This window comes from Gorilla gorilla, chromosome 1, assembly GCF_029281585.2.
Source record: "Gorilla gorilla gorilla isolate KB3781 chromosome 1, NHGRI_mGorGor1-v2.1_pri, whole genome shotgun sequence".
Taxonomy (NCBI): domain Eukaryota; kingdom Metazoa; phylum Chordata; class Mammalia; order Primates; family Hominidae; genus Gorilla; species Gorilla gorilla.
The window spans coordinates 32,083,340-32,155,428 of NC_073224.2; the positions used below are offsets into that span (position 1 = coordinate 32,083,340).

The following is a 72,089-nucleotide window of genomic DNA, read 5'->3' on the forward strand; positions in this document are numbered from 1 at the left end:
CGAACAAAGGGGGAAAAGCACTTGATAAAACCATCAGATCTTGTGAGAACTCACTTGCTATCATTAGAAGAGCATGAGAGAACCATCCCATAATCTAATCACCTCCCATGAGTTCCCTCCCCAACAGGTGGGGATTACAATTTGGATTACAATTCAAGATGGGATTTCAGTGGGGACACAGATCCAGACCATATCATTCTGCCCCTGGTCCCTCCCAAATCTCACCTTTCTCACATTTCAAAACACAATTATGCCAACAGTTCCCCAGCATAATAAAGTGCACAATAAATGTAATGTGCTTGAATCATGCTGAAACCATCACCTGCTGGCACTCCTCCTGCCCACCCCCTACGGTTTGTGGAAAAATTGTCTTCCACAAAACCAGTCCCTAGTGCCAGAAAGGTTGGGGGACTGCTGATCTATAGGACTATTGGGTTGGTTTCAGTGTGAGGTGCTGGTGACTGGCACCAGAGTGGTAGCAGTCAACACACCAGGGTATTATCATTGGTTATCTCTGAGTGTTAAGATTATGGACTATTTTTCTGCTTCTTTATATATTTTTAGTCTTTGCACATGTTCTACAAAGAATAAATTACTTGTGTAATCATAGGAAATAAATACTACCTCTTACCCTCTCCCCTGCCCCAGTCTGGCATAATTGAAAAATGAACGCTTAGAGAAAGGAGGTCACCCAAGATCAGACTTCAGAATTCAAATTTAATAAGATCTACTTGTTATTCATGATAGAGTTTGTCAAACATTTTCACCAAATTTTAGCAACAAGTTTGAGTGCTGCAGGAGATAACGAGAAGTGAAAAGATGGTGAGGGAGACAAAACAAAACAAAATTGGCAAAGAAAAAGATGGCATTTTAAATAGCAACACCAACAGTCTGCCTAAGGACTAATCTACTGTGTGAGAAAATGATTTTTAATTCAAAAGTTCTTTTTGAGAAAGTTTTTTTAAAGTCTTATATAAAAATATGGAATATATAAGAATTTAACTAATACCTTGTGTTTAGGGTTCATTATAACTGTATAAGGAATTTTTACATGAAAATTTGGGAGAACAAGAGAGAACATCATGTAATAATGTGATTAAACTTGTTACTCAGCCATTTTACAAATTCTGGAATATAAAGGACAAGGTAGAGTATGTTCCAAGGCAGGCAGTGGCCACACACTGCTTGGCTTGTAGGCCCTATTAGGGATTTTGGTGTTTCTCCTAAAAACCAGTGGAAAACCACTGAAGTATTTTAAGCGAGAAGTAGCTTGATCAGGCTTGAGTTTCAAAAGGTTGACTTTTTTTTTTTTTAAACAGGGGTCATATCAGAAAGATATGTTTGATGAAATTAACTACAGAATCAAGAAGTATATACTCAAAAATGCAAATACTACAATATATAAGACAGTGTAAGTACATTTTCACTAAAAAATGAATTGTGTGAGTCCCAGAATTTACAAGATTACACTGGGAAGAATGAGTGATCATAAAGTAAAAATATTCACGATTGAACTGACCACTTATGGAACTAACCCATGCTGCACTTTCTCTCTCCCACAACGTGGCCCTGGTTTCTGTTTCTATCGTCTCTGTTCCACCTCTGTCCATCTTACGTTATCTGTCTCTCATTGACTGTTGGTGGTTGACAATACCATTGAAACACAAAGTGAAATTATATCTCTTACAAAATATGAAGGATTTCATACAGACAATAAAGGTGATATGGGAGAACTGCTTCACCAATCATGGTCATTAACTGTGAGGATCTGTGAGACTTTAACCAGCACAGCATCACTGTGGCTGACTCAGCAATTTTTTTCCACTACCAATGATTAACCTAAGCAGATGATGGTAGTCCTGTTCCTTTTACCACTTATTTATTTCAGAATGAGTTAAGTTAAGCAGACATTAAAAGTGGACTATAACAGAGGGTCTCTTTTTAAGATTTTCAAGTTTGGAAAATTCTGCTTTGATGCTAAGAGGCAGAATAAAACCCAGAAAGATTCATTCAATCTGACTTATTAATATTTGGAAGAGGTCAGTTTATTCTGCTCAGTTCAATTAAAATCAAATAACTTTAGTGGATAGGAATTATTCAAAAGTTTTTAATACTAGGATCTATTACTCTAGGCAAGCCATACCTAAGTAATCTATACAGTTAGGAGCAGGCTAATTTCGGGCAGCAGGAAACTGTCAGCTAAAATAGAGCAGAGACGGAGGAAAATACCACTGGGAGTGCCACTCACATGTTTAAGGGCAGACATGAAAAGGTAGGCAAGTGTTTCTCTTTCTTTTGGCAAGCATTTTATAGGAAAAATTCTGCAAAGCTAGGAGACTACCTGGTAAAGCTAAGCCCATTTAGAAGGGGAGGGAAGGAAGAAAATAATGCAAAAAGTCAGAGTTCAGTATTGACAAGGGATCTTTTCATTGCATGTGATTGATGACTGACGGTTTGCCCCTGCTTTTTGATTCCTGTTTGCTGATTTCCCATTTTATTTACCCATAATCCACTCATTACTCTGATAAACCATGGAAGCAGTGGTCCACAAATCTGTGTTAGTTTCTCTGTTCTCTCTGCAGTCTTTTAGAGGTACCTGCTAACACAGCTTTAAAGATCCCCTGTAAGTCAAAATTAGCTATGCTTGGTGGCACATGCCCATATCCCAGCTACTTGGGAGGCTGAGGCAGGAGAATTGCTTGAACCCAAGAGGTGGAGGTTGCAGTAAGCCGAGATCGCACCTAGGTGACAGAGCAAGACTCCATCTCAAAAAAAAAAAAAAAAAAAAAAATCCCCTGTAAGTTAATGACTTCCACTTTCTATCTCTTGCCTTGAACGCCCATACTTCCTTCTCCCTACAGATAATCTACCTTGAAAGAATTTGCCACCAACTCACTAAACAGGTCAGTTTAATAAAATCATTGACTCCTAATAATCTTTGCCACTGCAGTGTTCCTGGGCGCTAGGCTGGTGCCTCTTAACTCCGGCTGCATGGTAGAAATGTGTGAGGAGTTTTTTTTTTAAAAAGACTAATATCATCTCAGCTTGGAGAGACTAGAATTTAATTGGTCTGGGTCGGTTATTTGGTGATTTTTTTTTTTTTTTTTTTTTTTTTTTTTGACAGAGTCTCGCTCTGTCGCCCAGGCTGGAGTGCAGTGGTGCGATCTTGGCTCACTGCAAGCTCCACCTTCCCGGTTCACGCCATTCTCCTGCCTCAGCCTCCCAAGTAACTGGGACTACAGGCGTCTGCCACCATGCCCGGCCAGTTTTTTTTTGTTTTGTTTTTCGTTTTTTTTTGTATTTTTAGTAGAGACGGGGTTTCACCGTGTTAGCCAGGATGGTCTCGATCTGATTTCTTGATCAGCCCACCTCGGCCTCCCAAAGTGCTGGGGTTACTGGCGTGAGTCACCCCACCTGGTCTATTTGGTGATTTTATTGTGCAGCTAGGGTTAAGACAACCTAACTAAGCCCTGGGTTTTGGCTGCTCTTCTGCATGGTTTGTTCACTGTTCTCTGTGCATTTCTTCAGTCCTCTCTCCTTTGCCTGCACTCCACAACCACAAAGCAAGATGGCGACCCTCTTGCTCTCAACATTTGTGTAGAACCTTTTACAGAGTTGGGCTGTTTTTCTCCTATAGCTCTATTTAGTTGATACACAACAGGAAGTTGTCTTCAAGCATACTTTCTATCAAGGCATTATGCTATCCAGAATTCTGTATTGAATTCTGAATGTCTACTTTAAATAATTAAGATAACAGAACTCAAGGTTACCAACTCATTGACCTTTCCAGGTCCTTTTCCATTTCTCTTTAGAAATTGATCCGTTTTCTGTAGATTTCAAGTAGATTGATACTCTCCATCTCCTTTTCTTTTCTTTTTTTTTTTCTTTTTTGAGACAGAGTCTCACTCTGTCTTTCAGGCTGGAGTGCAGTGGCACGATCTCAGCTCACTGCAACCTCTGCCTCCCAGGTTCAAGCAATTCTCCTGCCTCAGCCTCTCCAGTAGCTGGGATTTACAGGTGCCTGCCACCACACTGGTCTAATTTTTGTTGTTGTTGTTTTGTTTTTAGTAGAGATGGAGTTTCACCATGTTGGCCAGGCTGGCCTCGAACTCCTAACCTCAAGTGAACCACCCACCTTGGCCTCCCAAAGGGCTGGGATTACAGATGTGAGCCACTGTGCCTGGCTTCTCCATATTCTTTATATCATTTGTTCTTCCTGTCTTCAATCATCATCTTTTCTATTTTCCTTTCCTTATTGTTAACTTTTTATATTTTAGTTGCATTCTCCTTCACTAACATAATTTGTTTCTAGTCACTCCTTAGATAACGCTACTCAATTCAGACAGTTCATTCTGTACTCACATCTTCCTTTGTACTTTTTAATTGCTTATTTGTTGTTTTTGACATCTTAGTGGAATTTTTGAGCTACTCAAAAGTGAGTGCTGTTTTAACTACCTCTTATAACCAGTAAGTGTTCTGTATACATAAAGCACACAATAAATGGCTAATTAATATCCAGTTTTCTGTTGAACAAGTACAATACTTAAATCTTTTCTGCCTGAGCCAAGTCTGAGATATAACTCTCTTATCTACTATAGTGACTGGCCTGCATAGCCATCTGTCTAAACCCTGAGACTGAAATTCTTTAATGTGGAGATCTCTATCTGCAGACACGAGTATGGCTTGATGATGATCAAAAATACTCCCCTCACTGAACACACAAGCCTTTGGTTGGCAGCCAAAGGCAATTATGTGTAAAATCTGAAGCTATTTCTAATTCTGAGTTTCATGTCTTCAATGCTTTCTCCAAGAGCCACCCTATTTTCAAGGAATTAGCATCAGGACAGCCATTGGCTGCCATAGATGTTTAGTGATCCATAGATCTTTTGCATAGTTTGAAAATATGCATTTTCCGGCAGGGCATGGTGGCTCAAGCCTGTAATCCCAGCACTTTGGGAGGCTGAAGCGGGTCAGGAGTTTGAGACCAGCCTGGCCAACATGGTGAAACCCTATGTCTACTAAAAATACAAGACTTAGCTGGGCATAGTGGCACACGTCTGTCATCCCAGCTACTCGGGAGGCTGAGGCAGGAGAATTGCTTGAGCCCAGGAGACAGAGGTTGCAGTGAGCCAAGATAGTGCCACTACACTCCAGCCTGGCCCACAGAGTGAGACTCTGTCTCAAAAAAAAAAAAAAAAAAAAAGAAAAGAAAGAAAATATGCATTTTCCCTGCACACCTAAATTGGAATTGACTGATCTCTGCTAACCATATGTAATAGTCACATGGTTCTTTGTATGAGTCTGGCCTATACACAGTGCAGCATGGTGTTATGTACTTTTTTTTTAACTTGTTTTAAGTCTATATGTAACTTCTTGAGGATAGAGAAGATTGTATCTCTCTAGAGATAGAATGGGACAGCTACCAAGACTGGTACAGCTGGTAACGGCTCAATTTTTGTGGCTTAGCTGATTGACTGGACCAATGAGAGCTGAAATTATCAAGGTACAGGAGGTGATGCTGAGTGGTCCTCAAGCTTTGATATGCTTAGAATCACCTGGAAAACTTTTGATTCAGAATTTTTGATGCAGTAGACCTGGGATTGGTGGGAGGATTTGCATTTCTTTTTGTTGTTGTTGTTTTTGAGACAGAGTCTTGCTCTGTTGCCAGGCTGAGGTACAGTGGTGCAATCCTCGGCTCACTGCAACCTCTGCCTCCCGGGTTGAAGCGATTCCCCTGACTCAGCCTCCCAAGTAGCTGGGACTACAGGTGTGTGCCACCACACCCGGCTAATTTTTGTATTTTAGTACAGACGGGGTTTCACCATGTTGGCCAGGATGGTCTCGATCTCCTGACCTCGTGATCTGCCTGCTTCGCCTCCCAAAGTGCTGGGATTACAGACGTGAGCCACTGCGCCCGGCCAGATTTGCATTTCTAACAAGTCCTTAGGTGATGCTGCTGCTGCTGCTCCAGGGATCACACTTTAAGAATCACTGCCCACAACTGTACCAGGAATTTAGCTTGTCTTTTGGGAGATTGGCGGGCAGAGCAGGATCTTGTTGAGTTGCAAGTGTCTGACAGCCTGACCATAATTTATGACTAGAGAGTGGTGGTCCAACCTTCCTCTCATATGTCCATGGGAGTGAACAAGCTGCTCTGTCTGTTTCATGAACACTTTCATTAGTTCGTCTCTGAGTCATGTTTAACATACTTGATTACAATGTTAGGACAGAAACATTATGCTCAAAGCTCTAGGGATACTTCCAAAATGTCACCATTGAAAAGTACCAACCCAGACAGCAGGGTTAGGATTGCCCGTCTCTTTAGTACTTGGACTATTACCTGTGGGTCTTGAACATTTTTGCAGGATATACAGGCAGAGGAGAGGAGGATGTTATAGAAAGACTAAAGACTTCTGGGGTCAGCAGCCATGCAATCATGGTATTCAAGCACTCTAAGACTCATTTTTCTCTTCTTAAAAGCAGTATATTGGCCAGGCATGGTAGCTCATGCCTGTAATCCCAGCACTTTGGGAGGCCGAGGCGGGCGGATCATGAGGTCAGGAGTTCGAGAGCAGTCTGGCCAACCTGGTGAAATCCCGCCTCTACTAAAAATACAAAAATTAGTCAGGCGTGCATACCATACAGGTGGTATGCACCTGTAATCCCAGCTTACCCGGGAGGCTGAGGCAGAAGAATTTCTTGAACCCGGGAGGTGGAGGTTGCAGTGAGCCGGGATCACACCACTGCAGTTCAGCCTGGGCAACAGAGCAAGACTCCATCTCAAACAACAACAAAAAAATCAGTATATTAATACTTCATGAAGAAGGTATAAGAATTAAAAATGTATAAGATCCCTCCTTTTGTATGGAACACCCAACATTTCCTAATAAACAGTGACTAAGTTCCTATCTTTATAACTTTGTCATGGGGTCCCTATCTGCTCTGCAGAGATAGCTGGATGAGTTATGCATCTGAGAAGGCACGGGTGGCTGCAAACTGTGGATTTTGTCAGACCCACTTAAAAGCAGATATAGGGAGGCTAGTGATTTGAACAATCGGTATGTAAGTACTAGATGAGAGTCTCCATGATACAGAAACTATGGCTCATGTAAGTGTTCTTTTGCTTTTTACTGTTGACAGGGTAAGCCTTGGACAGGAATTGGGAGTCCTTCAAATTTGTCTTAATGCTCCTGACCTCTCCATTCTATGGCTCCTTTCTCCCAATGTCTATCTCCCTATCAAATCTTACTCTCTGAAAGCTCTTTGCTCTCCTAACCTCAACCTGGTGAGATTGACTGTTACCATAAGCTCCTATTACGTGTGTCATATCCTTCAGGTGTACTGAGGTGGAAATAGACCAGGTGGAGAACCACTGTTTTTGCATTTTCAGTGTTAATCCTTATTGCTACCTGGGAATTGAAGGGCTCTCTCTTCTACTGAGGGAACCTCAGACACCAGCAAGCAGGTAAGAAAGACTAAAGTGCCTTAGATAGCTGCTACATGTAGATAAGATTGACCCTGTGTTCAAACTGAAGCTAACTATGTTATGTCCTTCTAATATGGACACGTAGCATCAGAAAAATCAAAATACGTACATGGTACACACAACTGCCATTTGAAGCCAGTTTTTCTCATTGTAGGAAACTACTACAGGGGCAATCTCCAACCAGCCTCTTTTACTAAAACATAGCATTTTGTTAGAATAAAAATGCTATTAGAGCCTCTGTTAAAGGAAATAACTCTTTTGTTTTCATGATTTGAACCTCGGAAACTGAAAACACCTCGGGAAAGAAAAAGGACCCCTTCAGCTCTGCTGGGATTCTGAAGTGTGGCTCCAGCATGTCTAGGGGTTTCAAACCTGATGCTAAGACCATCAGTCCCGCGATAAGGAGGAAGCTTAAAATAGCAGGAACAAAGGACAGCTTATACAGTCCATAGAATATGAAGTGATGACAAGCACAGCAAAAAGAATTTGAGAGTGAAAAGGAAATTGCACAAGAGGGCAGGATAAAGAAATCCTAAATACCCCTAGTTTCAGTTTCTAGGAGGGGAAAAAATTCAAAGAATATTCCTACCTTTCAAAGGTATTTGTTCAAATGCAATGGCCTCCACTTAGTCTACCAGAGTTCTTTATCTCAGTTATCTAACTCTTTGGATTTGCTCACGTGAGCTGAAAATCTCAGAGGCTTTTCTCCTGAGGTTCTCAAAAGACCCTGTTGCAGGCTTGAAGGGAAGATCATAGCTTTTTGTTTCATTACCACTAGAATGGGTGACCAGGTGCTATGCCATTTCTTTTAGCTTTACAATAAAAAGGAGCTTCTTACCCACTCTTTTCTCAGCAGTACTATGGCAAGAGATCCCCAGAAGGAAAGACAGAGGGAGCTGAATAGTATTTAGTAAATCTGAACCACCTGGGATGTTTCTTTTCGATAATACACCCTCTCTTCAGAAAAAAAAAAATGTTCCACACTATATGCCGATAACATCTTCTATTCTCTGCTTAGTTTGATCATTATGGGTACTTTGGGAAAGCATCTTATACTTTGTAAGTGACAGAGCTACCAAGGCCTATTTGTATCGGGTACCAAGCTAGATAGAAACTGTATATAATTCACTCACTACATTCTTGTCGAAACAGAATGTGGTAGCTATTTTTGTTCCTGTTTTGAAGTGACAGAATTGAGGCATAAAGAAGTTAATTTGTTTAGCCCATGCTCACAAATCCTGTAAGCAGCAGGATTCAGACTATGGTATGTAAGATTATAAACGCCTGCATTTCTCTGGTGGCCGTGAGATGTAGGCAACGTAATCAGCCAAGGAACAGAAAATTAGACACGTGTTGAAATTTGGTAATGAATCATTCTCCTGTCTCCCTCTAAATTCTAAACCAGATAGATAGTGGGATAAGATAAATGAATATCAGTCTTTTTTTTGTACTGGAAATAGCAGATTCGAAAACACGGCTTGGAGGAGAGGCTATAATTAGGTTACCTAATTGCTTCCCCATGAGTTGAACCAATGTACTCACCAAGCTGCAGACAGCCCAGTAAGAATACTGCAGGCTTTCCCCCTGCCCTAGTTTTCTTGCCCAGGGAAGGAGTGAAGTTGGGACATGTTGGAATCTGTTGGAAGGGGCTGGTTACACTGCCCTTTCCTCCATTCTTGCCAGTGTTCAGTTCCTTCTTCCATTCTTGCCAATCTGATAATTTACTCTTTTGCTCTTAGGAAGTAAAGAACGGATAGAAAGGACAAAAACGCCTTTCCCATTTTTTTCTTCTTTGGAATGAAATGTATTTTTTTTCCCTTCCAAGGAAATATGAAGAGGTAGTGTTTAAATGTCTCCCTAAAAGTAATGAAACTATCTTTTTAGAAGTTTCTGTTTTGAATTCGCAGAAAAGATTTGAAATCGTTTCTAGTTGAGCTGAGTTGATTTTAATGCCTATAAACTTTGTGATCAGAGACAATACTTTAGCTTCCAAATTGCAAAATTAATGTTGGCTCTTCTGCTTAAAGTCAGATAACTCTACCCTTTGGGTAAGCAAGTGAAACACCCAGTCATTTTGGTGGAGAAAAGCAGTGGAGCCAATTGTTTAACCGGATTGGCCAAAAAAGAAATGAGAGGGATAGATTTCAGATGCAAGCCATATGCTTCTGTTCCAAGGTGGAAAAAAGAAAGCAGTCAGAACATTTGGTGGAGAAGGAGGGCCTGAATGCAAATGTACATGAACAAAGGAACAGCCAAGGAGAAAGACATAGAAAGATGATATAACAGCTGCAGACAAATACGCAAGTTAAAGATGACTTTGATACTGGTGAAGAATGCTGACTAATTTTGTCAAGTTTTTGATGCTGAGACAACATCAGAAGCAACTTTCACCTTGTTCAGGGATGACCTCGTGTGTTCAAATTGCAAAGAACTTTGTGTGAGTCAGCAGCACCATCTTTGCATTTAACACAAAGTTGCTTAATTGAGGGACAAGATGATGGTCAAGCTCCAGTTTGATGCTTTTTGAGGAACATTGTGGCCAACATTTAGATTACATACTGTGTTTTTCCTCTTGGAGCTATGATTTCCACTAGAAGAAGGTCAAGAGTGTGACTTTGGCATATTGTGAATAGTTTGGTGATATATCCCAGATTTGTCTAGTGAATTTTAACATTTTGTTGATTAACACTTACTGAGAGTTCTTGACCTGATCTAGTTATTCTGAACATTCTTTGACATGGTTATACTCTCTTTCATCTTGAAAACACATGTATCTGTCAACCACATAAACAACTGGCCCTTTACTGGAATCAGATCAGAATTTTCATCCCAGGTCTGACACTCACCTTTCTGTGAGCCTGGGGAAGTAACTTTATTCATTCTTTCAACAAATATTTTTTAGGTACCTACATCTTTTCAGCACTGGAGATGATTTCTGCCTTCATGGACTCTAAGCTGAGTGAGGAAGAGAGACCATTAAGCAGGTCATTAAAACCAAGTGCCATAAGAGCTATTTTAGGGGACCTACAGGAAGGAGCCTATGGCAGTGCAGAGGAGATACGTCTGTCTTAAAGGGTCAGAGAGAGCTTTCTCATGGTTTAAGCTGAGTCTGAAGAGGTTAAATAAATATCCGAGGAGCAAGTGCTTTGAAAGAAAGGAACTGCGTTTTAGACAGGGAGAAAAGAGAGCTGCAAGCAGGGAACTTGAATTCAGAGAATTTCAGTTTGCTGAGAACACGAAGTGTGAGGAAGGCCAGAGGGAGCCTGGAGAGGTTGGGGGAGAGAGATAAGAGGAATGTGGTGGGAAGTAAGCTGGAAGAAGTAGGTAAGATCTTTGGTTCCTTTAAACACAAAATAGTAATAATAATGTCCACTACACACACAAATTCTGAGAATCAAAGGAGAAAATGTTCACAGAACAGTTTTGTAATCTACAAAGCACTAGACAAAGGCAAGAAGACATTCTGACTGGGGTGTTGGCTGTAAACCGTGGTTCACTTTTCCAGGAGCAGGAACAGTTCTGCCCAGAGTTATGCTCTGAAGATCTTTTTAACCAACATTGCAATGTGACAGGAGTTTTTTGTGAAAACATAAATTGCAATAATATGGTGTATTTGTGTATTTGTTTTCTATTTCCTTATACATTTTTTATAGATGTCTTTATTAGTTACTATTGGCAATGCCTGGTATATATGGCCAACCAACATGAGAAACATTTCCCAGAACCCTGAAATCATATCATAGAGGCAATGATCACACACAGAGGTGGTTTTAAGTACTCCCTGGACAATTGCTGTTTGCTCTGTCACCATGAATTCTAGGGTCTCTCGGTTGATAGCTGAATCAAGCTTAAGTTTTTTTTCTATGTCCCAATCCATCCCTTCTTTCTGGTTTTGTTCTCAAGAATAAATTTTAGCAGTGCATTGTGAGTCATTTTCTTCAGAAGAGCCAGCCAGTATTTCTCCTCTGTTGGTTAAACCCAAAGCCTGGGTTTTTGCACCCAGCCTGTGGCTCAGGTCACTGTGTAAGCCTAGGATTCGTTATTTTTATATTTTCTTCCTCTGATAAGAGAGACTCGGGACACATAAGTGTTAAGCCTATCTAAATGTTTCGCCCTGATTTCAAATGGATTTGCCATTTTCTAAGGAAAGGTATGTGTAGCTGGCAGATAGCTATAGTATGTGTACACACATATACTATGTGTGAACACTTATAACACTATAGCTTCACGTAATTTCAGTACCTGGTTTCCAAGCTGCCAAGTTTCTTGAACACAGAACGTGAGTGAAGTTTGAAGCCAGAGGGAAGATGCGAAGAGATTATTAGCTTTTCAACTCTGTTATTTACAATTCCTGTATTTCTCTTAAGGATCCAGAAAAGGAAGTGTCTGAAAAAAAGAACATTTTGCTTAGAACTGATACTTTGGCATTTGGTAATACTTACTTCTCTTGTTTTTTATTTTTTTAGATGGAGTATTGCTCTGTTGCCTAGGATGGAGTGCAGTGGCATGATCTCGGCTCACTGCAACCTCTGCCTCCCCAGTTCAAGTGATTCTCCTGAGTCAGCCCCTGGAGTAGTAGCTGGGACTTCAGACATGGGCCACCATGCCCGGCTAATTTTTGTATTTTTAGTAGAGACGGATTTCTCCACGTTGGTCAGGCTAGTCTTAAACTCGTGACTTCAGGTGATCCACCCGTCTCGGCCTCCCAAAGTGCTGGGATTACAGGAGTGAGCCACTGCACCTGGCCAGTAAGACTTATCTTAACAAATTTTTTGTTGCTGTTATTTTTGGCACAGACCTTTTTTTTTTTAAATCATTTTTGGAATCACAATTGTCTTTTTAACTTTGAAGTGTTTTCCCTTATATCTGGAAGACGGGGCGGGTGGTTCAGTGAGGTATCTGAGTTGGTGGAGATGTCTATGTTGGAAGGCAAGTTGGGAAGAGCAACGCAGAACATGGAGAAGGCTACTTTGGGAAGTTGTGGGGGTGCAAATGATATATTTTCTGCTGTTGAGAAGTCCGGTTAGCTTTGGCTTTTGAGAACGTCACTCTGAGAATGTGCGTGTGTCTGTGTGTGGGGGCAAGAAGGAGGCCACACCAGTGGGATTATAAAGAGGCTTTGAATTGTACCCCCACCACTCCACCAGAATTGTTAGAAACTTAGTTCCCAGATATCCACTCAACCCTCTTTGGCAGGATCCCTGGGAAGCTCAGTTGTCCTTCTTGGAAGCCAGTAAAATTCTTTGTTGGTGGTTGTGGAGGCCAGCATCTGATCAGCTGCTCAGTAGCCATAGCTGCTGCTTCTGTTGCCCTGGCTGCTGGACTTGGAGGCTTCCTGGTTGCTAGTGACTTGGCCTGCGCGGCTGCGCCCTGTCCCTGCTGGGGCTGGTTTATGTGGCTCTGATGGTTATACATGCTGAAGTCACTCCTCTCCTATGTGTTCCTCAAGCGCTCTTCAGAGTGGAGACAGGAGAACCTTACTGTTCTTTCTTCAATTCCCAGTATGGCCTCACTCTGTTTCTTGCAGCGCCCCCTAGTGTTGGCACACTTTCATTCAATTATCTTTTCCGTCTGTCTCTTGGCTCAAGTTCCTACAGATCAGGGTGGGAATCACATAGGATTGTCCCATTTAGCAAATAAAGATAGAGAATGTCCAGTTAAATTTGAGTTGCAGATAAATAATGAAGAATTTTTTAGCATAAATATGTCTCAAATGTTGCATGGGACATACTTATACTAAAACATTCTTCATTGGTTATCTAAAATTCAAATTGAATTGGGTGTCCTGTATTTTATCAATAAATACTAGATTCAAATTAGTGATCTTCCCATTTCCAAGCCCCCTGTTACACTTAGAATATTGCTAGTGTAACAGATCGCATATGGAAAAGAAAGAAATTGGCTCCTTTTTAAAGCAAATTTTAGTATACAAGTACTCTGAGCAATGCAGCTGTGAACCAGGGCTAAGTTAATATGCTTTTTAAGAAGCATGGTTTCCTTAAAGTTTAATATCCAAAAGCTAGCTCCATAGTATTATAGTTTGAATTTCCAAAAGCATGGATGTTGAGTTTGGCTTGCGAATAAATCTTTAGGAATTGAATAACTTTTTATTTACATCAAATGAGTAATAGAATCTAATGATTCAGACACCTGAATTGTGAGAAGTCAAAATATTTGTATATTGATTGGGCCATACAAGGTCATTTTATGGGAAATGTAATGTGGGCAATTATTTCCCTTTTTTTTTTTTTTTTTTTTTTTTGAGACAGAGTCTCGCTCTGTCGCCCAGGCTGGAGTGCAGCAGCACTATCTCGGCTCACTGCGAGCTCTGTCTCCCGGTTCACGCCATTCTCCTGTCTCAGCCTCCTGAGTAGTTGGGACTACAGGCGCCCACCACCACGCCCAGCTAATTTTTGTATTTTTAGTAGAGACGGGATTTCATCATGTTAGCCAGGATGGTCTCGACCTCCTGACCTCGTGATCCGCCTGCCTCAGCCTCCCAAAGTGCTGGGATAACAGGCGTGAGCCACCGCACCCGACCTATTTCCCTTTTTTTTTTTTTTTGGATGTAAAAATGTAATTCATTTTAGGGGGAAGGGACATTATATCTACATGGTGGCAACAGTTTAGTGAACAGATCCACAAACGTCTGTCAATAAAAACAAACAACTTCCCAAAAGTCCATCAATGGGACAGCTCCGCATATCCAGATAGATAGATATATCGAAAGATAGATAGATAGATAGATAGATAGAGAGATAGATAGAGAGATAGATAGATAGAATGAATAACATTCAGCCATCAAAAGAAAGGGGATTCTGATACATGCCATGGCATGGATAAACCTTGAGGACATTATACTAAGTGAAATAAGTCAATTACAAGAGGACCAATATCACATGATTCCATATATATATATGATGAGGTATATTCTAGATGCTTATAAAAGAAAGGTACCTAGAATAGTTAAATTCAGAAAGACAGAAAGTAAAATGGTGGTTGCCAGGGGCTAGGGGGAGGGGAGAAATGGAGAGTTGTTTAATGGTGTGAGTTTTTTATTGTATTTATTTATTTATTTATTATTTATTTTTTAAGACGGAGTCTCATTCTGTTGCCAGGCTGGAGTGCAATGGCGTGATCTTGGCTTACTGCAACCTCCGCCTCCTGGGTTCAAATGATTCTCTTGCCTCAGCCTCCCAAGTAGCTGGGACTACGGGTGCATGCCACCACCTCCTGCTAAAAGTAAAGACAAAAATAAACTGCGTCTGCAGAGGTTAAATAAATATTCGAGGAATAAGTGTTTTAGACAGGGAGACAAGAGAGCTGCGAGCAGGGAACTTTAATTCAGAGAATTTCGGTTTGCTGAGAACACGAAGTGTGAGGAAGACCGGAGGGAGCTTCAATAACTACAAACATGTTGCTTTAATAATTTGATTACAGATTGAGAAAAAGGGTTTATTTTCTTACTTACCCATCATTTTGACAAATTAGAGTAATAAGGGAGATGTGTGGATAAGGATTTCTGACAGCACTGGCACTGGGGAAAACAAATGTCACTAGCTATCTCAGTAGGAGCTGCACAAAATGCAATTTCCTTTTTTGTTCCTTTTGTATTTCCTGATTTTACTTACACGTGTTGTTCTTGTTATATGAAGTCATAAGAATATTTAACTTCTAAATGGGGGACAGAAATAAATGAGAAAAGTCAGACTCCAAATATAACCATTTAGAGCAATGATAAAGTGATATTTTAAATTAATGAATAAATCATTTATTATATGCTACTTCCTTAAACAATGTCTTTAACATGATGTTAATGACTCTCTTTTAGTAAATTGTTCTCCAGGTAATTCCCACCTGATATTTTTCTCCAAGAGACAATTTTAGTTCCCAGGAAGAAGCCTACGTTTTGACACTTTTGCAGCCATAAGACTGGGCGGTTTTTTGGCTAACACCATAATTTTAAGAAGTGGTTGTGCTTTTGTAAAAGTATCTTGGAGCCTTCAAGCAGCTGACAACTTTTGGATTTTTGTGTAAAATATTTAGGGAAGAAATGTGAAATATTCTGTATAAAATATCTCAGTTCATATGCTGAGTTGCTACTGATTTAAGTAAAGTGGAGAATAAAATAGAGTCAGTGATTTACTCAGTTTACTCATTCATCCCATTCACTGATTCACTGGGCAAATATGAATCAAGGATTTACTAGGTCAGGTAGTATTTTGAGTTTGATTTTGGTGGATGAGCAGTCACGGATGCCTTTTGAATGGAGATACTGTGAAGCTTTTGTTTCCCTGGTAGTTTTCTTTTTTGTATGAATTATCTAGATAATTGTGTAAACCTTCATATTAACTTTGGCTGTATATTGAAGCAGATAGTCTGAGTCCTAACACTGAAATTATACTCCGGAACATTGAGAAGGAAGAAAGCAATGTTACTGATGCTTAAATGCCACGGCATCCTGCCCATAAGAGGCTCTTGGGCATAGCTTACATTTCTCTGTCTCATTGCACACTCATGGGGATATTCTCAAGGCCTCTCCATGTGTGCTCTGCCTGAGTGCCAAACTCGCTGCTGGTCACTGATGTGATCCCACAGCTAGCAGCCTGGCTATCCTCCCCTTCATTTGAACAGAGGAAGTTCTTCACCTTTTAGAACCCAATATTCACTCCCAGCTTTCCTACTCGAAAATTCGTTTATTATCCTTCCCATATTTTCTCTAAACAAACTTTCTCAGAATGTTGTTAAAATTCTGAAAGGGATGACAAAAACTATTGGTACAGGAAGGCGGCAGAGCAAGGATACGTCCAGTGGGAGAAAAGTTAAACCATTGCATGCCAATAAACAAAGGTGAGCGCTGGGAAGCCAACTGACCTGCTATGTGGCACGAATGAATGAAACAAACCACTGTATTCCAGAAACAGGAAATAATGTCCATTAAGAAATAACTGTTTCCCGTTTTGTTCCATCAGTCATAAAATGTCATCACGTGAGTTGTGATCAGTCTGTAACTCTATCCACATGATGCTGCAGCTTTTGTTCTTTTTCTTTTTGTCGGCCTGGTCTTTGCCTGGGAGGACTTTATGGTTCCACAGGGAGAGAAAGGGAGAAAAAGATCTCCTTGGTACTATTAAGCTTTTAAAGGACATTTACTTTTTTTCTTTTCCTAGAGACCACAACCAATTGCTCTTCCTTCCCATTGAAAGAAACCCAGGCTGTACCTGCTCTTTCATCTCCTGTGTGGAAAACATCTATCGACTGGAAGCCCTGAGTCTTCATTTTCAAGGATTTTAGTTGTAAGCTGTTTAAGGCATAAGCTAAAGTTTCAGGCAGAGGTAATTTTAGTAGTTAAGCCTGATTTTTACTTCCACCCTCTGTCCTCCAGGGCTATGTGGGAAGCTTTCTGTGAGTGGATAAGCTCTTTAGCTAAGATGTAAACATGTTCCCTGGTATCTGATAAAGGTTCCTGGAGACTGACACTTAAAAAAAAAAAAGAGAAAGTGAGGAAAAAAAGAAAAGGAGAAACTGAATCCAAGGCTTACAAAGGGATTAGAAAACTGTACCCCAGATGGAAAATTTTATGGGCTCTGGAGAAAATGTATAAGTGAAATATCGGTATCATAAAATAACAGGAAATAGTGTAATCTACCTGATGGAGAAAATTGTCACTTTAAAAAAACTATCCTAATTTCCTTCAAAATTGTTCTTGTTTTTGAGCCAATAAACTTCAGCTAGGCTCACCATGGGTCTTTCTTCTGCCAAACTCCTACTTGCCAACAGAACCTTTGTGTGTTTACAATTGAAACTTTTCCATTCTATTTTTTTCTAATTAAAATAAAGCCACCCAGAGGCAGACAGAAATCATACAATAAGGAAAGAAAATTGCTAATGATCTGGGTAAATTATGATCCAGAAGTTTAGAGTAAAATTAGAGTGCATATTATAGCAAAGAACTCAAAACAAATTTGGGGTCAACCCAAAGAAATGTATAAGGGGGAAATCCTAAGTTTTCCTTTAATAAGTAATAATGATAATACAATTAGTTTTAACTATGTGCATGGTAGAAGATAAATCAGCAGATGAATGCCTGAGGCACTTACTATGGGGAAATGTGATAGTCATGTAATTTTTGCTTTGTTTTTTTTCTTCCCCTTCAACTGCTAGGACAGATTATATGACTTAGTAAACCATTGCTGAGTATATGAGGAAAAACTTGTTTGGTTGCTTAGACCACGTATTATCAGGATTAATTTCCTCTTATCTATGCAGATTATTCTGGCTGTGATAATTATGGCATTCCCAAAGGTAATGGTTTGAATTGATTTCATAATCCATGGTCTAAACATACACACACACACACACACACACACACACACACACACACACACAACCTATTCAACAACATGAAAGTTGGCCAGGCCTTGTGCTAAGTGCAGTGGAGAATAGGAAAAAGATGAAATAGAATTCAAAGACATAAATACAAATGCAAAAATAATTCAAGGTAGAAAGTGATAAATGTTGGCCGGGCGAGGTGGCTCACGCATGTCATCCCAGCACTTTGGGAGGCGGAGGTGGGTGGATCACGAGGTCGGGAGATCAAGACCATCCTGGCTATCACAGTGACACCCCATCTCTACTAAAAATACAAAAAATTAGCCGGGCATGGTGGCAGGCACCTGTAGTCCCAGCTACTCAGGAGGCTGAGGCAGGAGAATGGTGTGAACCCAGGAGGCAGAGCTTGCAGTGAGCCGAGATCACACCACTGCACTCCAGCCTGGGTGACAGAGCGAGACTCTGTCTCAAAAAAAAAAAATAAAAAAATAAAAAAAATAAAGTGGTAAATATCACAGGTATGGGCAGATAAAATATTATGAGAGTTCGAAGGATGGAGGGATGATTTAGACAGGATGAGGTCCAACAGAGTCTTCTTAAAGAGATAGCATTTACAATGCACCATTAAGATTTGACAGGATTGAGACATGATCTTGAATAGGTTTGCATAAATTTTCAATAGAACACTGCACATTTATTGACACATTTGCTCATTTAATAAATGTTAATGCTACTGCAGGTATTCTAGGTTCTGGGGGTGGAGCATTGAACCAAACAGTCAAATATTCTCCATCAAGTTGACATTTTGTTAGGGTGGGGTGGTGGTATTTGAACATTTTATTTTCTTCAAACATTTGTTGACTTTAGACTACTGGTATTTGCTGCAAATGGAGCTAGGTTGTTTTTCCAACTAATCAGTTGGAAGATTTTAGAGTAGGTGTCAGGGAAAATGCTGAGATAAAGTTCAAGTATGCACAAATAAAACTTCAAGCAAAAATTATAGAAGTATTTAAATTTCCTAAAGAAACAGAAAAAATCACATGGATTATGTACAATCTGTCAATAAATTAGGAGAAAGGAAGATGATAGTGGTTAAGAAACCTTTAGCTTCTATCAGAGGTAAAGAACAATAATTAAAGCAATAGGAATGAATGGCTTGCATCATTTGTAGTGCTTGATGCAAGGCAGAAGAAATATGAAGTGTATGGGGTTAGATTAGGAAGCAGAAGGTTAGATTTAGAAGAAAAATTCTCCTAATGGCCACTTGAGAATGTGCGAATTAGTCTCTTGATGCATTGCAAGTAATTTTCAAGTTTTTTGTTTTACACAACCCTTGAATCCACACAGGAAGATCAACTATGGAAGAAAAGACAAATAGCAGCGGTGACTTATATAATCTGCACAGCTAGGACGGGTCCATAAATACACCAAGAATAGACTAATCCCCCTTACCAGAAAATGCCTAAACATTTGCTCATTTGAGGTTGTGTAACCACTAACAAATGGTTTGTCAGTATTTATTTTTGCTTTAATGTATAAATAAGCAGACAAGATTTCAAAGAGGAATTAGTTTTCTTTCTTTTCTTTTTAAAATTTTTTTTAATCAAAGTTGAAGAAGGATCACTGGATATTCTCAGATCCAGCTGTTATATTCTGGATCTTTTAGAAAACAGAGTCTGAGGCAATGATTTTTTGTTGCTTATATCAAAAAGTTACTTTGGAGGTGCAAGCATAGGACAATGGGAGTGAGGGAGAATGGCACCCTGAGAAAAAGGAAAGATGAGAATCAATGTGATGTGATGGATAACTTTAGTGACCACTGCTTCACAACAAGTTGCAAACATATGTAGCAGGTCACTCAAAATGTGTGTTCACTCATCTCATGGAGAAGACATTTCTGGTAGGTTTGCAAGGAGAACCATACCTCAGAGCGGTTCATGGAGAGGGTAACTGAGAGAGAAATTGTGAGCTATGTTCCCTCCAGTCTCTCGTTTCCCATTGGTCAAGGTTCAGTCTCTGGGGAGTTAATTTCCTGAAGTTTTAGCTGCAGCCTCTGCCTCCTTGAAGCCTCTCAGGAAGCCAGAGCCCATGCTCCCTAATGTGGCATTCCAACCAAGTTTGGAAAGGGAGGAACAGCTTGGCATGCATGGGATACTGACAAAGAATAAATGAAGGAGACAGTGGAGCAACTGCAAAGACACACAAGGTTTATATCCAACACACCAACCAACTCTATGAATTTGCTCCTTCTTTTTGCATCTCTTGGCACTTAGACTACATTTCACTTTAGTCTTAATTAGGCCATTCCAGTGAAACACTATGTCTGTTTTTTCCACTATATGAATTGTTTATGTATATAGATAGATAGACAGATATTTGTTTGTCTAATTAGATCTTCATGAGCTCCGCAGTGGCAAGAACAAAGTAGGATTTATTTCTCCATCTCCAGCACTCACCAGAGGTCTTGACATATAACATTCCTTCACAAAATATCAGAATGAAGAGAAGGGTAGATGGAAAAAAAGCAAAAAGCAGAGTTAGTTTGAATGACTGAAAAATATTCATTATTTCACTTATCTTCCTTTTCATCGAATGCATACAAACCTCAACCAAGTCAGTATTTACTTGGCAATAAACCAGAGTTCCCATGGGGGGTGGGCAGGAAGTATAGAGGAAAAAGCAACATGTATTTGGAAAATTCTCCAGGTAATTATGAGATACCCTTCTTTTCTCCACACAAATCACAACAAATGTAACGCACCAACCCACCTGCAAAAGATTTGGATTCATATCCTAGTAAAGAGAATAGAATATCCAAAGGCATGAAAGTGAAGAAGTATAGCATTTTGGGAAAACAGATAAACTTCATTTTGAGAAAGTATAGTATTTTGAGTTGCCTGGATTTTTGACAGTTTTTCCTCCTGAACTCTTAGTTACATTCCTCTAATGGACTGTCAGAACAAGGCAGAAAAGGTCTGGGTGGCATCTGATTTTCTCTATCACCTGAAATTTCTTCAGAGTGGGTGTGTGCACTCCCATTATTAGCCAAATGAAGAAGCTACAGACAGTCTCCTTTCTGCCACATAATTTTAGAAAGAAAGCATTCCTAAAAGAAACTATTAGTTGCCTAAATTGGAAATGGGAGTGGGAACACCATAAATGACTTCCCAAAAATATCTGCTGCACTGATGCGGAAGTCAGGCTTACTCTTACATCACAGTAAAGCTGTGGGCTTTCCTCCCTGACCTGGTCAGTGTAGTGTTTTCAGCTTTCTTGGGGTTATACATAGCCCAGAAACACGTTGCTACAAAACAGAATGGAAAACACCAGGCCCTGTTTAACTCGATTTCTCTGGATCAGGGTGGGTCACTGTTATCCTGAAATAGCATGTGAACACCACAACTTTCTCAAACTCCTTCTACCATATTAAATTACTAAAATAAATAGCAGCTATATTTTATCTGCAGTATCAGCAAGATCATATAACACAACGTAGGCTGGTATCACTTAACAAGCTGGGTTGTTTTTTTTTTTGAACCCATGGCATAGTATTGGAAAGAGGCGCTAATGCATACCACTGCATGTCTAGCTCCTTACTGTATTATGATGAATTAAAGCTTTAGATCTGACTAATTGACTCGGAATCCCTGGGCTCTGCAATGTGATGCCCTCTCTCATAAAACCAAACATGAAGACTGATTTCTACAGCTTAATGCAGCAAAGTGGGCTGCCCTGTGGAATGACTACACTCTTCTGGGTTGGCATGAGAGGTATTCAGTACAGTCCTCTTTCTTTAGAACTTGGAAACAGTGAAAGAAATATAGGTGTTACTTTACTAAGTGAATCAAGAGTGGAAAGGAGAGGGAACATAGCTAAAGAAAAGATGCAAATGTTTCATGATTTTGATCGAATCACCTGTATTTTTCAAATAAAGCCAACGCTCCATAACTAGACATTTTGAACGCTGTTGGGGACACATCTAATAGAGTGAAAATCTATAGATTCATTTAACACAAGTTTATTACTTTTAAGAGCATATGTTACTTAAACTAATTATCAGTGAAAAGCTCCCAAATTCTAGCAGGCCTGCTAACTAGGCAATTCTTTCATTTCTGTTAGTCTGTTATTAAACTGTTTATGCTCTATAAAATGATTTACTTTAAAGTGCAATACCACAGTAGTCTTGTTTATAGTATAATATAAACATACTCTAAGTTGACTAGATTTGAAAGTGTAATAAGTCAGTTTCAGTTTTTGTACTCAGACAAGAATGAAACAAAACAAAACAAAACAACCGAAAAAACACAAACTTTCATAATCTTTTGATTAGGGGATATAAGTACTTTTAAAGGTATTTTTATTCCCATTTACATAGGAATTGACAGCAAATAAGTGAATAATAATGCATTTTTAAAAGAATTACAGTGAGCTCATATTCATAGAAGCAGAGAATCTGGAGTTTCCAGTGACATTCAAAGTCATCCATTTAACCCAATTCAGAAAGCCCTTCCTTCTACAACTTCCACACAGTAGACCAGTTATACTCTTGATCTCTTCCAGCGGTGGGGATCTCACTACATGAGGCAACCCACTCCATCTTTGGCTAGCCGAGACAGTTAAAAAGTTCTTTCTTAAGATGAGCTAAAATCTGCCAACCTATAACTTTCCATCTGCTTGCCTTACTTTGTCCTCTTGGAAAAATCTAAACTAAACATGATTTCTTTTCTGTATGGTAACTGTTCAAACATTTAAAAACAGTTATCACATTCCCTTTGCTTTTTTTTCCGTTAATTTTCCTTTTCATGTACCCTTCAGTCAAGCCAAGTTTCCCCATTCTACAATTATACGATTGTTTTTGGAAAACAAATGTACAACTTCATATTTATGTTTGTTAAATTTCATTTTGTCAGGAGAAATACAAATAGCTGATAAAATTTTAAAAATAATTCCATCTCAGTAGCAATAAAAAGAGCAAGTTAAAACAATCAGATATCACTTATAACCTACACATGAGTAAAGATTAACAAAAGATGAAACCAAGAATTTTGGCAAAGGAGCAGGAAAACAAGGACCCTCATATACCGCTGTGGGAGAGTAAATCTATATGGCTTTTTTGGAAAGCAAGTTAGCATCGTATATATACATGTCAGCAATCATATTTCAAAAATTATCTTAAGGAATTAATGGTTATGGGCAAACATTCAGTTATAAGAGTTCATGGCACCAATGTCCAAAATAACAAAATTGAAACCAATCATACAATGGTTAAATAAATTACAGAATGCCTACTGTGGTATTGAAAGGTGACATTACAGAAGAATATTTAATAACGTGTCATTAGTCAGAAAAAAGAGTAAGTTTTACAATCGCATGTGATGCCTATCCTCTAAAAAATAAAAGTTCATATTTGTCTTTCTATATATATATATATAAGGGGAGAGAGAGAAATAAATATGAACAAAAAAATCTTGGAAGGATTCACACAAAAGTGGAGCCAGTGGTCATTTAAATGAAGCCCCTTCTCGGTTTTGTGTAATCATTTTACGTCATCGTTGCGGACGATGGTGAATCATTTTTCTGGCACACACTCTATTAGCTCCTCCCATACCTTTTGGCTTTGTATCATCTTTAAATGCAACAAACACATTCCCTTTGCTTCTATTCAAATCATTCTGTGAAAGGTACAACAGGACAGGGCCTAGGACTGAGTGTGTTTCATTCTTTGCCAGCAGGATTGCACTGTTCCCTCCCATGGGCCAAGGCATGCCAGTTTGACTGTGGGTTGACGAAAAGATGAAATTTCATTAGTTTAATGATGTATTCTTTTATCAAATACTAATGAAACACCCAGTAAAATTCAGGCCTGTGCTAGATATTGGGCTTCTTAATCATCTATAAATCAGTATCTCGCTTCGCTTTAAGGGCATTTAAACCTGGGCCAGGGACTCTTCATCCATTCATTCATCTATTATGAATCAGCTGATATGGCCAGTGCTGGGTTTTTTGTTGTTGTTGTTGTTGTTTTTTCAGATGAAGTATCGCTCTGTCGCCCAGTCTGGAGTGCAGTGCTGCGATCTTGGCTCACTGTAAACTCCGTCTCCTGGGTTCACGCCATTCTCCTGCCTCAGCCTCCTGAGTAGCTGGGACTATAGGTGCCCGCCACCACACCTGGCTAATTTTTTGTAGAGACAGGGTTTCACCATAGCCAGGATGGTCTCGATCTCCTGACCTCGTGATCCGCCCGCCTTGGCCTCCCAAAGTGCTGGGATTACAGGCGTGAGCCACCGCGCCCGGCCCTGGCTCCTGCATACAGTCTTGTATGTGTGTTAAGATTGAGTAAGGGGAATTGCATAACAAATTTTATTTAGTTCTTAAAATGTACCAAGCATCATCAGAAGTGATTTATATGTATTATTTTATTTAATCCCCTTTCCCTTTTTTTTTTTTTTTTTTTTTTTTTTTTTTGAGACAGACGCTCGCTTTGTGGCCCAGGCTGGAGTGCAGTGGCGTGATCTTGGCTCACTGCAAGCTCCATCCCCCGGGTTCACGCCATTCTCCTGCCTCAGCCTCCTGAGTAGCTGGGACTACAGGCGCCTACCACCACGCCCGGCTAATTTTTTGTATTTTTAGTAGAGATGGGGTTTCACCATGTTGGCCAGGATGGTCTCGATCTCCCGACCTTGTGATCCGCCCACCTCAGCCTCCCAAAGTGCTGGGATTACAGGTGTGAGCCACCACGCCCAGCCCCCTTTCCAACTTTTTGAGGTAATGTATTGATATTATCATCCCCACTTTAGAAATGTGGCTGGTCTTGTTGGCAGTGAGAATTTAGACACTTCCTTTAGAAGTCCTGGCTAGAGAGTGGTCCAGTAAATACAATGTGCAGCACAGTGACCCAAGAGCACCCTGCACCTAAACTCGACACCATTCACTGTGAAGGTAAAACTATGAAAGTGCAGGAGAGGTGCATGGTGATATGAGATGGGCAGAGCCAACAGGTCAGGGTTTTTCTGTGGAGGCTGAAATCTGAAGGCCAAATAGGAGTAATTTGATGCAATGGGGAACTGAGAAGCACATTTCACTCAGAAGGAAGAGGACAGACAACCTGTGGTGGGAGGAAGATGAGTATAAGGGACTGGGAGAAAGCCAGGACAAGTGGAGTGGACAAGTAGGTGGGTGCCAGAACATGGGGTATCTTTGTAGACCATATTAAAGAATTTATCTAAACTTCAAGAGTAATTAGACTTTCCAAAGTCTAAGCCAAGGATGTTTGAATCACTAAAACAAGAAGTCATTCTGGCTGTAATGTGAAGAATGTACTGCAGAGACAAAGTTGATGTTCAGAGATTAATTAGGAGGCTATTGAAGTAGTTTAGGCAAGAGCCCAAGATGGTGGCAGTGGAAGGAAAGGACAACGAATAGAACTGAGGAATATCCCTAGACAGGAAAGGGAGCCCTACCTGGCCCTTTCACTTCACAGGGCCTCATTCTGGTCTATTTCTGCCTGTTACCACTCCCAACAGAATTAACTCACAGAAAGCCGCCCTCCCCGCCCTGCTTCTAGAACACTCTCTGGTCCCCAGTATGTGTTTGGCCCTAGCCTCCAGAGTGTCTGCTATGGTCTGAATGTCTACATCCTCCAAATTCACATGTTGAAAATCTAATCACAATATAATATTATTAGGAAGTGGGGCCTTTGGGATATATTTAGATCACAGGGGTGGAGCCCTCATGAATGAGATTAGTGCCTTTATAAAAGAGGCCCCCAGAAAACTGTTTTGTCCCTTTCATCATGTGAAGACATAGTGAGATACCTTGTAAGAACCAGAAAGCAGGTCTCGCCAGACGCTGAATCTGCTGGCACCTTGATCTTAGACCTTTCAGGTTCCAGAACTGTGGGAAATGCATTTCTGTTGTTATAAGCCACTTAGTTTATGGAATTTTATTATAGCAGCTTGAACAGACTTAGTAGGCAACCAGCAGCAGCTATGTACAGAGGCTGTGAAGAGAGCTTGCAGAACTTGGACATGTAGCCTGAGTGCCCATGTGTGTGTCCACAAGATCCCTCGCAGTAGGTCTCTTGGAGCTAGGATGGGACAATAAGGGGTATCCTGTCATCTGCCATCTATGACATGTGGTCCAGCAATCCCCAGTCACTAATTAAGGGCACAGAACTCCAAGGAGATGGAGAATTTTTTATTTGAACCCTGCTGTCCTCATCATTATGAAGATGGGTTTGTCAAGGTGGAAAAATAGAACTATCTTTCCTAACAACTTGTTCACTTTATTTATACCTTTAAATTATTTCTACTTATTGTATGTGTTCCCTTGCTGTGGACCCTGAAAATGTCTGGGGAAAGACTATTTTAGAATTATGTAGGGGGCAAAGCCAACAGGATCTGGTGATGAAGTATGAGTTTTGAGGGAAAGGAGATCTATATGATTGTGGCTTTCTCTCAAGGGGATAGATGGGGGGTCACATATTCTGGGATAGAAAACACTGGGAGAAAGCTAGAATTTAGGGGAGGATCAAGAGTTCATTTTTGATATATTGATTTTTGGTGCCTTTGAGAAATTTAAGTGATGTCAAGCAGAATTTATCCGTCTGGATCTCCGTGTGGTTATATCCCTAGCACTAAGAGGGCTACACCACCTTTCTGCTTGGCAAGCATGAATAAATGAGGCTGTGCTAGGTGTTAGGAGAAAGATGAAACCTCACCAAGGGCCAGATCCATTTATGTCCTGTGGAGTGACACAGCAGTAAATGAGAATAAGACTAATCCAAGGTGGGGGTAAAGGCAGCTGGGTGTGAGCAGTGGGTCTCCTGGGGCTTCATTCTATGACTGCTAGGACCTTTATGCTGCTGTTTGTGTATCAGAACTATTCTCTTGCAAGTTTGAGTGTTAGCTTCTCCTTGAAGTGGCATTCCATCCATAAACCCTTATTGAGCCTTATTATTATCGTTATTGAAATGTACTAGAAAACCATATAAGGGAGATATAAATTGTTTTGCCTTTTGCCCCTTTATTTTTGAAACAGGGTCTCACTCTGTCACCCAGGCTGTAGTAAAGTGGCTTCATCACGGCTCACAGCCGCCTCAACCTCCTGGGCTCAAGCGAGTCTCCCACCCTCAGGCCCCTGAGTAGCTGGAACTACAGGTGCATGCCACCAAGCCCGGCTAATTTTTGTATTTTTTGTAGAGATGGAGTATCACCATGTTTCCCAGGCTGGTCTCAAACTCCTGGGCTCAAGTGAACCTCTTGCCTCAGCCTCCCAAAGTGCTAGGATTACAGGTGTGAGCCATCACACCTGGCCTTACTCTTTTTAAAAAATGTTTATTTTCTCGGGGCCGGGTGCAGTGGCTCACGCCTGTAATCCCAGTACTTTGGGAGGCTGAGGCAGGTGGATCATGATGTCAGGAGATGGAGACCATCCTGGCTAACATGGTGAACCCCGTCTCTACTAAAAATACAAAAAAAAATAGCACGGCTGCCTAGTATAAGAGTCAGGAGAAGAACAGAGTCTCACTACTTTTAGGCCAACTGTATGGTTCCTGGCCTTGGATTAAGACACTGAAGACATGATGCCTTGGTCTTGAATGGTGCTAAAGAGCATGGAAGTAAGCGGCTGAACTCCTTCCTGCTAAATTAACTTGTTGTACAGCTGTAGCTAGAATAGTTGCTATAATGACTCAAGGTCAATGGGAGGACACCTTCCCAGAGCCTGAATCACCTGTAGAATGAACAGCCACACCTGGGAAAGAGTCTTTTTTTCTTTTTTCCCCATCAGAGATCAAGACAAGAACTATTCATTTTAAAAATAAAAGTAGTCTCTTCCACATCTAAAAACATTTCTACATGTGTATATTGAATATTTATGTCTCCCATGTGGTGTTTTAAGCACAAATGATTCTGAAACATATGGAGTACATTTTCTTTAAAGTAAACAGAGATTGTTAATATTCAGGAAGAACCAATAGCAAAAGTGAGTGTGAGCTCCTCTAAATCCCCAAGAGTTTGAGGAGGTTACCAACTGTAAGCTATAGAAGGAACTCCACCTTTCCTGTGATATAGCAATTTGAGAGCTAACAAAGGTTTGACCTCTGTTTAGGAGTGATGTGGGGTTTATTTCCAAGTCATTCACCGTCTTGGTGCATGGCTAGCAATGATTTAACTGTTTAGGAAAGTGTCTGTGAGCCACACAAATATATTCCACCAAAAGCAAACTAAATTTATCTCAAACTTAATTTTTTATTAGGATCTCAGGTGACTATGGCTACTTCATAGTCACCTGATGTACAGGAAGATTGAGTGGATAAATATCTAAGTTTTACAAATTTTAAAAAATATTTGACCATGTTAATCACTTTGTTAGAGACTCTCACAGACATTGCAAGGGCCTCGTGTAAGTGAGAGACCTTGAAGTTTAAGCCTTACAAACTTCATCATAAATCGTCTTTGTAGTAAGGCATAGGGGACAATGAAAAGCATAGAACTCTCTCCTATGGCAACAGGAGCTTGACACTTGCATGCTTCTCCTATCTTTCTTTTACTACTTTTGGAATTCAGGCTGAATCTATTTGCATGGCTTAAAAGATGAGAATAAAGACCTCTGCTCTGGTGAAGGATTTTGCGTTTGTTTGGAACCCACTGGGCAACAATTTGCTCTCCAGCTATAGATTGGCATGGAGGTCAATGGCCAACAGGTAGGCATTGGTGAGAGTAAAGTCCTTTAAATGTATTGTTTTTCAACACCAGGCCTAAGTATTTTTCTGTATATGAAAACAATATCGAATGAGGGTTTTAAACCAGCATTTCAGAGCATGTTCGTTACGTTACTCAAGAATGAGTAAACAGAAAAATATGAGACATTGAAAATATTTTGCAACAAGAGAGAAGAGCAAAGCATTAGTTACTCAGAAGTCTGCTTCCTCCTAAATAGGTTTATTTAATGAGGTATAAGAAGTATTTAGAAAACATCTTGTTCTCAATGAGGACATGTATTTTGAAACGGGCTGAGATAAGAATTTTTTCAAAACAAAAACACTAATGAAAGTAAAATATGTCTAAAATAGGAAAATACAGACTCAATACAACAGAAAATTTAAAGAATGAATTAAACAATAAACTTAGAAACAATCTCAGAAATCAGAATAAATCAGCATAAAGATAAAAATATGAGAGAATTGTTAGCACATATGAAGGACAATTCATGGAGATCCAACTCCTGAATAATAAGTATTTTTATTCAGAAACAAAGACATAAAAAACACAAAGAAACCTTCCTAGATATAAAATATTATGTGATACTAATAGGTTTACCTTCTTGGCCTGTATTAGTAAACAGAGATTCACATAATAAAATGTGTGTAAATACATATTCAGAAGCTTCAAGTATAAAGGAAGATTCTAACCGCCCTAAAGAGGAAACAATGCTTACCATTAAAAAATCTACAGTGGTCTTAGGTGACTGATATGATCTGAATGTTTGTGTTCCTCCAACATTTACATATTGAAATCAAATCCCTAAGTGTTGATATTAAGAGATGGGGCCTTTGGGAGGTGGGGCCCTTGTGAGGCTCTGCCCTCATGAATGAGATTAGTGCCCTTATAAAACAGACCTGAAGGAACTTGTTTACTCCTTCACAATGTAAGCACACAGAAGGCACTACCTATGAGGAACAGGCCCTCTGCAGACATCGAATCTGCTGGCACTTTGCTCTTGATGTAGACTTCCCATGGTAAGAACTGTGAGCAACACATTTCTGTTGTTTGTAAATTCCCAGCTGGAGTATTTTGTTATAATAGCCTGAACAGACTGAGACAGAAGTGAGGTGCTGCTGTAACAAATACCTAAAAATGTGGAAGTGGCTTTGGAACTGGGTAATGAAAAGGGTTTGAAAGAGTTTGGAGGTGCATACTAGAAAAAAACCTACATTTCTGTGAATGGAGGATTAAGGACAGTTCTGGTGGAGGCTCAGAATAAGAGAGTTGTAGAAGAGACTTCAGTCCTCTTAGAAATTACCCAAGTGGTCATAAACAATATGGACCCTAAAGGCCATTCTGATGAGGTCTCAGACAGAAATAAAGACCATGTTACTGAAAACTGAAGGAAAGGTGATCCTTGGTATAAAGTGGCAATGACCTTGGCTAAATTTTGTCCATGTCTTAGTGCTTTGTGGAAGGTAAAACTTCCAAGTGATGAAATACAATATTTGGCAGAAGAAATAGCTAAGCAAAGTGTTGAGGGTATAGCATGGCTTCTCTTGACAGTAAAATGTGAGAAGAGAGAAATGAATTAAAGATGGAATTTATAATTAACAGGGAAGCAGAAATTAAAACTTTGAAAAATTCTCAGCCTGTAAAAAATGATAAAATGTGTTCAGGAGAGAACACCAAAGGTATGATCAAGCAGACATTTGATAAGAGGATTACTATAGCTATAAGGAAGCCAGCTGTTATTCATCAAGACAATCAGAGAATAATCCCAAAGGCATTTCAGAGATTGTCAGAACTGCCCTGCTCATTATAGGCCTAGAACGCCAAGGCCTTTGGAGCAGAACAATTTCAAAAAAGGGTCCCAGGGTATCTATGGACATTTGCGGTTCACTGCCTTGCACTGCCCCAAGGTACTGTTCCTTGCATTTCTCCTCGGTCACCTCAGGTTCAGCTGTAGTGAGCACAGGTGCAGTCTTGGCTGCTCCTCCAAGTGGTAATCTTGGTGGTGTCCATGCAGTGTCATCTCCACCAGTCACAGAGCACACTGGTTGTGGGCGTGTGGCTGTGGGCTTTGCTTAGCAAAGTCATGGAGGTGGGGCCACTTGGAGCCATCAAGATTTCAAAGAATGACCCAGAGAGCTTGATGGTACAGGCAGAGAACTGCCACAGGAGTGTGGCCACCACAGACAGCCTTCACCAGGCTCCAATGCCTAGTGGAGCCATGAGGGTAGGGCCACTGCAGAGAGCCCTTACTAGGACAATGCCTAGTGGAACTGGGAATGCAGGGCTTCCCCCATAACCCCATTCTCATAAAGCCACAACCATGCAATTCTAGCCTCAGAGAGCTGCAGGCACTGAACTCCAACCTGTGAGAACTGCAGTGTGGGCTTTGCCTAGTAAAGTAATGGAGGTGGGGCCACCTGGAGCCTTGGAGGCCCAACTCCTACCCCAATGTGTCCAGAAGGCAGAGCATGGAGTCAGAGACGACGTTTCTCAAGACTTCAATATTCAATGTTGTTTGCCCTGTTGAGGTTTGAACTTGCTTAGGACCAGCTATCCCTTTCTTCCTCCCTGTTTGTCCCTTTAGGAGTGGGAATGTCTATCCTATGCCAGTCCCACCATTGTATTTTGGAAGCACATAACTTGTTTAATTTCACATGTTCACAGCTGGAAAGCAATTCGCCTCAGAATGCATTGTACCTTGAGTCTCACACATATCGTATTTAGAGGATATTCAGATAAGACTCTGGGCTTTAGATTTCCGAGCCGATGCTGGAACAAATTAGACATTTAAGGCTATTGGGATGGAATTAATGTATTTTGTATGTGAGAAGGACATAAATTTTGGGGGCCCAGGGGTGGGAAGCTATGGTCTGAATGCTTGTGTCTCTTCAAAATTTGTTATGTTCAAATCTACTCCACAATGTGTTGTTATTAAGAGGTGGAGGCTTTGAGAGGTGACTAGGTCATGAGCCCTCATGAATGAAATTAATGCCCTTATAAAGAGGCCTATGGGAGCTTATTTACCCTTTCATCCTTCTGCCCTGTTGTGCTCCAACAATGAGGAATGAGTTTTCACCAGACACCAAATCTGCTGGTGCCTTAATGTTGGATTTTGCAGCTCCCAGAACTGTAAGCAACAAATTTATAATTATTTATAAATTACCCAGTCTAATATATTTTGTTACAGCAGTCCAAGCAAACTAAGAGAGTGACTTCTGGAATCCTTTCGAAACAACCAATTATGGGGCAATAGCTACAGAGCCTTTTCAAAAAGTGAGCTGATCTAAAAATTCTGGAAATGGCTAAGTTGACATTCTGATACCTATGAAGTTTAATACAATTTATCAGTTGACAACCACAAAAACTGCTCAAAAAAATAGTCCAGAGAATGAAGGAATGTGTTAAAATAAACAACAAGAATACATGGTTCACTACCTTTTCTGTACTTTATAGCACAAAATTCTGAGGTTTCAATATTTAAGCAGCTTTATAATAAATATAAATATTTACATATTTAGGTAAATAAATATTTACATACCTATTTTCTTATTGTTTTCCTGCATATTTTGCAATATCTTGAGATTCGTGCTTTATACCAAAGCCTCACTTGATTAGGGAATATTGAGTATAAGCCATTGAGAAAGCAACAGTCTCTTACTTGAGTTTTACTAATTGGTGTGTGTGGGGTGTGTGTGTGTGTGTGCGCGTGTGTGTATGCATATGTGGATATGTGTATGTATGTTAAAGATATAGGTATGAATTTGCCAATAGAACTAGACTTTCTATAAAGTAGACAAAAAGTTTTATTTATTTACTTATTTAATTTTATTTTTAAAATAAAAACCACTCAGGCGGGGCGCGGTGGCTCACACCAGTAATCCCAGAACTTTGGGAGGCTGAGGCAGGTGGATCACGTGGTCAGGAGATTGAGACCATCCTGGCTAACACGGTGAAATGCCGTCTCTACTAAAACTACAAAAAATTAGCTGGGCGTGGTCGTGGGCGCCTGTAGTCCCATCTACTCGGGAGGCTGAGGCAGGAGAATGGCGTGAACCTGGGAGATGGAGCTTGCAGTGAGCCAAGATTATGCCACTGCACTCCAGCCTGGGCAACAGAGTGAGACTCCGTCTCAAAAAAAAAAAAAAAAAAAAATGAGAACCACTCAGACTGTATTCTCTCTCTCTTTCTCTCTCAGAGTAAGAGAAGAATGATCATCAGTGGCAATGGCCGTTTCAGTGAGGTAGCACCAAGAGCCGCCCTCACACGCAGGAGAGAATGCTACACCCTCTTTTCATGGTTTCTGGTGCTCTGCAGGTTCAGAGAAACTCTAGAAGTTTATCTGAAATAATCCCTAAAAGTATAGTCTTAGGATAGTTTTATTGATTCCACAAAGACAGATAACTTATATTTGATCTGGTTGATAATTAAGATGTAACTAAAATGTAGGTAGGTCCTAGGTATATCAGGATGGTTGTTTTAAGATTAATTTAAATATATATCATTTAAATGCTATTTTAATGTGATTAAAAATAAAGTAGCTGCTGGGCTGGATTACAGGTGGCTCATACCTGTAATCCCAGCACTTTGGGAGGCCGAGGTGGGCGGATGACAAGGTCAGGAGTTTGATACCAGCCTGACCAACATGGTGAATCCCCATCTCTACTAAAAATACAAGAATTAACCAGGTATGGTGTTGGGCACCTGTAATCCCAGCTACTCAGGAGGCTGAGGTAGGAGAATCGCTTGAACCCAGGAGGCGGAGGTTGCAGTGAGCTAAGATCGTGCCACTGCTCTCCAGCCTGTATGACAGAGCAAGACTCTGTCTTGAAAAAAATAAAAATAAAATAAACTAGCTACTATGTGTACCATTGAAAAATTATATTTTAACTGGTATTTCTTTATTAATATAAATCACACCATTTCACATTTTTTAAAAATAAGAAATAATCTTACCAAATTTGTATGCCCCAATTTGTTATCAGAGTGGAAATATTTTAGAAGAAACTGAACTGGGAATTAACATTAGCATTGGCTTAAAGATGTTATTTTAAAAATCAAAAATAAATCCATGCCTCTCTTTAAAACATTAACAACTTAATTAGTAGATTATTGTTTGAACATAATTTAAAAGTTAACTGATTTAACTTTTATGAAAATCATGGTTAGTAAATGTAATGAAATGAGTTGTATGTCAACTGAACATGAATTTCAAATTGAATGTTAATTTTAACTACCTAAGCTTCATTTTGCTAAACTACAAACTTGGATTATTTATTTCTATTAGCCTATCTCTCATGTCACTATAAGCTACAAAAAGTGATATTACCAATTTTAAAAGTAAAATTTCTGGCAAATATTATAGCTGAAAGAAGCAAACTACCTATCTTCATCTTAACTACCTAAGCTTCATCTTGCTATCTAACTTTTATCTTACTAAACACAAACTTGGATCAATTTGTTTCTATTAGCCTGTCTCTTATGTGACTATAAGGGCACAAAGAGAGTGATATTACCAATTTTAAAAGTAAAGTGTGTGGTAAATATTGTAGTTCAGAGAAGCAAAAGAATAAAATGAATTAGAGTCAGGGTAGGCTCCACAGTATAAGTTAAACCTTTTCAGGGTTAGTAAAAATAAATCTTATTAACAAGAGCCTATTCTTTCAGTTGCACCTTTTCCAAAGAGAAGGGTAATTAAGGAGGAAGGTACCCACTTTTAGGTAGAAACCTGGGTGTTTAAGGAAGTGATTAAAATGAGTCTCCCGGAACTACCAGTGGACCCTAGCACTCTTCCAGCTTTATTGGTGCCCATCAGTCATTCAAAATCTGCCCAGGCCTCTAAAACTGTTCTTATTAAGATTAGACCTGAGTGAATCCACAAACATAAAAATAAGACTAATGTGAACCTTTGCCGAAAATGCAAATTCAACCTAAATTGCTGCCCTGTTTTTTAGGTTAAAAAATTCTGGCCGGTTATTTTTTTTTCCAAATTAATTTTGGATCATAAGAGTCTATTAGCTGGTTTTTGCTGGCACCACACTGCTGAAAGGATGACAAGAAATAGGGAGCCTTGGAAATTATACATGTCTGCCCTAAGAATTCCAGTCCCATTTTATAACCCAGAAAGTCTTAGATCATTTGGATCTGGTTTAGATAAACTGACTAGAATGAAACCAAATCAGTGCATCTTCTAAGCTTCTCCCAGCCATCCTTCATTAAGAGAAGAGTCATTTTTGCCTTTTATGAAAAGGCAGAGCCAAAAGATCAATATTCACTGGCTTTCCTTCCATCCAAAACTTTTCCCACAGGTCTGCTGCCAACTTATGAGCAGAAGTTTCAATTTTTGCATCTCTATTTTTCAAACACAGGGGAGTTATATGGGGGCATTCCCCATAGCCTTGTCAGGCCCTGTGCTTCCCCTTGGTTCAAAGTGTCTCTGTAGAACTGTGTACTTGGGCATTTGTGACAGCCCTGGCACCAGCATGTCCACCACTGAAGATGGGCCCTGCCATGTCTTTGCTGCTGAGGGTGCACAGAAAACCCCTGAAAATGATGCTACAAGTGTTATAAGCACTTTTTGGTCTTCTTCAAACCGTAGCCATAGGGGCACCTTGGAACCACCTCAGGAGACTGTAGAAATAAGATGTGCATATTTTTACTTTTAGGCATTCAAAACTATCTCTGTCAAACGTTGTCTATCAAATTTGATAGAGAGAAGCATGTTGTAGAGGAGAAAGCACAGTCTTTTGCCCTTGATGGACACACATTGCCTGACTGCCTGGGAAATCTCATCGTCAAGGTGGATGATTTTTTGGCTCCCTATTAACCTCTAATGAGTGAGATCCAAGACAGAGCAGTCTTATATTAAATGCCAGCCCACAGCAAATAAAGACTCCTAGAACGCTAGAAATAGAAATTCTCTTTGAGATTATGTAGTCCAGTATCCTCATTTTACGTAGAGAGAAATATGGCTCAGAGAGATTGGGTGACTTCCCCAGCATCTCACAGCCAGTTTGAGTCTGAGGTGCAATGAGAATCTAGGTTCTTCCATATTTGGCAGCTTCAAATCTGTCCTTGGAAGCCAATGGTTTTCTTCAGTTCTCATAAATTAGAACAGTTCTGAATAGCAATCAAGTTGTTACTTTTTGTTCCTTATGTTGTTATACTGCAAATTTTAGTTTAAACCCTTACAAATTTTATAAAACTGGCTTAAAACTTCTAACTTTCTCAATGATAACTGTGAATGTCTGAATACACAATTTGGCTGAACTCAAAGGCAGTTATTGATTGAAACTCTGTAACATATAGTGTCACAAGGCTCCATTAGCCGTGAGTTCCATGAGGGCCATTAATTATGGATATTTTGTTCCGGGCCTAGAACAGAACTTGTATATAGTAGATACTCAACAAATATTTTTGCAATAAATTTTCCCATTATCTATCTAACTTTTCCAATTTAGCAGTTCAAGTGATATTGTCCTCCTAGCAATAATTAATATTCAAAAAGTTTTTATGTTCAATTCATGAGTCTCATATCCACTTCAATTGAATGTTCTCAATTCTGTGTTATATGCCTTCATATTTATTCCATTGACTTGAACTAACAATCAGTTACTTGGTATCAGTTATATGTATTTGTCTTAGTCTGTTTTCTGTTACTACAATAGTATCCCATAGACTGGGTAATTTATAAGGAAAATAAGTTTATTTAGCTCATGGTTCTAGAGGATGGAAAATCCAAGAGCATTGTGCTGGCATCTGGTGAAGGCCTTTTACTGTGTCATAGTAAGGCAGAGGGCATATTATGGTGAAGAAGGCAAAAGCAAGAGAGCCAAAGAGAGCTCGCTTTTATAATGAAGCCACTTCTGTGATAATAAACCCTCTGGTGATAGTGATATTAGTTCATTCATGAAGGCAGAAATATTCTCTCCAACACATTAACTCTTGAGAGACACCATCACATGATAACAGAACATTGTTCTATTTGTTAAATTGCTGATTTTTTTTTTTTTTGAGACATATTACTCTGTTGCCCAGGCTGGAGTGCAGTGGCATGATCTCAGCTCACTGCAGCCTCTGCCTCCTGGGTTCAAGCAATTCTCCTGCCTCAGCCTCCCAAGTATCTTGGACCACCGGCATGTGCCACGACACCCAGCTAATTCTTTTTCTATTTTTTTTTAAATAGAGATAGGGTTTTGCTGTGTTGGCCAGGGTGGTCTCAAACTCCTGACCACAAGTGATCCACCCGCCTCTGCCTCCCAAAGTGCTGGGATTAGAGGTGTGAGCCACCGTGCCCGGCCTAAATTATTGAATTATATTATGCACACAGGAAGATGCTTTTAAATGTGCAGCTCACTGAATTTTCTCAATATCAACATTGTCTGGTTTTTAATAACAAAAAATATAAATAATAGCAAATCATGCTTCTGTCATTGATCATTTTGCAGTTTCTTTAAAAGAAAATATGTACATAAAAATTAATTCTGCAAAAGACATGTGTGAAATAAGTAGACTGTATGGCATTTGTTGGAAGAGTGCAGCAGAGAGAGAACATTGAGCTGGAATAGTTTGGGAAGGTTTTATGAGAAGAGACAGGATTTAGACTAGGACTTAGAGGACAGATGTGAATTGGGAGAGAACAAAGAGAAGGAAAGAATATTTGGGTTAGAGGAACTGATTGATCAAATGTCATCATGTTCAACATGAGACCAGTAGGTGAACAGCAAGTGGAGCTATATGGAATAAGAGGACTGAAGTTTTATATTATGGAAATTCTGTTTGGAAAAGAAGGGCCTTATACTTTATACAAATACTGTATATACATTATGCTAGATAAGTAAATTTTGTTTAAATTACAATAGAAGTGAAAGAAGAAAAGGCTGATTGAGAAGTATAGGTTGTTTTGTAGTCTATGGTAATGGTACTCCCTGGAGATGACCTCACACGGCAGCAGCAGGAATGAAAAGAAAGTGAAGATGTGCAAGAGACTACAAATAATTGAAGTGTTGTTGAACATAGCTTATTGGGTAGTAAGAAATTAAAGGCAGACCATGGTTTAATATGTAGTTTCCCTAATAACATTTTAGGCTGCGCTCTTGATGTTGTAATTCCAAAAAATAACTTGTGAAATTTCACTATGAAGTTGGCCCAGAAGGTGATATATTTTTGGTCAAAGGCTTTTTTTGATGAACCTTAAGAAATAACAACTCCATACTTCTTTCATTTGTAAGCCTGACCCCATGTGGAGGTATGGGCTAGGCAAATAAATAACAAGAATAAGAACGTCTTTATTCCTCTCACATTCCCTTGACTTTGTCCTTTGTACCATGGCAAACTGGAAGGGGACATTGAAGAATTAATATGGAGTGTGAGGCTCTCACAGTGGCCCCTGAGGAACAATTTTCAATATGTTACACTGTTATGCTAAGAAAGTTTGCAAACCAGGTCATTTGATTCAACTCCCCTCTAATAAGCATCAGCAGTGTCAAGTTGCTCAAAGAATCTTCACTAAATCTAAATAAATATAAGAATTTTACAAACTTTCCACAGAGATTTATTGGGTACCTCTTGTGTGGCTACGACTCTGGAGTGTCTTCCTGGCATATAGGTTGGTGCTCAATAAACATTTATTAGATGAAGAATTAATGAATTAGTAAAAACTTGTGTTTTAGGAGGCTAATGTGCTGGATTTGAGAGGAAGAAGGCCAGAGGCAACAAGAGCAGTTGAACTTTTGTTGTAATCCAGACCTTAGACTGTGAAAGTTTAAATGAGAATACAAGGAAAAGGCAGGGAAGTGGTGGCTTATGGGAAATGTCAGTGAGACATTGTAGCTCATTGGCTACAGGGAAACTATTAAGATGAATGAGAAGAAAAGAGTCAAAGACGGTTGGGTTTTGAGATCTGAGTAGAAAGAGTATTCAAGTAGTGGAAAGTGAGCAGGAATGGTATTATTTTTAGGCATGTTTGGTTGGGGTCATGGGAGAAGCCTTTGCATGGAGACATCCTGAAACCACAACTCTCCAACTGGTGTCTGGGTCAAAGCCAGAGCTAAAAGTGCCTCAATTCATCAATCGTTGGAAGTACACATGTCAGCCATTAAGATGGATTGACATGTCACAATGCAAAATCAATTACTTTAGGTTTAAAAAAAGCATTTTTGTCTGTTTTATCATATCTCAATAATCAAATTTCTTTGCAAAACTAATGAGTTTTATTTAAACCCAACATGCTTGCAATATGACTGCTAAAACAACAATATGCAATTTTGAACTGCATTAATATGGTGTCCAAAGAAAGGAGCAATGTTGTATAGCATTGCTTCTCAAACCTTTTGTCACTATCACTCCCTAAGGAGCATTTTTAGATTGCTTGAGACTGATGGTATTTGGAGTTAAGACAAAGGGATAACTTCACAGGGAGAAGAGTGCAAAGAGCAGAAGCCTAATGACCACACCAGGAGGAGTGCAGGGAGGGCTGGAAACAGAGATGGTGCATTTAAACGATGGAGAATGTAAGACTTGTGAGTCACTAAGTCAAGGGGAAAGAGAGTTTTCAATAGGTAGGTAATGAAAGAATTGTCAAGTACTAAAAAAGATAAACAAGAAAACAAACAAGGAAAGTCCATTAGATTAATCATTTTCAAACTGGATTTATAAAATTTGTGTCTGTGGTCATGAATAGGTGACATATTAATAACCAGTCAGATCAGTTTTAGAAATTAAGTGGAAATAATTGCCTGCCCCCAGTTAGTTGGAGCTATGTATATATTTTAAAATAAAGCTGTTTGGTTTGTTGTTTTTAATATGCTGTATGGACACTGGGTAGCTGTATCACAAGAAGGATTTCGATATAGTTTCTTTTTTAGTAGTGAAGGCTCTTCATTGTTAGCATCAAGGGAAACATAGTCCATCTAAGGTCGAGGCATATTTTCAGCAGGAACTGGCAGTTGTTCAGTCATTGGGTGGCTAACAAAGAATTTTCAGTGTAAGGACAAAGGAGGGTAGTCACTCAGCTCCACCGTTCAGGTAGCCAATGTGCTCAGCGATGTGGTTGAACAGGAATGGGGACACATCACTAACTGCATAGGGAAGATTTTTCAGGCCACTGCCATGTGGGATTTTGTTTATTGGTCAGGTTTGCAAACAACTTCCCTCAGACCAAATATTGAAGTAGTTTAAGCTTGGAGAAAATTACGGAGGTGGTTCTGCATATGCCTTGAGTCCTAGACTCGATGGGTTCTGAGAGATCATGTATCCTGGCCCTCGGCCTATGATCTATTCTGTTTCACTCTATTATTGAAAGATTGTCAACCAGTTTCTCCTTGACAGCTTCCAGCAAACGGGCGTTCACTACATTGCAAGGAAGTTTTTCCTGAAATTAGTAATCTGTATCTTACAGCTGTTGCAATTTCCTGGGATAGTGCATAATATCTACTAGCCAGTGTTCTTGGCACTTTAGAGATATTCACCCATTTAATCTTCACTTTAACTCCATGGATAAAATGTCCACCTAACAAAGTAAATTCTATTAATACCCACATTTTTTTAGATGAGGAAATTAAGGCATGAGTTGGTTATGTAACCTTCGTAAGGCCAAAGGATTCAAACCATGGTGGTCTTACTCCACTGTCAGCTCATAACTAGTGTAGAGAAGGAACAACTGCTTTTCTTCTACCCATTTCAGGCTCATTGGCTGTATCCTATAAGTTAGACTACTAAAGGACAGATTAGGGCAGACGTGGTGGCTCACGCCTGTAATCCCAGTTCTTTGGGAGGCCGAGGCAGATGGATGACCTGAGGTCGGGAGTTTGAGACCAGCCTGACCAACGTGGAGAAACTTCGTCTCTATTAAAAATACAAAATTAGCCGGGCATGGTGGCGCATGCCTGTAAATCCCAGCTACTTAGGAGGCTGAGGCAGGAGAATAGCTTGAACCTGGGAGGTGGAGGTTGTGGTGAGCCAAGATCGCACCATTGCACTCCAGCCTGGGCAACAGGAGCAAAACTCTGTCTCAACAACAACAACAACAACAACAAAATCCAAAAACAAAAAGACAGATTAACAAGAAAAAAATAAACAGAAGTTTATTAGCATGTGCATATATGTGGGAGCACCCAGTGATGAGCAACTCAAAGGGGTAGTCAGAACTTGGGTTTATATAGCATCTTAACAAAACACAATACATGTTTTTTGAGGGAAGTGACAAGACAAAGGAAAAGGACTTTGAGTTTGTCGAGGTAACAAATTGTGAGAAGGCAAATATATGGGGGAAACTAATGGTAAGTAAGGGCTAATGTTAGCAAAGTTTTGTTATGTGAATTTTTCTGGTGCCCACCTTTGGACTGAGAAGGGTCTAGCACTGTCTCTGATGAGGGCGAGAGCTTTTCTTATATCTGCTTCTTAATAATCCTTATGCCAAAGTAGCAAGCATATTGCGCTATCTTTCACTTGTTCACTCTAATGTTTAATACCTCTTGCTAGTTATTCAAATATTTGAAGACAGTTATTAGGGCTTCCCTAAGCATTCTTTTCTCAGGCTAACTGTTCCCTAGTTAATACAATCTTTTTTTTTTTTCATGCTATGGTTGTGATCTTCTAGGAAAGCATAATTTAGTTTGTGATTGTCTCTCTTAAAACCAGTGCTCAGAACTGAACCCAGACTCCACTAAGTTCTGAAGAATGTATAGAATTGTGTGGAATCATGTAATTGTTAGGTTCCAAAATTAGGCTGGAAGGTGAGAATTGAGAATAACCAAAATTACCTCTGAAAAAGCCCTTAACTGACTCATAATAGAGATTACATAAGATATTGTATATAATTCTGTCCAGAAATTCTTCTGCTCATTAAAATTTGAGAACCACTATGTTGACTAAAGAATGCAAAACAAAGAAAGTCGATATACAGATACCTGCACATTTAAAACATTCTGTCTTTAAGGTAATAATCAAATCACCAGTGATGAATGAAGCATGGATAGAAAATACTCAATTGGTTCTATTTGCCTGAAATATTACTTCATTGTGATTAAATATTAAGCTCTATAATATATATTAATTATGTGTGTTGCATGAGAATTAAACAAGAAGGGGGATAAAGATAGGTTCTAAAATCAATTTGTAAGTTTAATATAATTGGAGGCCTTGCCATTCAGCATGTATTCTCAAGAGGGGAGCTATCATTCCCAAGGGGGTAAAAATTGGTTCTTGGTGGACAAAAAAACATACTTTTTAAATATAAATCCCAGACATATACACAAAACATTTCATGGGGCAAGTGATAATTATAAAGACATGTATAAATAGGCTCCTTAGAGAGTGATAATGACAAAAGAATTGAGAAACACTGCTATATGACATTGCCCCTTGATCTGGACACCATATTAATGCAGTTCAAAATTGCATTTGTTATTTTGGCAGTCATACCGCTCACATTTTGGGTTTAAATAAAGTTCATAAGTTTTATAAAAGAAATTTGATTATTGGGTTGTGATGAAACAGACAAAAATGTTTTCAAACTAAAGTAATTGATTCTGCATTGTGACATGTTGATAAATCTCAATGGCTGGCATTTGCTGTTCCATTGATTGATACATGGAGGACAGTTTCAGCTAGGCAAAGGGGGGAATTTTGTTCAGCAGATGTGGGGCTTTCAGCTTACAAACTGTGCTCTGTGTGAATGCCTGCAAAGGCAGATGAATAAATTCACTTGATTTTGGTTTTTGACTTATAAGCCCATGTATTTCATCCTTGATGCTGTACTGAGAAAAAATGTAAATCCCGTGGCCATGAGTAGTTCCAGCAAAAGGTCTCCGAAATATTTCTCAACTCTATCATCACCATCACCAAAAAATAAGCTCAAAATCTCACACCCTATTGAGACGGAAGAAGTGGTTTCCGTATGTTTGTTTGCAAAGGATGGAACATTTGGCTTTTACATATGTATTTGTGATTTTTTTGTGGTTATATAGTTATTACCTTCCCCCTCCCCTTACCACTTAACAAATGACATCAAATCCCTTTTCAGGAAGGAAACTGTCTAGGTAAGGCAAAACACCATTTACATACTAAAATACCATATAGTTGTAAAATAATATGTCCCAGGAAGAGTTTGGAAGGAGAGGGCAGAACACCTTAAAAACTAAATTGCTCTGCATAAGAAAATATGAAGCATTTACCCTGTTTAACACTTCTGGAGCAGGAGAGGAAGAGAGACAAATATGGTAGGACTGAGATGGGCTGTATGGCTATAACTTAAAGAAGCAGCAGCTGGATAAAATGGCCATGACATTATTTTGAAAGAACCTCCATGTCTATCTTCCAAGGCCCAGTGGTAAAATATAATCCCTCCTTCATTATCTATCATTTTAGTGTAATATTTTAAAATGAAAAACACTTCAAATAATTATAACAGACACTCATGTGTGCACTAAGAACAGATGTTAATATTTTATACTTTTGTTTCAGATCTCTTTTTTTTAATTTTATTTATTTATTTATTTATTTATTATTTATTTATTTATTTATTTTGAGACGAAGTCTCGCTCTGTCACCCAGGCTGGAATCCTGTGGCCCGATCTTGGCTCACTGCAAGCTCCGCCTCCCAGGTTCACGCCATTCTCCTGCCTCAGCCTCTGGAGTAGCTGGGACTACAGGCGCCCTCCACCACGCCCGGATAATTTTTTTTTTTGTATTTTTAGTAGAGACGGGGTTTCACCGTGTTATCCAGGATAGTCTCAATCTCTTGACCTCGTAATCCGCCCACCTCGGCCTCCCAAAGTGCTGGGATTAAAGGTGTGAGCCACCGCGCCCAGCCCTCTTTTTATTTTTTAAAAAGCCCTACATCACGCCTGTAACCCCAGTATTTTGGGAGGCTGAGGCAAGTGGATCACGAGGTCAGGAGTTTGAGACCAGCTTGACTAACATGGTGAATCCCTGTCTCTACTAAAAATACAAAAAAAAATTAGCTGGGTGTGGTAGCGCGTGCCTGCAATTCCAGCTACTTGGGAGGCTGAGGCAGGAGAATCGCTTTAACCCTGGAGGCGGAGCTTGCAGTGAGCTGAGATCGCGCCACTGGACTCCAGCCTGGGCGACAGAGCGAGACTCCGTCTCGGGGGTGGGGAAAAAAAAAAAAAGCCCTACAAATAGAGCTAAAACTCTATCTTCCTCTTCCCCTTATTTCTCTTCCAGAGGTAACCAATTTCCTAAAATAGTGAATATCACTTTCAGATTTTAAAAAAGAGTATGTATTCATTATATCTTCATATATTCATTACTAATATTCACTTTTATTCTTTATATTTCAATTTTTTACATAAGTGTTATCGAACTGCATTTTTGGTCTCAAAACTAACCTGTTTTATGCAACTTGCTTTTTTCACTCAACATTATGCGCTGTGTTGAAAAACAATCCTGGTTCATTCCTTTAACTGAACCGTAATGTTCATTATATATAAATTTAATGTCATTCACCAATTCCCCTGTGGAAGGAAGTTGAACTGTTTCTTTTCTTTTTTTTTTTTTGTCTCCAAACCTCCCTCAGTAGAAGTAAAGAGGGAGGACCCCGCCCCAACCTTAGACACCCACATTTCTCTGTCCCATAATACTCAGATTCTCCACCATTATCCACCTGGAAGAAGTCATTATGTCCTTTATGGCTATGTCAGTCACTGTGGTAAGCTCCAGACTCCCATACTTTTTAACTAGCATGAGGTCCTCTCTCCTACACATTCCCAGCCTCTGCACTCCTTCCATTTTGCCCTTTGGAACCCACTGCCCTTTTCTTGAGTTTTCAAGGATTCATACCCCATATTTCCTCCAGATGTTCAGTTCTTGGTTCTAAATTAAACCCAGGCTCCCTCTTGCGGTCACTGCCTCCTCTGTGTCCTTTTACGTGGTGGCTGTTTTCTTCACTCATCTTGGAGGTGGGATGGTTGGCCTCCTTGCTTCTCATTGCAGTCTCCAAACCATTCACCATCCCTCTTCCCTTTGAGTCTCCTGTCATTGACTCTATCCACAACTCCTCCTTGTAACAGTCATTCTAAACCTAGGTTACCCCTCATTTCACAAAGACATTTAGTTTCTAGGCTAATGCTTCTCAAACTTCAGTGAACACATGAGTGTCTGGGGGATCTTGCTGAACTATAGATTCTGACTCAGTAGTTCTGCATTGGAGCCTCAGATTCTGCTTATCTGACAAGAACCCAGTAATACGGAAGCTGCTGGACCACTCTTCGAGTAGTAAAGTTCTAGATCACTGTCACTTTCCCAACAGTACTACTATCTTTTTGAGGGGAGGATTTCAATCCCTATAGAGACAATCCTCCCAGCACCCTGTACTTCAGATCATTAGCCTTCTCTCCTCCAGCAAACTTGTTTCTATCTCAGACATTCCCTCCTCTACACCTTGTTATTACCCAAACTGGCAACCCTTTCATGATCTTAATTTTCAGCATCTAATTCTCCATCACCTCTTATCTTTCCTGCTCACTGATTCTATTCCCCAAACACAAACAATTCTTGAACTTCACTCATCCACTCAAACTTACAGTTTCTCCACCTCCCTCATTCTATTCATGTTCACTCTTAACTTTACCCAGTTTAGAGTCCATGGCAATTGATTATAATCACTCTCTTGTATACGTGGCCAACTTCCTTGCCCCTTCTTTCTTCATCACACTCACTTGACAAAAATCTCAAACCTGGCTAATTACAATGCTCTGCCTACTACACATTTGCACCCATGCTCCTAAACGAAGACAAGGAAAAGGTTGCAGTCCTATTGGACCATTAGTCTCATGTTAAATTTATGAGCACAAACCTCAAGTGGAAGTGGAATGCCATCTGTCAAGCATACTATCCCTATCCCATTTTCTCTCTTGCACTCTTCCAGATAGCAATTTTGCGTCTTCTCCTTCCTCAAATCTCCAATACCTCCTCCTCATTCCTCACTCTCAGTTGAAGACCTCACTTATTATTTTAGGGAGAAAGCAAGAATGATAAGAACACTTCACAAGCTCCCACCCTAACATACACTCAGGCATTCCTCCTTAGAACTCTACCTCTCTTACCTACTCAATGCCATGCCTCTAGAAATTCTCTCCTCTTCCTGCATTATATCTTCCTCTCTAATGCACTGCATCTTCCTTTCAGCATAAAGCATACTTTTAAAAAATTACTATAAGTTCTGGGATACATGTGCAGAACGTGCAGGTTTGTCACATAGGTATACACATGCCATGGTGGTTTGCTGCACCCATCAACCTGTCATCTACATTAGGTATTTCCCCTAATGTTCTCTTTCCCCTAACCCCTCACCCCCAACAGGCCCCAGTGTGTGATGTTCCCCTCCCTGTGTCCATGTGTTTTCATTGTTCGACTCCCACTTATGAGTGAGAACATGTGGTGTTTGGTTTTCTGTTCCTGTGTTAGTTTGCTGAGAATGATAGTTTCCAGCTTCATCCACGTCCCTGCAAAGGACATGAACTCATCCTTTTTTATGGCTGCATAGTATTCCATGGTGTATATATGTGCCACATTTTCTTTGTCCAGTCTATCATTGATGGGCATTTGGGTTGGTTCCAAGTCTTTGCTATTGTGAATAGTGCTGCAATAAACATACATGTGCATGTGTCTTTATAGTAGAATGATTTATAATCCTTAGGGTGTATACCCAGTAATGGAATTGCTGGGTCAAATGGTATTTCTGGTTCTAGATCCTTGAGGAATCACCACACTGCCTTCCAGAATGGTTGGACTAATTTACACTTCCACCAACAGTGTAAAAGCGTTCCTGTTTCTTCACATCCTTTTCAAGATCTGTTGTTTCCAGACTTTTTAATGATCGCCATTCTAACTGGCATGAGATTGTATCTCATTGTGGTTTTTATTTGCATTTCTCTAATGACCAATGATGATGAGCTTTTTTCATATGTTTGTTGGCTGCATAAATGCCTTCTTTTGAAAAGTGTCTGTTCATATCCTTTGCCCACTTTTTGATGGGGTTGTTTGTATTTTTCTTGTAAATTTGTTTAAGTTCCTTGTAGCTCTTTGTCAGATGGATATACTTTCAGGGATCATTTCTATAGTTTGTTATCCATCTGGCTTTTTTCTTTTTTTTTTTAGATAAATTCTCACTCTGTCACCAGGCTGGAGTGCAGTGGTGCCATCTCGGCTCACTGCAACCTCTGCCTCCCAGGTTCAAGCGATTCTCCTGCCTCAGCCTCCCGAGTGCTGGGACTACAGGTGTGCGCTACCACACCGGCCAATTTTTGTACTTTTAGTAGAGACAGGGTTTCACCATGTTGGCCAGACTGGACTCGAACTCCTGACTGCAAGTGATCCACCCACCTCAGCCTCCTAAAGTCCTGGGATTACAGGCATGAGCCATCGTGCCCGGCCCCAAGCATACTTTTTTTTTCCACTTAAAAAAATAAAAGCCTCTTCCTCATTCGTCCTAGTTCTCTGCTCATTTCAAAGCAAGCTCCTCAAAATAGTTATCTACACCAAAGTCTTTGATTTCTCCCTCCCTACCCTCTTTTAAGCCCACTACAGTTAGGCTTTTGCCCATACTACACCTCTGAATTGGAATTTTTTTTATCATAATCAACATTAGATGTCTTATTACCTTCAAATAAAAAAAAACTTTTAAAAACAGCTTAGTCACAGAATGCATAAATTATTAACTGAATGTGAACAGTTAAAACAAACACAATAACTAGCTGCATGCATACCCTGAAAATATGGGTTTACCTTTGACTGCCAGTTACTTACCATACAGGAAGCTGAAAATAGTTCTGCAGTCAGAACTGGCTAGATCAGTGTCTTACTGGTTGCCTACCTAATTGATTGATAGATTCACCTCTTCATTTATCCACCTTTTGAGTTCTGAATTTACTAATTCACCCCACATTCTGCATTTTTTTCTTTGCCTTCCCCCCACTTCCTTTCCCCCTTCTCTTATCAGTTAATGGATGTCATATAGGCTTTCAGATTCCTTTAGGGAGCCGCAATACTCACTATGAGGATCTCTTTATGAAACTTTGTTGACCTCACTGCAAATCCTGATACACTACATATTTTACTTTTCTACATTATTTTCCTTATGTGTTTATTATATCCTCTTATACAAGAATCATCCAGACTGTTGCTCGTTCTTCTAGCTGCTTTAACTTAAAACAGGCAGATTTAAAAGAGTACTTCATCTTCAAGAGAATAAACTAGTGCCTATATTTATTTCACCTTTAGTCTAAGCATTTACCAACATTGTAATTTTCTGCTCTTTCCTTGCTTTTACATTCTGCACACTTTATTTATTTATTTTTTTTTTTTGCTACATTTTTCTGTCTTTGGCTCTAGTTTAATTTATGTGCTATAATCTCCTGGCGGACCACGTACTGTCCCCTAATATAACTTAGAGACCTTCACTAAAAACTGCATTTTGTTATGAGTGGTACTTGTAGAATGCACACCTTAAGTAGCTTCAGAATGGACACAAATGCTTATTTTTCATCAGGAATTCCATTGATTTGAAAGAAAGGTTTTCTGGGATAGAGCAATCAAGAAGATCATCTCTCCATGAAAAAGTAGTCATGTGTCAGTCACTTTCTGGGCCAGTTCCATTTGATGTGAAAGAACTGATGCTTGGAGTTGTAAATGCACAAAGTCTTAAAATTCTCTATGGGACAATTATTTGTGTGCAGCAAACAAATATGTGTTTGCCAGAAAATCATCTTCATCAAACCTGTGTTTATGGAGAGGCATGGGCATCTAAACATTTTTGAGAATTTTACATACTATATCTGATTTTTTTAAAAGGCAACACTTACTTCCGTTATATGTTGTGATTTATGATTGATAAGTATATTACTGAAAACAGAAGGTTTTTTTTCTTTTTCTTTTCTTTTCTTTCTTTCTTTTTTTTTTTTTTTAAGAAAAAACCATACTTCTATGTCACACACATTTTGCTCTGTGGCTTATGCAAGTTTCTCAAGAGGTCTGTGATTGGGAGGACTCTGGCCAGGTCGGCTGTGCATGTGCTTCTAGAACAATCAGATTTTCCTTCTTTGCTTGCTATGGAGTCTTTGCAAGTCTTCAGATGTCCAGTACTTGGCATCTGTAAGGCTACAAAGAGGCAGTAGATAAACATATTTTGGGGTGTCAGTTCCATGAAATATAGTTTAAGGTTTTGTCAGCACTGCTATGCCGCCTAGGGACTGCAACCCATTCTGTTTCTTTCTCTTTTGTGTGATCATTTGCTATCTCCACAGAGGCATTTGTGGACAGCAGTCTCGGTGCAGTAAAGATGTTATTATGTGCAAGGTTCTGTGGCAGAGGGGACTAGCAGACAGGAGGACAGACGCCAGAGGCTGATCAATGGCCATAGGGCAGGACAGGATCAGAGTGAGGGGCCAGCAGGACCCTCGCGTGCACCTGCCTCTGGGTTCACTCTGAGTGCTCACAGGCCTCGGTCATGTGTTGGCTCACAGCCAGTTGGCATCATTTCATATTGTTTCCTCCAGGCCTGGGCTGATGAGAACAATGGAGCTGTATTTTGGATACTTTATTCATGAATAATCAAGTCAACATTCTGGTATAATATACATCTGTGAAATCTCTTATAAAACAATAAAATACACATTTACTTGTTAAAATTATTCTTACTGTTCTATATGCTACTAATGAACTAATTATCCCTAAAATTCTTTTGTCTTTCAGAATGGTTTTCTTTAGAATACATACATACATTTGTGTATGTATACATATAGACATATATTATGTGTGCGTGTGTGTGTGTGTGTGTGTGTGTATTTTACTGTTGTTTATCAAAGGTCTCCCCAAAAGGCCTGTGTTTATGATTACAGAAAGCAGAATGAAACGGTCCAGCAAATTCTTTAGTGTGAGCTACAGAGATGCAAAATAACAAAGAACTGACTTCCTGGGTAGAAACTGACTTTCACTGCTTGAGGGTTTCTGTAAACTGAAGAGAAAGGACCAAAGCCTTGGCTATTAACCATGAATATTAGCTCTAGGGCCATTTAAATCTAAGCAGTTCAGGTCACCCCCCCTCACTCCCCACAAAATTCCTAAATATCCTCATATGAATGAGGCAGATTTCAATCCTGTTTCCTGTTAGGCAGAAAATTCAAACGGAAAATATTCCATTTCAGATGTTTGTCCATCATGCGATCAAATATTTTGGTATGTACGATGTGCAAAACAATGTACTATACTAGGTGCTACTGTGTTTTGTCTTTTCCCTTGGATCAAAACCACTAATGAATAATAGAAATAATATATGTGTTAAAAATTAGAGCAAATAATCAGTAAGTGAAAATTATTGTGATACCAGGAAAGTACATTTAATTGGTAAGAACAACAGAGAAAAAAGTAAATAATATAAGAAGATAATGTAATGTAATAAATAAGAGCACCTAGAACCAATAAATAAGAGCACCTAGACCCCAATTAAACCCAAGGTTTAAATTTGGGGTCTGTCATTAACCTGCTGTGTGGCATTGGGCAAGTCACTAAATCTCTCTGTGCCTCAATTGGCATATCTGCAAAATGAGCATCAAAATCAGGCCTATCTTGTGGGATTGCTCTGAAGATGAAATGAGTAAGTTTATGTGTGAAAAGTACCTTGATAAATATCAGGAATATAACAGCATTCAGTAAATGGTAGGTGCTACTACTGCTGCTACCATTACCACTATCATCATTACATTAAATGATGAAATCTTCCAGGAAGCAGTGAATCTCAAATGAAATTTGTAAGGAGAAATGTAGACGGGTTAAAAGAATGAGATGATGAAACTAAGAATATAGTTTCTTCCTAACAGAAGGTCCGCAATTCCTAGTCATCAGAATGCAGCTTTTTTTTCCCCACCAGTTCCTTCTTCCTCTTGTCTATTGTTCCTAAACCTCTCTAGAGACTAAGTATATCTTGCTATTCTGAGAATCTCTTGGTCCCCTCTGTTTGAGGGATCCAGTCAGCATAGTAGTTGCTATTGGACCAGAACAGGAGACTCATTCAAATTTAGGCCTCTATGGCAAAGCAAGCTCATTCCTCTTTTGGAGAGAATTTAACCTGTGATTCTATAAAAGGAATGTATTTAATAGAAACTCTTAGTAATTATGTTTAAGATTCAATAAATAGGTTATATTTAAAATCCGTTTCTCTTGGTCAGTAAAACTAACCTTTTTTCCTACAATAGAATGTTCAAATTAAATATGCATATATTTAACTTGATCACACTGGTTGTTTTCTTGCACTATTTTTATGGAAATAGTATGAAGACTGAACAAATAACCTGTGGAGATAAGACAAAGTTTAAATTTTTTTTTATTCTCTTTGTTTTTTTATTCCATTAATCTCATTTTGAAGTTACTATTTTAGTTGTCATTTAATTATTTTATTTTTATTTTTATTTATTTATTTTTATTATTATTATACTTTAAATTTTAGGATACATGTGCACAATGTGCAGGTTAGTTACATATGTATACATGTGCCATGCTGGTGCGCTGCACCCATTAACTCGTCATTTAGCATTAGGTATATCTCCTAATGCTATCCATACCCCCTCCCGCCACCCCACAACAGTCCCCAGAGTGTGATGTTCCCTTTCCTGTGTCCATGTGTTCTCATTGTTCAATTCCCATCTATGAGTGAGAATATGCGGTGTTTGGTTTTTTGTCCCTGCGATAGTTTACTGAGAATGATGATTTCCAATTTCATCCATGTCCCTACAAAGGACATGAACTCATCATTTTTTATGGCTGCATAGTATTCCATGGTGTATATGTGCCACATTTTCTTAATCCAGTCTATCATTGTTGGACATTTGGGTTGGTTCCAAGTCTTTGCTATTGTGAATAGTGCCACAATAAACATACGTGTGCATGTGGGAAAACTGGCTAGCCATATGTAGAAAGCTGAAACTGGATCCCTTCCTTACACCTTATACAAAAATTAATTCAAGATGGATTAAAGACTTAAATGTTAGACCTAAAACCATAAAAACCCTAGAAGAAAACCTAGGCATTACCATTCAGGACATAGGCATGGGCAAGGACTTCATGTCTAAAACACCAAAAGCAATAGCAACAAAAGCCAAAATTGACAAATGGGATCTAATTAAACTAAAGAGCTTCTGCACAGCAAAACAAACTACCATCAGAGTGAACAGGCAACCTATAGAATGGGAGAAAATTTTCGCAACCTACTCATCTGACAAAGGGCTAATATCCAGAATCTACAATGAACTCAAACAAATTTACAAGAAAAAAATGAACAACCCCATCAAAAAGTTGGCAAAGGATATGAACAGACACTTCTTAAAAGAAGACATTTATGCAGCCAAAAGACACATGAAAAAATGCTCATCATCACTGGCCATCAGAGAATTGCAAATCAAAACCACAATGAGATACCATCTCACACCAGTTAGAATGGCAATCATTAAAGTCAGGAAACAACAGGTGCTGGAGAAGTTGTGGAGAAATAGGAACACTTTTACACTGTTGGTGGGACTGTAAACTAGTTCAACCCTTGGGGAAGTCAGTGTGGTGATTCCTCAGGGATCTAGAACTAGAAATACCATTTGACCCAGCCATCACATTACTGGGTATATACCCAAAGGACTATAAATCATGCTGCTATAAAGACAAAGTTTAAAATTTAAACCTGGCAAACTCAATAATTGCCTCCCTAAATTTAAATGAAACAGCAAGAATATCTTAACCAATATCCTGACATTGTATACTATACATGCAGAATTTCCTGGTACCTTCGCTGAGTTTAATATTTCAGTGAGAAAGTTTTACATTTCAAAGTGTTCCAGGTTTTTGGCCAGTACTCAAATACCTGCCACAGTGGAAGGAAAGGGAGCTGAGTCAAGGATAAAGAGGTTTGAAAAATGAATGTGGATGCATGGGGTCCTAGCTTCGTTTTGCCAATCACTTGGCAAATTTGTGTGACCAAATGCAGAGGCTCTACCCTTACCCTCCCAGATTTTTAGTTTACTCACTGTATGTTATTGTCAATTTGGGCAACACAAACCACCACTTTTAGCTGTAGAGTTCTGATATTCATAGTGCTTCTTCAGATATTTTGTTTCTATTATAAAAAACATATTTGTAGTGGAGACCAATAAGAATGTATTACTGAGGTGATATTTTGGGTCATTACAGCCAAAATGTATTGAGTGCTTATTGTTTTAAGATATTAGATTAAGCATCTTAGGCCAGGCATGGTGGCTCACACCTTTAATCCCAGCACTTTGGGAGGCCGAGGTGGGCGGATCACGAGGTCAGGAGATCGAGACCATCCTGGCTAACATGGTGAAACCCCATCTCTACTAAAAACACAAAAAATTAGCCGGGCGTGGTGGCAGGCGCCTGTAGTCCCAGCTACTCGAGAGGCTGAGGCAGGAGAATGGTGTGAACCCAGGAGGCGGAGCTTGCAGTGAGCCGAGATCTCGCCACTGCACTCCAGCCTGGGCGACAGAGCGAGACTCCGTCTCAAAACAACAACATAAAAAGATTAAGCATCTTGTAAATATTGTGTAGGTTAAGGTAATCTTTACAATAATAATACTGTGAGATTACTATTATTATACTCAGGTTGCAGGCAAAGAACTGGGGCAAATAGAAGTTAAACATAATGACAAAAGCAAACATATATATATATATATCTACTAATATCCATTACTTCTTTCTTCCCAAATAAAATCTCTGATTTTTAGCTGAACATCCAGAATAAAAACTACCCTTCCCAGGCCGGGCGCGGTGGCTCACTCCTGTAATTCCATCACTTTGGGAGGCCGAGGCGGGCGGATCACGAGCTCAGGAGATCGAGACCATCCTGGCTAACACGGTGAAACCCTGTCTCTACTAAAAATACAAAAAATTAGCTGGCATGGTGTCGGGCGCCTGTAGTCCCAGCTACTCGGGACGCTGAGGCAGGAGAATGGCGTGAACCCGGAAGGCGGAGCTTGCAGTGAGCCGAGATTGCGCCGCTGCACTCCAGCCTGCAAGACAGAGCGAGACTCCATCTCAAACAAAAAAAATACAAAAACAAACAAACAAAAAAACTACCCTTCCCAGCTTTCCCTGCGATTAGGTGTTGTCATATAGCTATACTATGGTCAATAGTTGTGTTGTTGTGTGGCAGCTTTAGAAAACTTCAAAAGACAGTCAAAGTCGGCCTGTGTTCTCTTTCTTCTTCTTCTTCTTTTTTTTTCTTTCTCCTATCTGAAATGCAGATACCTTGCTTGAGGCTCTGGATGCCATCTTGAACCATGAGGAGGAGGACCTCACCCTCTGGATGGCAAAACTGTCCCTAAGGTCACTATGAGACTGAGTCTTTATGCTACTCTCTTAATAACTAAGTCCAGGCTTTTACATGAAAGAGAAATGAAGTTATCTAGTTTATGATACAGATATTTTGGGTCAGAATCAAACTCAATCTTAACTATTATGAGTATATTGGCTAAAAAAATACAGCTAATGAGCAGCAGAGCTAAGATTCAAACCCTGGTTTGCCTAATCAGAAAGGGCACAAATGCATTGCTATAGTGTTATACTAACCTTGTAAGTAAAAAGCTCTTCACTCTACAATATTAGACATTTAAAATATGTATACTTGATCCTGGAGTAGTTGATACTTTGTTTCCAGTTAGTCTGTCCTTGTAATTAAATTTGACTCTGGCTGACATTAAATTGGGCTCTATACCCCAAACACATACATACATACAGTTTTTGGCAAGAGAAAGGGTCCCAAGAAGGACAGTTCGACCTTAAATTTTTGTTGCAGATGCTTGGACAACATGGATAATGCACACCAAAGCTCTTGAAAAATTAGATTTCCATGAAAATAATTCCCAGCTGCCTTCTTCATTTGCATTAAGGAAAATGTACCTGAAGGACTTGCTCTGTGAGAAGCTGGAGTCTGTATCTGCACGTGGAAACCGTCTTGCTGGGGACCACATTAAATAACCCACATAATTCAAATAAGCAGCACACCAACATGGCGCATGTATACATATGTAACAAACCTGCACGTTGTGCACATGTACCCTAAAACTTAAAGTATAATAATAATAAAAAAATAAAAAAATAAAATCATATAACTTTTTTTGGCTATTTTAAATAAATGGATTTGAGATCTCAATTATATGCAAGATACCTCAATTCTGCACTCAACATTATAAATAAAATGATAATAAGCTATAGTTTGTCTTTAAAGATAATGGCAGCAGGAAGAGCAGAAAATAATCATTGTAGATAGTTTGATTTCACAGCTCACATCCCAAGAGAACAAATGAAAAGCTATAAAATTTATAAGAATTCATAAGGTGAACTCAGTTACAAATATTAGTAGTTTTCTGTATAATTGACATAATCATCTCTTATAGTGGAAAAATCTTATCCATATTAGCAATCAAAAAACAAAACAGGCTGTGCACCGTGGCTTGTGCCTGTAATCCCAGCACTTTCGGAGACCAAAGCAGGCAGATCACTTGAGGTCCGGAGTTCAAGACCAGCCTGGCAACATGGTGAAACCCCATCTTTACTGAAAACACAAAAATTAGCTGGGTGTGGTGGCACGCGTCTGTAATCCCAGCTACTCAGGAGGTTGAGGCAGAAGAATTGCTTGAACCCAGGAGGCAGAGGTTGCAATGAGCTGAGATTGTGCCACAGCACTCCAGCCTAGGTGACAGAGCAAAACTCCATTCCCTCCCGCCCCAAAAAAAGAAAACCATGAAATAAATACTTGAGTAACTTTACCAATAAATATACCAGACTTTATTTTTTTCTAATTCTCTGAGTGCTTTAAACAATGATTTAAATTAATAAAAAGACATTACATTCTTCTATGGGAGGACTGGATATTGCAAAGTGTTGACTTTTCCAAATTAACTTATTGGTTATGTCATTTTAATCAAAATTATATTGGAATTTTATGAGTGAGAAAAAGAATTCTGAAGTTCACCTGGAAAAATAGATTAATAAAAACAACTAAAATAATTTTAAGCATTCATAATAATATGACAACTTTAGATTTTAAAGCATTATAAAAGTAAAATAACTAAAACAGTGTGATATATATAAAAGTATAGACAGACCAACAGACCTCAATATATGTGACAACTCAATAAATGACAGAGGTAATTTAAAAATTCAGGGAGTAATAGATTACTAAATATATCATGTTAGGATATTTACTATTTGGAGAAAAGTTACTCTAAATGGCAATCATGTATTATATTTCAAGATAAAGTCTGGATGTACTAAACATGAAGTACCAAATGAGGAAAACATACAAATAAGTGAATATATGTCAAATTACTGGATGGAGATGAATTTCTAAGCATAAAAGCAATAAAACAAATTTAAAAAGATGAGTAGATCTATTATATAAAAATTTATAGCTTTTCGATGTCAAACATAAAAGGTAAATGGGAGTTTGAGTTCTGGGATGGCAGCATGAGGAATTTTGTGGACAGATTCTTCAGACAAACAGGCATCACTGGTGAAAACTATATATCAAAAAGCCCAATCACTTAAAGTCTCTGGAAATTATTGTAAGGACATATGGCAAATGAGGAAATATTTACTTAAGAAAATTTACGAAACTCAGTAAGAACAGTGAGAGTTTATGGCATTTGAGCTATGCAGCGCCCACCTGTCCCCATCAAGTTGATGGAAGCTTTACTCTGGGCTGATGTGGCCAAAAAAACAATGGCTCCCTCTCCCTTCTGCTCCCAGTGAAGTGGCATCATATTTTACTAGGAAGGGCAGGCTGCCAGTATTTCCCATTCCCTCCAACTCTGAGTTGAACAGGCTAAATTCCTGGTGAGTGTGCTAAGTTAGTGGCTACCTTCCTCCAATCAACCCCACTAAGAGAATGGAGACCCTACTCCAGGTGTGGCAAACAAAAAATACTGGGACCCCAAATTCCCTGACTCCAGGTCAGTTATAGGGCAAAGAAAAGGCAAGCCATCAAGACAAGAGGGTACCATCCCACTGGGGGCTCAGAAATTTTGTCCAAAGGGAGAGGCAGTCTACAGAGGCCTCTGAAGCTGTGCTTAAAGGAGCTGATTTTATTTAAAACAGAGAGCGTCTGGAAGTTCAAGCCTATGAGCGCTCTTGAAAATAATAGCTCCTCTTAATTAAGAGCAATAAGCAAAACCATAGGTCAGTAAGTTCACCAGAGAGAAGCAGGGAAGGAGATATCTAAGAGCCCTGTTGGATCCAGAAGAAATATCAAATACTGGCCTCAAAAAAAAAAAAAAAAAAAAAAAAGGTGGAACAGCCTGTGAAGCATTTTGTGCCTCCAAAGCATCGTAGAAGATAATAATCAGTTGTCAATTAATGAAAATTAATGAAGCCTAACAGCTGCGTATAATGCTAAATGAGACACAACTTAATAGAAGATCAGGGAAAGAGACAGTCCTGGATTCTTGTTTCCTTGGTGCTCTCAAAATACTCTAGCCATAGATTTAGTCTAAAATATTCTTGAATGGTAATCTCTCTAGATTCTTGAAAAAAGACAATGCAAATTCTCTCTGGAAATATGCACCTTTTTCCTAGGCGTCAATAAATTCCCAAATATAATTTTCAAAAAGACTGTATATTTCAAAGTCAAGAATGACTAAGCATACCTGGTTCTCAGATCTGAGTTTGAAATCATATTTTTTTAAAATGAAATAGCGTTCAATAGAGAAAGGATTAATCTCAGGCCTGGAGAAAAGAAAGTAAACAAGTCCTTTTTTGTGTGAGAAAATTAGAAAATGGTTTATATGAACAGGACACTGAAGCCAGCTCAGAGCGGTTTCCACCAGTTAAATCAGGGAAAATTTGAGCATCAGAAGGATGACTGACAGTAATGAATTACAGCGCACTGAATAAGACAATTGAGAGTCCATAACGATACTGAAAATATAAATAAATAATAAATATAAATAAGTAAACAAAGGAAGGGAGAAACTGTATTTTTGTTCATTTGTTTATATTCTATTCACCGTCAGATAAAAACTAATAGAAACAGAATAAATGACAGAATTTGAGAGTCACCATTTTGCCACCATCATAAAAACAATTGATTTGGGCAAAACTCATCAATGGAAACTAAAACTATTGAAAGTTTCTTGGATAGTCATATACTGAGTCTCAGAGCATCTTCCCACAGATTACTTATTAATCAGAAAGTTATAAAAGGTACCTTTGAAAAAATGGAGAAGTGTGGCAAACACCACCTTAACTGAAAGATTAAACTTAACCTCACTTTAACCTCAATGGGACCAATTTAACTCATGTGCCTGTTACTAAAGGACACAGATCGCTTATGTCATAGTCCTGGAGAAAATGCATAACCTGAAACCAATCAAGGGGAAACAATCACACAAAGGCAAATAGAAGGACATTCAATAACACAATTAGACTGTACTCTCCTGTGAATTCTGTCTCCTTCTCATCTCTCCCATCCAATAAATCATCTCGTCCTGCTGACTTCACCTCCTAAATATTACTAGAATCCATTCACTTCTCTCCATCCTCTCAGTTACATCATGTCACCTAATTGCTAAAACAGTTGCTGGCTGTGTTCCCCTTGAATCCATGCTTCACAGGTTAGCCTGAGTGATCTGTCTACAGTATAAATCTGATCATGCCACTTTCCTGCTTAAAAGGTTTCTCTGCCTTTCAGTGGCTCTTAGAATGAATGCAGGCTCTTAAATCTGTTTAACAAAGCCCATTCTGATCTGGATCCCGCTTCACCCTCTAGCTGTATGCTTTGACAGCCTCCACTGCCAATACCATGTTCTCCAAATGTGGTACTTCTTTCAGTTACCAGATTGAGGTATGTTCTGTTCTGCACCAGCTTTTTACCTACGCCTGGAATATTTTCTGTTTCTATACTTTCTACTCAACTACTCTCTATTTGAGACAAAATCCTATTCACACTTCAGGTTTTAGCTTAGATAGGTTTTATTCCTAAAACTTTTTCTTGTCCCTCCACCTGGACCTCACCCAAGCCCAAGTTAGGTGCTCTGTATGAATCTGCCATGCCCAGCTCAGTGCTTCTCATACTGCATTGTAATTCCTTGTTTAAAGTCTAGTTCCTCTAGTTGTCTGTAAGTCTCACAAGGGCGGGGGCCGAATTTGTCTTCTTCACTGTTTTGTTACTCACTGTCTGCCTCAGTGCTGGGGACAAGGCAGAAATTCAATCAATGTTTTGATGGAATGAACGGACAATATAGTTGCAGCGGGGGGAGAAAAAGAGGCATTTTACAGAACAGTAAATATTTCAAGTAGAGCAAATCATAATATTTAAAGGCTGAGGAGTAAGAACATTTCTCAACTTTCTATTTAAAAAGGATTGTCGACCGGGCGTGGTGGCTCACGCCTGTAATCCCAGTGCTTTGGGAGGCCGAGGCGGGTCGATCACGAGGTCAGGAGTTCTAGACCAGCCTAGCTAGTATGGTGAAACCCCGTCTCTACTAAAAATACAAAAATTAACTGGGCGTGGTGACGTGCGCCTTTAGTCCCAGCTACTCACGAGGCTGAGGCAGAAAAATTGCAGGAACCCGAGAGGTAGAGGTTGCAGTGAGCCAAGATCGTGCCACTGCACTCCAGTCCAGGCAACAGAGTGAGACTTTGTCTCAAAAAACAAACAAACAAACAAAAAGGATTGTCTATGCCCACGTTTTAGTTGGTAAATATCATTCTCCAATAAGAGGAACTGGGGCTTCTTAGAGAAGTGGTTGATTCTGGGAATGGGACAGGAAAATAGATGAACTTGGAATATATCACAGAACCTGAACACAAGGATGAGCTCCAAAGAGAATGGGGTGAGTTGAAAGGACACAGGGATCAAGCAAAAGAAATTCAAATTCAAATGGCAAAAGCTAGACAAATGTAGCCAGTAAAATAAATAAATATTATTGAATTGTCGTCCAAAGAATAGGGGAAGATATCCATACCAAAAAATCCATACTGATATGAATTAACTGAATGAATAAATACATGGGGAGAAGACACAGCTCTTCCTTACAGAAGAATTCCAATTAGTAAACATAGAAGAAATGAGGGAAATAGATATCACAGGGTAAACATCCCGGTAATAATTGTTGCAGGCAAGAACCATCAATAGATCCTTAAATTAATGGGTAAATGTTTAGGGAGGAACAGAATATTTGTATAGCCTCAAACTATCTTCCCCAGTACATTTGTTAATTACAAAGGGAAAAAAATAGTGACTTTATAGTCCGAAGACTTGGCAGATACCACATCAACCAAATGACCAAACTTAACATGACCAGTAATAAGACATATGGACATGGTATACTCCAAAATGATTCACTGGGAAGCACAAAACATCACTTGTGTGGTATTTTTGTTAAAAGGCATAATTTCAATTTAATTATGAGAAAATATCACACAAACTGAAATTGAGGGGCATTCTAAAAAACAACTGATCAATACATTTCAAAGAGTATAAATGTCCGAAAAGATAAAGAAAGACTAAGGAAGAGTCCACAGATGTGAGGAAACTAAGAAGACATGACAACTAAATGCAATTCTGGACCTTGTGTTGGATCCTGTCAAAGAAAAAATGACATGAGTGGAAAAACTGGTGAAATCTCAATAAAGTCTGTTGGTAGGTTAATAGTAGAGGGAAAAAGTGTTGTCTTAGCAACCAGATTATTGTGGAAGAAAGCAACTGTTTGCAAACACATTAAAGTACGTTGAAGGTGTAACACATATGAAATGACACATTAATATTCAAGATGTCAAAACATTGATTTTTTTTCTAAATTAAAATAAATCCTTCAAGGGTGCCTGTCATTTGCCAAAGTTCTAGGAAGTCTAACAATAGCATTTAAAACATTTCTGGTTTCCTCTCTCTCCTTTGAATTGTGGCAGAATACGTGGTTTATATAGTCCAGGTTATCCATTTTTTATAGACTTACTGTTGGTCCTTCTGCCACAAAATACTGTGGCGTGCTGATCTCCTAAATTTGGTCAGGCCTGGTGGGCTTAGAGTAGTGCTTCCCCTTGAGGCTTGGTTAGGAGGTGCTTGTTGTAGCTCTCGGCGTATAGAAATGGCTCATTTTCAGGCCCACAGGACCCTTGGAACCATTGTCATCTGAGGTTCTGCTAAGACTGGGTCCCTGGGTGCAAGTAAAGTTTTAAGTTCTACAATAAGAAAATGACCCACACTTCTCTCCACTTTCTGATATGTCTTCACCTCTTAGGAAAGACCCCTGTAGGGCGGGGCCACTTGCCTTAGCACAGCCTCCAACATCCCCTCTTTGCCGGGTCATGTATGTGTGTGTGTGTGAGAGAGAGAGAGAAAGAGTAAGAGAGAGAGAGTGTGTGTGTGGATAGGTGTGTGCTTGTCCGTGTGCTGGTGATGGTAAAGGGGATGTTTACAGGATGGGCTCTGTCCCCACAAAACTAAAGTCTGTCAAGTGCACCCTAGGCGACACAATCCTAGAGCTCAGGCACACCAAGCCTTCTTTCTCATGAGAAAAATTAATTTAAAATTGTAATTGAATTTTAAATTATGAAGTATAGTCTAACATGCACAAAGAAGAGAGAAGAATACAACAAACATCCATTTTTAGATGTTAATGTTTGCTTTAGTAGAAAATTTCCTAGTCGCTCTTTTGCTAATGAGCAACAAACAGCAACAAAACATGAAGTAATTAAATGACTATACATCACTTTGCCGTAGTAGCTTTCCTCTCCAAACACATGATTTCACTTTATTCTCATGTAATTTTAAAAAATAACACATTCACAAAAGAACTGGATTAAGCAATACTTTGAAGTCATTATACTTGAAAGAACTTGAAAGTCATAAATAATATTTCTTTTAAAAATAATATTAACTCAGATTTTTCAAGTTCACCTTCCCACTAATTAATGAGGTTTTTTAAAAAAAAATTTTTTCAAAATTCAGGACCGCAGTTTTTGTTTATGATTCACTTCCTGTGCCTTAAATGCTCTGAAGGTGTTATTTGAATTTATAATATTTTACTTAGGAAAGTCAGTACAACAATTTATTCATGGACTGGTATCACTTTGCTGACGTCTCCTGCACTTTTAGAAATAGGACGTCCCCTCTGAGGAGCAGTTTAAAAGGAAAACACCCTAAGCAACCCATGACTAAGACTGAGCACATTTCAAACTTTTTTCCTGAATGAAGAAGTCAAGTAGTTTACTCACCAAAATATTATTAACTCCATCCAACACCTTGTTCTGATATTTTGAAGTTGATTGATCATTGATTTGACCAAGATGCCTGGCTTCACTTCACTAAAATGATTAATGTGTGCGGGTCTGGGCGCAGCAACAGCACTGCCGTTCCGGTCTCTCAGATGAAGCAAGGGAAGTATTGGTCAGAGGCCCTCAATACACCCCAGAGAATTCTCTCAGAGACACAACAACAAGAAAGACAATCTTTCTTTGAGATTGATGAAAATAAGAAGAGTGATTGCCTGAACCCACAGATCTTGGCTGAGGATTTCCTGGAGGAAAACGTTAATTTTACCTCAAATCTGTTCCCTTCCATGTCCTGGACAAGGGTGACTATAAAGGTTACCACATAGTTGACCAGTGTCCCTGAATCTTGACACTCTATAATTGTGGAAGAAGGGCAGGAGATTGCTTGTACTCCTTTTATATTGTTTCCCCATCTTCTGCTTCACTTATGCAGCCTGCACAATACTCATATGATGGTTGATTTTAAGTGCCAACTGGGCCAGGCTGTGGTGCCCAGTTGTTTGGTCAAACACTAGTCCAGATGTTGTGGTGAAGGTATTTTGTACATGTGATTAACATTTACAATCAGTTAACCTTAAGTAGAAGAGATTACCCTCTATAATGTGGGTTGGCCTCATCCAATCAGATGAAGGCCTTAAGAGCAAAAATTGAGGTTTCCTGAAACCCTGCCTGACTTTCCACCTGCCGGCCTGCCCTACAAATTTCAAAAATAACTGCCCCTCAAATTGTGTGAACCAATTCCCTAAAATAAATCTCTGTATCTCTCTCTCTCTCTCTTTTCCTCTCTCTCTATATAGAGGGAGATAGAAAGATATAACTATATATCTATATCAATTGATGTATCTATCTATCTACCTAAGCTATTTGTTTTATTTATCCAGAGAACACTGGCTGAGACAACTTATTACAGGTTCATTCTTTCTCTCTCTCCCTCTCTCTCTCTCTTCTTTCTTTCTCTTTCTGTCTCTTCTTTCTTTGTTTTTCTCTCTTTCTTTCTTTCTCTCTCTTTCTCTCCTTTCTTTTGCAGAGAAAAACCTTTGTTTTGGCCTCCAAAAAGATATTCCATTCTACTCTAAAAATAAACCATTTCTTTATTTATTGTATGGTGTATTGTATTTCTTTATCTTTTGTATGATATTTAGATTTAGCTACACAATGAAAATTGTTGGATTGGGTCTGGGAAGTCATTCATATTTTGATAGATTCCCCCCCCCCCACCACCACCACCATTTTCCTATTTCACAGCATTAGCCTAAAAAACAAAGTATATCTGATTCATCCTCAGAGGAGGATTTTCTTAAGCTCATAAAATTCCTGATAAAGGGAGTAAAAAGGACACAAACAATGCTGTATTTCACAATGTAGAACACAGTAAGACCCAGAAACATCTCCTAGGTATGAGAATAGTCAAAGGATTATAATATTTGAGTAATAAGAACAGAGGGAGCTGAGGCCCTTACTTTTGATGTTATCTTCAACAATATATAAGACGCTGTATATGTATGCAAAGCACAGAAGATAGCAGTGCTTTCCTTTATTGATTTTTACTTCCATGAGATTTTTTTTTTTTTTCTGAGACGGAGTCTCGCTGTCGCCCAGGCTGGAGTGCAGTGGCATGATCTCGGCTCACTGCAAGCTCCGCCTCCCGGGTTGACGCCATTCTCCTGCCTCAGCCTCCCGAGTAGCTGGGACTACAGGCACCTGCCACCATGCCCGGCTAATTTTTTGTATTTTTAGTAGAGGTGGGGTTTCACTGTGTTAGCCAGGATGGTCTCGATCTCTTGACCTCGTGATCCGCCCGCCTTGGCCTCCCAAAGTGCTGGGATTACAGGCGTGAGCCACCGTGCCTGGCTTTTCCTCAGATTTTAAAAATAGTCATCATTTTTCTGGCCTGACACTTCATATATTAACTTTGATCTTAGGGTAACTTCTTAAAAGCCAGGTCATGAATTCTCAAAAAGAAGGAATTATGTGGAAAAGTGTCCAGTACTCTGCTGTGATAGCAAGAAATTGGTGTCAATAATATGCCTGATAGCCAATTTTTCTAGTTGTTCTTCTGATGCTAGTTACACTACAATGGAAATTAGACTCACAAATGTGTAATCTCCTTGTTGGCACTGTTTGAATAGCCTGCTCCTTTTTTAGCAGCATTTTCCCCCAAACAGGCTAATTTTGGAAAGTGCGTTTGAATGTGGAAAGAGACATTTTAATCTGGAAGCATTTATTATAAACTCACATTGTTACAGCAAATGGCCCACATTCAAGGAGGAAGCACTCTCTTATCATTTTTTGCCTTCCTTGATCTTCTGTTTGAAACAGAATGGATATATATTGAATGTGCTAACCTGGTAAACATGCACTTTTACGGTGTCTCTGTGAGCCGGCTTTGAACACGGTTCAGAGAGGTTTACAACAAAGAAGCCAGTCGGTGTCGGTTCGCCCAGTGTCAACTTAAATACCAGGTTTATCCATGACTAAACAATATGTTACGGGGATTTTCTTCTCAGAGGTTTGCTGGATTGGACTGGTTGTTTGGTATCACATAGACCTAGTTTAATTTCCTAAAATTCATGGCTTCAGTGACAACCAAGTATATTTGCTGATGATGAATTTGAGCATTTATTTTTTTCTCTGTCTAACAAAACATACCACAGACAACCTCATTCCCAACAGCCTAACAATAAGTAAGTTAGCATGTGATGCCTATGACTTCAACTTTAAAAATTTATGGTGCCTCTATTTATTCTTGTCAATTTTAAGAGTTAATGCAACTTCTTGAAAAATCGTTTAAGGGCAATGCAGTAAAACATGGGCATGTCTCACAGCAGAAATGTGAGATTTGCTCGTATACAAAATCAAAACGGATCATAAAACAGCCACTGAAACCTTTTGCCAATTGTCTGTAAAAGGAGACCCCTAATGACCTACAGCAGGAATATAGATGCAAAGTTGTACTTTGCCTCATGCCCTGGGGAGGTTTTTGGCCTTAAGATTTTGTCTCCTTGCTGCCAAATGCTGAAGCCAAGTGCGTTGCTAAAGCTTTAGACACATTTTCATCAATAAAATTTCTTATAAAACAGATCCTGAAAATGCTGAACCTATCTGCCAAGTAGCCAATTAATTATTTTACATCTTTGTTGAACAATGGGTAAAGGTTTTACCATCACAAATCAGTGTTCTGAAAACCACAAGGCCAAGCTTTCAATTAGCAGGAAGCATCACAATTAGGGATGAAAAGAAGTAATGCTGCATGTTGGAAATTCTCCCAATAAAGAATAAAACTCCCAAGGAACAATGACCCAACTAATTTGAGGGAGTTAGGTTTTTAGAAAAACAGATCCTTGTTAAAGGGTAAAGCTCAAACACTGCTCAGATTCCTAGATGCCTCAGTCTTCTCATCCACCCTCCCAGTAGCCCTTTCTTTCCATAAGTTGTAGCTATTGAATTTGGACTATGCTTCCCCACTATGTGTTAGATGCTGTGAATCCCAGTTCAGACATTGTGAGTTCACTCTATCATTGACAGGCACAGTCCTGCACTGGGTCCATGGGGAATGGTGCCTCCAGTTCTATGATTCTCTGCATTTTCCAGAGAAGAGGAAAACCTTAGTTCTCACACAGTTGATCTGGTTTGTCAAGTTCAGGAATAGAAGGAGAGGCCCTGTAGGAGAGCATGTTTCAGGTCTCAGTCTGCTGACTTGGGTCTTAAGGCAGGCCAGCTGGAAACAGTGATGTCAAACTGAATAGGCCATGTAATCAAGTGTCATATTTGTTTACTTAACCAACAACCTGCAGGGAGACATAAGAAGCTGACAATTGGGAATGGAACAAGGAATTGTCTTTCGGGCTACAGTCCAGGGAAGAGGGAGACTAGAATCTTCATTCTTGAGTGAAATTCCTGAACCTTCTGGAACCCTAGGATGTTTAAGTAGCAAGAGGTGTGTGTGTGGCGGAGTGTGTGGGGGGATGCAGAAGTCTCTAGAAACAATTTCATATGATAAAATGGGATGAAGCTTCTATTGAGAAGCTTGACTTGTCTTCTTGAGTCTCAGTATCTCCAGTATCCTCCGGGATATTAAGATATGTCTGTGATTGTTGTTAAATAAAAATTACAGGAGGCCATTGCTTTGGACTAGACTCCTGCACTAAGCCTCAACAGGCCAGACAAAATAAAAATGGAGTCACCCATGCTAAAGTTCCATGTCATCAAACTGAAACTAAGTTGTTGTCTAACATTCCAAGGAATCAGAAGAAAAAGATAACAGCCAATTTCCCAAACAGGCCAGTTTCAGCTTTCAATTGTCATGTGAAGTTCCCTGTGTTTTCATCTTTAACTTGAAGTGACCTGATGTTAACCAGTCAGTTATTTTTCTATTGTTCTGTCTCTCTGTCCCCATCGTATAAGTAAAGTAACTTTGAAATGACCAATCCATTTTTTTTGTTTTGTTTTGTTTCTGCTTTCCTCAGTCCTTTTTCTGCCTATAAAGCAAACCTCCTCTGCTCCACTCATCGAGACACTTATCCTATTTTATGGAATGAAGTGTTGCCTGATTCTAGAATCACAGTAAAATCAATTGAGGTCATTTAATCTAAATTATGTTTTAATTTTGTCTTTTGACAGGGTCCTTACTTTCAAATCTCTAACAATTTCAGGACATTGAACTTGCCCCTGGAGAAAACACCCACTCTCAACTGGCTTCGCTTGAACAAAAATTCCCAGAGTTGTGCATTTTGACCTTGGAGTCATAGGGGTGGCTCCTGTTGGAATTCCTGGAAGCCACAGATTTACATCAGAGAAAAAAAAAAAAATTGGCTGTGCTTTTTTCTCTTTACCCTGTCCAGGATGAAATCCCATACTTTCAGAAACTTGTTAGTGAAAATTGTTGGCAGGTCTTAGTATATGTGTTCAATACTTGTACCTTCTCCTGTCCCATGTGAGTGAATGTTCAGCTCTGGTCTTGCGCATGTTTTCTATCTCTGTGTTTCTAGCCATGTCAAAATCATCCACACTACTTCTTCATGATGGGCCATGAGAAAGAATACTGAGAGGAATTTGGTACAGTTTTCTTTTTGGTACCAGTTCAGCATCTGTGACATCCTCATTTTAAGGTGGCCCAATCTATAAAAGAAATTTGCATTTACAAATAAGATGAATTAGGTAGAATATAATTTTCTTTAAGAAAGGAGCTTTTATTAGTGGAATAACCACTGGCTCCCTTAATAATATACTCTTTAATGCTTCATTGCTGTGATTCAGATTTCTCTAAATCTGATTCCCAGAGAAGTTTTCAGAAGCATACTAATGATAGATCAATTGCTAGTAACATTCTTTATGGAGTCATACATAAAGTCCTTTAAGCAAATTATTCCTGAAAAATGTGTTTGAAATTCAAATGTCTGAAAGGCAAATAAAACCCAACAAAACAATGACTTATATATTATAAAGGAAATGTGTTCCCAAAGAAATAGAAATATTATGAAATCTCTGACTTGTTCAAGCATTATTTCCAATAGGCTCAAGCCACCTCTGTCTTAGTCAGTTTGGGCTGCTATAACCAATATACCATAGACTAGGTGGCTGACAAAACAAATATTTATTTCTCACAGTTCTGGAGACTGGAGAGTCCAAGATTTAAGATGCTGGCTGATCCAGTGTCTGGTGAGGGCTCACTTCCTGGTTTACAGATAGCCATCTTCCTTATGTCCTCACCCAACAGAGAGCAGAGAGAGAGACAGAGAGATAGACAGAGAGAGAGAGAGAGACAGAGACAGAGAGAGAGAGAATCTCTCATATGTATCTACTTTTAAGGGCACTAATCCCATTTTTGAGGGATCCACACACATGATCTAATCACCTCTCAAAGACCCTACCTCCTAATTCAGTCTGTAGCAACTGGAGCTGTGTGGTTTATACAGGATCACATAGAAAGGTGGTACGACACACTGTCAATCACTTCCATTTTGTGTCTTCAATCTTTAAATCTGTCTGTCTCAGTCATACTGAGAACCTAGGCTAAAAAGAACATTCTCTGGTAGACGGGGGCTTGTGTACACAGGTGCCAATTTCCCCTGGGGTCTTGGAAGTCAAACCAAGCACCTACCAGTCCCCACCTTCATTGCAGAAGTCTGGGCTGAAAGCTGAGCAGTATTTTACTTTCACACCTCCTGCTTGGATATGTTGGGTACTTTTCCTCACCACCATCACCTGAGTGAAGCCCTCTTAGGCACAAGTGACTACTTTGGGGGGGGTTTCTAACTGCTGCCTATCAGACAGTGGTGTTTTGAGCCAGGAAGCTGGATGACAGAAGAGGTTAATTCTTGAGGGGGTCCACAAGAGATGGATAGCTCCATTTATGTGATAAATAAGGTTCCCACCTCTGCCTCCTCATTTTGCTGTTTCCTGTTTCCCCTGCAACAAATAAACACATTATCTTAGTATTCTGTAAGCAGAATCCAAAAAATAATACACTGTGAATTATAAAATATAATTTGCCTCCTAAAAGATCACAAACAACTTATCTTGCATTATGATGAAAGACAAGGTTGAGGCAATTATCCCTAACAGTCAGAAAGAAGGGTAGCCTTTCAGGCCAGATTTTATCATTTGCTAAATATGGCACCTCTGGGCAAGTCTTCTGATCCTTGTGCCTCTCAGTGTCCTCATCTTTACTATGGGGAGAGTCACTCCAACCTCAATGGATTGCTAAGAGATGATGTATGGGAAACCACCTTGTGTAATTCTTGGAACATCATACTACCTGAAAAAAATTTTCCATCTGAAAAATCTGTATTACTCAGTGGTGTTATAGAATAGATTCCTTTGTTCTGTTCAATAAGCTGCATTAACGTTCAGATGTTCAGCTCTTCTCTGTGTCTTTGAGCATGTGTGTGATGGTGAGGGCATGGGGAAGAGGGGACAAAATCCAACATCACTTCTTGATATACTTTTTTTCCTTTTAGGACATTTAGCTTATTTCCTGTAAGCATTCATATCCTTATCTTTTTATCTCATCTTGTGATCTAACATTGGATTAGAAGAGCTCTGAGAGGTAGGAACCCTCTATTTTATGGGAGTCTTCTCCCAGCTCAGCCTCAAAAGATGCACGCCTCCTGAGAGACAATCACAGCTGGCATGGCTCTGGGAGCAGATGTTTCTGAGAGAAATGCCTAGGTGGTTGGTCTCAACATAGAGCTGCAGGCGCCCCAGTGCCTGAACAAGGAATAAAAGGGATTCAGAAGTTTCCAACAAGGGGCAAAGAAGATGACTGGATATTAACCAGAGGGTGTTTTCCCTAGAGAGGACACAAGGGAAGCAAGAGCTGGTGCTCTAGCAGAGGGCTGCGTGTGGACCACTCAAGCTGAAAAGCAAATGAGAGCTGCAGTCACGTATTGGGAACAAGGATGCCGTGGGAACTGAGCAAGGGTCCCTGCAGCATCAGAAACAATAGAGCTTTGACTGCAATTAGCAAACAAGACCTGCGCTGTATGAAGTGTGGACACCTCAAGGATGCGGAAGCCAGTAGAAGGATAAGAAGGCCCTTCCTCATCTGTCGTAATGCACTTCCTGAAGATAGCACATTTTATTATAGAATCACGTGATCCCTTTGGTACCAAGCTGGTCTCCTGAAATAAGGAGTTTGTGGGGGTGGAAAGCTGTGTGGTTTGTACAGGATCACATAGAAAAGTGGTAGGACACACAGTCAATCACTTCCATTTTGGTGTCTTTAATCTTCAAATCTGACTGTCTCAGTCATACTGAGAAAATTGAAGCAATTAAGAATTCATTTTGAGCCTCAATAATAATTGTTTATAAACAGTATCTGATATAGTTTGGATGTTTGTCCCCTCCAAATCTCATGCTGAAATGTAATCCCCAATGTTGGAAGTGGGGCCTAGTGGGGGGTTTTTGGGTCATAGAGGCAGAGACCTCCTGAATGGCGTGGTGACTTCCCCTTGGTAATGAGCAAACTCTCACTCATGTGAGAGCTGGTTGTTTACAGGATCCTGGCACCTCCTCTTCTCTTTTGCTTTCTTTCTCACCAAGTGACACACCAGCTCCCTCTTTGCCTTCTGCCATGAGTGTCAGTTTCCTGAGGTCTTCACCAGAAGCAGTGCTGATGCCATGCTTGTACAGCCTGCAGAACTGTGAGCTGAATAAACCTCTTTTCTTTATAAATTACCCAGTCTTGGGTATTATTATTATTATTTTTTTTGCAACACAAAATGAACTAACACAGTATATCATTGTGATAAATCTATATCTATCTATGTATATATTTTTGAGACACGGTTTCACTCTGTCACCCAAGCTGGAGTACAGTGGCATGATCATGGCTCACTGCAGCCTTGAACTCTCAGGCTCAAGTGATTCTCATATCTTAACCTCCTGAGTAACTGGGACTACAGGCAGGTGCCACCGCGCCTGGCTAATTTTTGTATTTTTTTGTAGAGACTGTGTTTTGCCATGTTGCCCAGGGTGGCCTTGAACTCGTGAACTCAAGTGATCTGGCCGGCTTGGCCTCACAAAATGCTGGGATTACTGGCATGAGCCATTGCACCTGGCTGGTAAATCTATATTTTTAACACAGAGGAACTTCATAAAGTATTTCCACATGAGGACATCTATAAAAATAAAATCATAAACTTATATAATGAAAGATGTTTTACTACTATTTCCTAGGACTGAATAATCTGCAGAAAATTTTCCTTTTCTGGCAATTAATGGTAAGCTCCACAAGGTAGGGAGTTTTGTGTATTTTGTTCACTAAATTTATCCCATGCCTCAATTAGTGCTTGGAATTTAAGTGCTAAGTATTTGCTGAATTGTTAATAAGGTCATAGTAATCAGTAGGCTGGGGGAGAACGGGGAAAAAATAAGCAGGCAATCTACCTGATTTGAAAGGCCAGCTTAAATTAGAAAAAGAATATAATAGTTTTTAATTTTTAATCAACTATTCAGACACAATTTATGTAGAATAAAATTCAGCCTTTTAAATTAATACAGGCTGAGCATCCCTAATCCCCAAATCCCAAATCCAAAATGTCCCAAAATAGAAATGTTCTGAGTGCTGATGTGATGCCACAAGTAGAAAATCCCACACCTGGCATTTTGGATTTTGGATTAGGGATGCTCAACCTGTGTACAAGTGTTCTGAAGATGCTACTGTGCTGCTTAGTTACTCTGAACATATCATTTTTCACTGTATTCATGGTATGTCACTTTTTTTACTGTTAAGTACTTTTGTGTGAATAAGTATAAGAAAATGATTGCTTCTCAGTAGCATAAATTCAGTCAGGAATAATGGTGATGCAAAACAACCACAGATCATCCTCATGGGTGGCTGAGATGGCAACACCTTTGCTTTCTGATGGTTCAGTGTACACAAACTTTGTTTCATGCACAGAATTATTTAAATATTATAAAAATTACTTTCAGGCTATGTATATAAAAAAACTAATCTTGTGTTTTGACTTGGGTCCCATCCCCAAGATGTCTCGTTAGGTATATATAACTATTCTAAAATCTGAAAAGAATCCAAAACTGGAAATGCTTCTCATCCCAAGCATTTCAGATAGGGGATGGTTAACCTGTAGTTTGATATGTCTTGACACTTATTCACTAGTGTAACTACCAATCCAATCGAGATATAAAGCATTTCTATTTCCTCAAAGATTCCTATTGTCTCTTCTCAGCTAACACTGGCAATCCCTGTACCCAGACAACCATTGATCCTATTTAGGCGCTAATGTTAGATTAGATTTTCCCCCCATTCTAGAATTTCATATAAACATAATCATATTGTGTGTACTTTTTTCTATCTGGCTTCTTTTCCACAGCATAATGTTTTGCAGCTTCATCCATGTTGCAGTGTGTATTAATAATTCATTTCTTTTTACTGTTAAGTATTATTCAATTGTATGAATGTACCATCATATATGGTATCCACTAGCTTTTTTGACATTTAATTTGTTTCCAGTTTTTTTACTATTATAAATAAATACGTAATGTGAACTCTTATATACATAAGCATATATTCATGTGGATGTATGTTTTATTTCTCTTGGGTAAATATCTTGAAGTAGAATTTATGTGTCACATACAGATGTGTGTTTAACTTCGTAAGAAACTGCCACGCTGTTTTCAAAGTGTTTGTACCATTTTACATGCTGCCCCCACCAGCAATGCAGGAGAGTTTCAGGTGCTTCACATTTTTGCCCAGAGTTGGTAGTGTCAGTCTTTTTAATTTTAGCCCTCATAGTGGG

The 72,089-nt window shown here is 39.3% G+C and overlaps 1 long non-coding RNA gene and 1 other non-coding gene across 2 annotated transcripts; one reads left to right on the forward strand and one right to left on the reverse strand.

The window, feature by feature from the left end:
- The first annotated feature begins 1,318 nt into the window (after positions 1–1,318).
- Positions 1,319–17,226, forward strand: LOC134758840 (uncharacterized). Its single transcript, XR_010134453.1, has 3 exons — positions 1,319–1,411; positions 14,605–14,702; positions 16,659–17,226. It is a non-coding gene; the product is annotated as an uncharacterized lncRNA (long non-coding RNA).
- A 15,470-nt stretch (positions 17,227–32,696) lies between these two features.
- Positions 32,697–32,906, reverse strand: LOC115932059 (small nucleolar RNA U3). The gene has a single exon (XR_004068427.1). It is a non-coding gene; the product is annotated as a small nucleolar RNA U3 (small nucleolar RNA).
- Positions 32,907–72,089: the final 39,183 nt, after the last annotated feature.